Here is a 70,877-nt window from a genome sequence, read left to right as displayed (position 1 = left end):
AGGGCTGGAGAGTGAGGAGGCAGAGGGTTGAGGGCACATGAAGACTAGGGGCTTCCTGGTGTTAGCTGGGTGAACTGAGAACTTACACTTGAGCTGTCTTCCCACTTAGAGGCAAGACAGAGTGGGGAGAGAGGCACATTTACACCTTGGGCACTCAGGGGAAGGTGGGGCAGCTACAACTCTATCTGTAAAGACTGATGTGACTCAAGCCTCTCTCCTCAAATGCCCTATTTTCCTATACGAGAGAATTATGTGGTCCTGTGGAAGCCTCCTGAGGCCAACGGCCATGTCCGCACCCTCAGACCAGAGGCTCCTTGAGGTGCTCCTTTGCCTTTCTCCAGGTGGACGGGGCATAGCTCTGTCCACAGGGGCTCTCAGTCTAGAAAAGGCAGGGCACAGACTATATTTCTAGCAGACAGAGCCCCAAGGCCTCCCTCCCAGTCTCTCCCTTCTCCACTGCCATGGGTACTTTGAACCATAAACAACCAAGCTCATGCTGTGCCTATTAGCTCCAGGGCCTAATAAAGGCCACTTTCCTTTCCAGGTGAGCTCCCCAGTCTGGGAGCAGCTCCAGCATGAAATTAAGTGCGTGTGTGGGATGATAGGAGACTGCACCAGGAGGGCCACTCACCTCTGCTTCCTAGAAACCTCACCCGCCCACCACCCATTTTTCACCATATAGAAACATTTCTCTCTGGGCAAGCTCTCCGAATCCCATCTCCCAGCTATCAATGGGCAGAGATTAAACATCAATTCAGATTTGGCCCCCAAAGGAGATGTGAGGGCTGCTTGCCATCCTGCGTCCCGTTGAGCAACACAGTTAATGGGATCAGAAGGGTTTGCCTCAAAACCTGGGCACCCCTAACTGGAGGCACAGGGTTTCCAAGAAGGGCAAGGATCATTCCCTGGGATCCCTAAGTCTGATGCCAAACCAGAGTCAAGGAAGATTCGGTGATGGGTCCCGGCAACCTGAACCGCTGCCTGGTGCTCTGGGGATTTGTTTTCGGGGTGGGCTGCTCTGAAGGCCAGTTGTGTTTTAAGTCTCCACCCAACCTCCTCTTGGGGGGGACCCCTCTGCAGCCCCCCTCCCTGTTTCCCTTTGATCTTTGGCTCTCACGCTGTGCAGTGGACAGACTAGGGGGAATGTGGCCTGAGCCCTGAGGGGAGGGAGGGATGTGGGGGGGACCAGGGAAGGAGATCAGAGAAGATGCCAAACTCCCAGGGAAGCCCCCAGGTCACCCCCTACCCCCCTACCCCCACCGTGGGGCATATTGGGAGGCCTGGGAATGGACAAGGTGGCCTTGGGAAGTTTGAGTGTCAGAAAGCCTGCTGGACTTGACCAAAATAGTTCAATAGATGCGACTCACACCTCAGCCAGCCCATCCAGGCCACGATGAGAAGCGCCCTGGGGTGCAGAGTCCAGTGCCGCACAGGGCCCTGGGGGGCAGGGGGAGGGAGGGGCAGGCTCAGGAGGGGGCAGAGCCTCATTCCACTGTAGAGAATTTCCAGGATGTGAGGGGTCAGAGAGGACACAGGGGAAGGGGAGGCAGCAGGAAGCCCCCAAGTGGCCGGAAGCCCAGATACAAAGACTGATGGCCCAGACAGGTAGAGAGAGCAGTTTGGGCAGTGTCTGAGGAGCCATGGAAGTGGAGGGTCCATGTGAGAAGGGGGTGAGGGCAGCGCTGTTGCAAGAGAAGCCAGGTCCCTCTTCCCAGACCCTCGTCACTTCTGAATCGAGGCCCCAGGTTGAGAACTGGAACAGCAGAAGAGCCTTTGGGGCTTGTTGGCTCTTCCAGCTCACGGTGGTGACTCACCACCCTCCGGGGCCCACAGCGCCCACAGGGCCACCACAGACATTCCAGGCCCAGCTCCGCAGCCAGGCCAGGGTGACTCAGAGGGCTGGCTGCAGTCTCCCTGCCATGGACTCTGCTTCAGAAGTTCGCTTGGTCTTCAAGCTCACCCGCTGACTCAAAAGCAGACATCTCTTTCTGATGTCTCTTACACCAGGTGGCTGATTTACAGTCGTCCCCCCTTACCCGCGGTTTCGCTTTCCGCGGTTTCGCTTTCCACGGTTTCAGTTACCTGCGGTCTCAGTTACCCACGGTCAACTGCAGTCTGAAAATATTCAATGGAAAATTCCAGAAATAAACAATCCATAAGTTTTAAATTGCACACTGTTCTGAGTAGTATGATGAAATCTCAAGTCGTCCTGCTCAGTCCTGCCCGGGACGTGAATCATCCCTTTGTCCAGCGTATGCACGCTGTATACGCCACTCGCCTGCTAGTCACTTAGTAGTCCTCTCCGTTATCAGATTGACTTTGGAGGTATCACAGTACTTGTGTTTAAGTAACCCTTAGTTCACTTAATAATGGTCCCAAAGTGCCATTAATCTCTTACGGTGCCTAATTTATAAATTAAACTCTATCATAGGTATGTACGTATAGGAAAAACATAATATGTACAGGGTTCGGTACTATCCGTTGTTTCAGGCATCCACTGGGGGTCTTGGAATGCATCCCTCGTGGATAAGAGAGGATTACTGTATTCTTCTTCTCCTGCAGAGGAGACAAGAGATGACATGAATCCTGATAAGCTTACTGAGTCATCTGGTCTATTCTGAGTCCTAGAAGGACTGCATCCAGGTTTCCTACCCGGTCACATCACATACACAGTCATCGTCCCAAATATTTTTGCCCACACTAGCCCCTAGTACCACTCGGGTCAAGGTAGATACTTTCCAGAGGATCTTCAAGAAAGAATATACTACCTACAGCCTCTCTTGGCCATCTGCAGCAAGGGATCAGTTTGGAAGTCCCCTCTCAGTTCTAACCCCAATCCCTCTCACTCTTTTCAAAGGCTATTTTGTCCACTTTTGTTTGTCAAGAAAAGAGCTCAGCCCTTAGTAGTAGTTGCAGCCTAATCCGTGGGAGGAGAACTGCAGTGAAGATTTAGAACTGGGAGGGGGTGGCCACAAGGTTCTCACTTCGGGGAGTTAAAGAATTGGTGGTGCATTTAGGATAAAAGGCCAAAGGGCTGGGCCTCCCAGAGAAGAGAACAGCAATCCTGAGCTCTTCTTTCTCTCAAGTGGGAGCACATCCCAGGGAAAGTAAGAGAGAGGTGAGAAGGGAGGGCTTTCCCCTCCTTTCCTTGCATGTGCACATGAAGGATGTTTCCAGGGTCCCCAGTGAGCCCCACCCCCATTCCTGCAGTGGGTATGGGGAGGGCCTTCTGCAACTTCAGAAAGGTACCCCTCATTAATTAGATTAGAGAGTAACTTGATGGGGTGGAGGGAGAAGAGTAGAAGGAATCAAGCCCCAGCTCCACCCGCCCAACACTCCCCAGGTTATGTTTGGCTTTGGGCAAAGCCCTCGTCCACTCTGAGCCTTAACTTGCCCATCTCTAAATTGGGGATAAGAAAACAAAATCCACCCTGCCTACCTCATAGGTAAGTGTGAAGTTAGTGTCTTGTTAACATGAAGGCATCCTGGGAGTGTTGGCTGGTGGTATTCTCTGGAATGATCTCCTCCACTTCACTCTACGGTGAGAAAGAAATAAGATGAAATAATAAAGGCAGGCTGACTCAGCCCAGCCACTGGCACAGGAAGGCTGTGAAATTCCCTATTGGGGGTGAGGGCTTTGGAGACAGACCCAGCGATGCTTACTAGTACGGTGATTTAAAGCAACGTGTTCATTTTGCGCTTCAGTTTGCCTTTCTGTAAAATGGGGAATGTGGTAGTTCCTATCTCAAAGAATTGATTTGGGAAACATGGATGCTCAGAAGATACATTATGTTACATTGTATCTTGATACATTAGTTATCTTTTGCTGTGTAACAAATTACTCCAAATTTTTGCTGCTTAAAACAACAAATGTTTATTATCTCGCACAGTTTCTGAGGATCAGGAATCTGGGAGTGGCTTAGCTGGGTGATTTGGCTCAGGGTCTCTGATGAAGTTGCAGTCAGCTGTCAGCTGAGCTGCAGTCTCAGTAGAAGACTCGTCTGGGGCTGTAGGTCACCTTCCAAGCTCACTCCCATGGCTGTACTCTGAAGGCTTCAGTTCCTTACCATGTGGACCTCTCCATAGGGCTGCTCACCATGTGGCTTCTTCCCCTAGAGCAAAGATATGCACCCAAAATGAAAACCTAATTAAAACCTAAATCCAGAAGTGATATACCGTCACTTTAGCTATATGCCATTGGTCACACAGACTAACCCTGGTACAATGTGGGAGGGACTACACAGGCTGTGAATACCAGGAGACTGGGATCATTGGGGGCCACCTTAGAAGTTGGCTACCATCTACATAATCAGCCCTAGAAAATGCTGACCATCGTTGTCATTATTATAGAAGATGCTAAATTCATTAAACATTTCTTTTCATTGTCATAAACTCTGCCATTTAATATCTGTTTATATTTATCTCAGTCCCCTTCTCTGTAAGAGTGGGAACTGATGTGATTTTAGATACTGAAGACAGTAATTTCTCTGATATTCCACAAAGACCAGCAGAGTACAGATATCAGAATGAGTTGCATTCCAAAAGGGTACTTGCTGGTTAGGCAGCAAATACATCATGGGACATACTTATACTCAAAAATGTTTTTATTTATTTATTTATTTTTTAGAGAGAGACAGGGTCCATACCTGTCTTTTTTTTTTTTTAAGATTTTATTTATTTTATTTTTTTTCCCCCCAAAGCCCCAGCGGGTAGTTGTATGTCGTAGCTGCACATCCTTCTAGTTGCTGTATGTGGGACTCGGCCTCAGGATGAATGGAGAAGTGGTGCCTCGATGCGCACCCGGGATCCGAACCCGGGCCACCAGCATCGCAGCGCACACACTTAACCACCAAGCCACAGGGCCGGCCTCAAAAATGTTTTTAAATTGTTGTTTATCTGACATTCAAATTTAACTGAGCATCCTGTATTGTTAATTGCCAAATCCGGCAACCCTACCTGGAAAGTTTCTTAAAATCCCAATGCCTCAGTGCCACTCTCAGAGACTCTGATGTCGTTAGTCTGGAGATTTTCAAAATCTTTTATTTTGAAATCATTTAAAAGTTACAGGGGCCAGCCCAGTGGTGCAAGTGGTTAAGTGCGTGTGCTGTGCTGCGGTGGGCTGGGGTTCGCCGGTTCCGATCCTGGGTGCGCACCGACGCACCGCTTGACAAGCCATGCCGTGGCGGCGTCCCATATAAGGTGGAGGAAGATAGGCACGGATGTCAGCCCATGGCCAGTCTTCCTCAGCAGAAAAAAAAAAAAAAAGAGGAGGATTGGCAGATGTTAGCACAGGGCTGATCTCCTCACACACATACAAAAAAAGGGCTGGCCCCGTGGCACAGCGGTTAAGTGCGTGCGCTCTGCTGCTGGTGGCCCGGGTTCGGATCCTGGGCGCGCACCAATGCACTGCTTGTGAGGCCAGGCTGCGGCGGCATCCCACATAAAGTGGAGGAAGATGGGCATGGATGTTAGCCCAGGGCCAGTCTTCCTCAGCAAAAAGAGGCGGATTGGCATGGATGTTAGCTCAGGGCTGATCTTCCTCACACACACACACAAAAAAAAAGTTACACGGAAGTTGCAAAAATAATACAGGGAACTCCAATACCACTGATTCACCAACTGTTAACATTTTGCCACTTCTGTTGTATCATTCTATTATCTATCTTCTGAACATTTGAGAATAGATTATATATGTCATGCTCCTTTACCATTTAATATTTTCATGTGTATTTCCTAAGCACAAGGATATTCATTCATATAACCACAGTAAGTACAATTGTGAAATTCAAGAAATTTAGCATTGATATAAAGCATATAGTCTATATCACGATTTTTTACAATTGCCTCAATAACATCATTTTGGGTATTTCCCCACCATTATTAGATCTAGCCCAGGATCATGTACTGCCTTTAATTGTTATGTCTCCTTATTCTTCTTTAATCAGTTTCTCAGCCTTTCTTTGTCTTTCATGATACTGACATTTTTAAGAGTATAGACCAGTTATGTTATAGACTGTTTTTCAATTTACATTTGTCTCATGTTTCTTCCAGATTAGATTCAGGTTATGCATCCTGGCCAGAATACTAGAAAAATGAGAGTGTGTCCTTTTTTTTTTTTTTTTTTTCTGAGGAAGATCAGCCCTGAGCTAACATCTGCCAATCCTCCTCCTTTTTTTTCCCGCTGAGGAAGACTGGCCCTGGGCTAACATCCGTGCCCATCTTCCTCCCCTTTATGTGGGACGCCGCCACAGCATGGCTTGACAAGTGGTGTGTCAGTGCGCGCCCAGGATCCGAACTGGTGAGTGCGCGCACTTAACAGCTTGCGCCACGGGGTCGGCCCCAGAGTGTGTCCTTTTCAAAGTATTGTGTCTGGAGGAACAAGATGTCTACCTGCCAGTGATTGATGATAATTTTGATCACTCAGTCAAAGTTTTGTTGGATTTCCCACTGTATAGTTACTATTTTTATCCTTATAACTAATAAGTAATCTACAGGGAGACACTTTAAGACAATGCAAATATCCCCTTCCTTATCAGACTTCTCCCACCTCAGATTTATTTAACAACCATTGAGGATTCTTACTCGAACCTATCTTAAGTACGACAATGGAAAATGGTCATTTTCCAATTCACCATTCCCTCTACAGTATCGGGATTTTTAAAAACAGAATTATTGAGAGATGACACATAATTAACTGCACATATTTAATTCAAAGTGTATAATTTGATGTTTTGACATATTTTCTTGCACGAAACTGTCACTACAATTAAGGTAGTGAACATATCTACCATCCCCCCAAATTTCCTTGAGCCCTTCTTTCCTACTATTCACTCCCCTCCCAACCACTGATCTGCTTCCTGTCACTGTAGATTATTTGCATTTTCTAGAATTTTATATAAATGGAATTGTACAGTATGTATTGTTTTTCGTCTGGCATTTTTCATTCAGCATACTCATTTTGAGTTTCAATTATATTATAGCATGATCAATAGCCCATTCTTTTTTATTGCTGAGTAGTATTCTTCCATCGTATGGATATATTACAATTTGTTTATCCATTCACCTGTTGATGGACATTTAGGTTGTTTCTAGTTTTTGGCTATTACAAATAAAGTTGCTATGAACAGTTGTGGACAAGTCTTTCGATGGACATATGCTTTTATTTTTCTTGGGTAAAAACCTAGGATTGGGGTGTGTTCAACTTTTTAAGAGATTGTTTTCTGAAATGGTTGTAACATTTTGCATTCCCACCGGCTGATATGAAAGTTCTAGTTCCTTCACAGTCTTGCCAAGACTGGATATGGTCAGTCTTTTTAATTTTAGCCATTCAAATAGGTATGTAGTGGTACCTCACTGTGATTTTAATTTGCATTCCTCTAATGACTAATGATATTGAACATCTTTTCATGGGCTTATTTGCCACCTGTGTATCTTCTTTGGTGAAATGTCTGTTCAAACCTTTTGCCCATTTTTGGGGGGAGAGGGTTGTTTGTTTTCTTGTTATTGAGTTTTGAGAGTTCTTTATATATTGTGGATACAAGTCCTTTATCAGATATTTGATTTACAAATATTTTCTCCCAGCCTGTGGTTTCTCGTTTCACTTTTTTTTTTTTTAAGATTTTTATCTATTTATTTTTTTCCCTCCAAAGCCCCACCAGATTGTTGCATGTCACAGCTGCACATCCTTCCAGTTGCTGTACGTGGGACGCGGCCTCAGCATGGCCGGAGAAGCGGTGCGTCCGTGCATGCCCGGGATCCGAACCCGGGCCGCCAGCAGTGGAGCGCACGCACTTAACCGCCAAGCCACGGGGCCGGCCCTCATTTCACTTTCTTAATAGTAACTTGTGAAGAGCAGAAGTTTTTAAGATTTTGATGAAATCTAATTTACCAATTTGGCTATGTATGAATTTTTCTTTTGGTGTCACTGCTTTTGCTTTTGGGGCAATTGTGACTTTGCCTAACCCAAAGTCACAAAGATTTCCCCCTAGAAGTCATAGTTTTTGGTTTTACAGTTAGTTATATGACTTAAACGATTACATTTAGGTATATGATTGAGTTAATTTTTGTATATAGGCTGGAGTATGGAAGGAGATTTATTTTTTTGCATATGTATATCCCATTGTTCCATTTGTTGATAAGATTACCTTTTCTCCATTGAGCTGTCTTTACGCCTTTGTATAAAACAAATTGTGATACATATGTGGGTTGCATTGGGATTTTTAAACGCTCCACTGGTATAAAGACAAGAGCCAGGGGTCAAGGCACACTTGGGTTAGAATCCTGGTCTTGCTCCCTATCTGTGGCATAGTTGACCTATAAAGTAGAAACTGATACTATTGCACCTCAGGGTGTTTACCACGTTTTACAAGGTTCTCTCTCTGTCTCTTCCGCTCTCCTCCCAGGCAAAGTGCTGGAACTAAGAAAGTTGATTCTGGGTAATATTTCTCAAACCCTAGGGTTCCCAGATCCAGGGCTCTAAGAAGGAAGGAAGGTATAATGCGTGCAGTGGTATCTATGAGCTATTTTCAGCTAGTTAGGACATCTAACACAAATCAGACATTTGCTCCAGGCAAGGTTGTGTGGGCAAATTCCAATTCCAATTCCCTTTGCTTTTGGTGGAAATAGGATAACCTCTTGCCACTTGTGTAGAACAGAAGTTCTGCTTAGCCACTCAGTATGAGAACAATTTGTTATGACTCGATCAATGGAATTTTTTGATAGGCAACATTTTTCAAAATATTGAGCTCATGGAGAAATAGTGAAGAAGATCTTAGGTGGTGAAAATAATGGAAACTACCTAGAGAAAGGAAGAAACATGGATCCTGCCCTGTGGTTTCCAATGTGTTGAAAGGCATGCTCTTACAGCAAGAAACTCCCAGACTGATGAGGAAGAAATGGGCTTCACCCTTAGAGGTATCCAGTGAATGCAGATGAAAACAAAAATGACTCAAGCATGGGAGTTGAAAGGAGCAATGTGTCTGCAAGATCCAGGACAGACTGTGCAGGTGTGAATCTGAGTGCTGGCTTCCTGTTGTTTACCATGCTGATCCTAAGTTTTAGCACATACCATCTCAGTTTATTATGAAAACATGTATAATTAATCAGACCTTTAGCTAAAATGAAGCCACATCCGTGATTGATCAGGGTGAGTTGCAGTTAACTCTCAACCCTGGTTGCTAATGGAAGGAGAATTTCTGGCTACATCAAATCTTGGAAGAGCAGATGATCCAAAACTATTACCTGTTTAGCTTGTAAAGGTATTCTGGGATGATTCATTTCAATATCCATTTGACTTTTTTTGTTTGTTTGTTATAAAAATATAATAGTCTAGAAATCTTGAAAAATATAGCAGAGTCGAGAGAGAGAAATAGATAGAGAGAGGAAGAGAGACAGAGAAAGAAACAGAGAGAAATACCCTAATATTCTCAAATCCAAGGAGTTATTGTTAACAGTTTTTTCCAGACTTTTTATTATTTCAGTTAATTTTTATTATGGAATATTTACACTTGCCAAAGATAATATAAAATGTACACGTACAGTTTCAAGAATAATAAAACAAACACTTGTGTAGCCACCACTCAGATTAAGAACTAGGACATCCATCCCCAATATCTTTGATGTGCCCTGTGAGCCCCTCTACAACCCTACTTCCCAGAATTAACCACATTCTGGAATTTTGTTTATCATTCTCTTTCCTTTCTTCAAAACTGAAAATTTTCTGGATGCATCCCTAAACAATATATTGTTTAGTTTTGCCTATTTTTGAACTTATATAAATGGAGCCATAATGTGTATATTCTTCAGTTTCTATTCTTTTTTTTTTAAATCAGCATTGTGAGTAAAATTTACCCATGGTGGTACACTTTGCTGAAGTTGATTCATTGTTTCTGCTCACTAGTATTCCATTGCGTGACTATACCTGGCTTTACTTACCCATTCTCCTGTCGATGGACATTTGTAGGTTTTCTAGGTTCTGTTATTATAAACAATGTTGCTGTGAATGTTCTTGTACATGTCTATGGGTATCCATGTGCAAGAGTTTCTGTAAGGTAATTTCTAGTCTTTTATGCACACGTAGTTTTTTTTTTTTTAAGATGGTTCCCATCATATAGATTACATGAGCACAAATACTCAATTTTGTGATGTGCATTTTTTGTAAACTTTCTCCAAGTTTTTCTAAACTCTTTTTGAACATAAGTTTTAATGGCTACATAATATTTTACCAAGTGCTTATGTTAAAAGTTATTTGAAGATTTCCCTATTTTTAAGCATTTATATTGCTAAGTTTTCTTTTCTTGACAGTGATAACACATCTTTGTTCATTAAGGGTTTTTTTTTTTGAGATTTTGAAAAAGCTAAATTTTTTTGTCTTTTTTAATCATGGTGAAATATACATAACAAAATTTATAATTTTAACCATTTTTAAGTGTAAAACTCAGTGGCATTGAGTACATTTTCACTGTTGTGCAACCATCACACTATCCATTTCCAGAACTTTCTCATCCTCCCAAGTTGAAACCCTATACCTGTTAAAACACTAACTCCTCACCCCACTCCCTCCTCCCAACCCCTGGTAACCACTATTCTACTTCCTGTCTCTATGAATTTAACTATTCTGGGTACCTCATATAAGTGGAATCATATATTTGTCCTTTAGTGTCTGACTTACTTTACTTAGCGTCATGTTTTTAAGGTTCATCTATGTTGTTGCAGGTGTCAGAATTTCATTCCTTTTCAGGGCTGAATAAAATGTTTTCTATACTGGCTTTTCGGTAGAAAAGTTACTCAAAAGTGCAATTCCTAAGTCAAACAGTATGAATTGTTAAAGGTTTTTGTTGCCTTAAAATTGTTCTCCCACACAGCCACATAGGATGTTTTATTTCACTATATTCTTGCTAGCAATGAGTATTAGAAATTAAAATTTGCTGTTTTCATGACCTGCTTAATTTTTGCTCTAATTTAGCCTGCCATACAAATTGGTTTGCCTTCTCCTTGAGTGTAGATAGCTAGGATATTCAATAAGCATCTGCTATGGGCGGGTGGCTGTACCAGACGTCCTGGTAATCACTGAGATGGAAAGCTGTTGTGGGGTGCCATTTTTGCTTTGGATGACACAAAATAACAAACCTTTACATGGTTAGTGGGGTGCTAGTTACATTCCCAGAAGGAAGAGCCTTAGAGAGCTCTTGGCAGGTTATCTGGACTGTCCCTAGAGATTCTCATCCTGGCTATGTGGCATCATGGAGATCAGGATGGAAAAGGGATGTGCCAACTAACTTTGATGGTTGCCACTGACTGCCTGAAGCTCCAAATTGAGCAGAATTCGGAGGCTATTTGACCAGGAACAAAGGAAAGAGGATGCTCATCAGTGGATGTTGGGCGCAAGACTAGGGAACAACAAGCCCAGAGATACCTCTTGGTTGCTATTGTTGTTGTAGACCTATCAGCCTTTTGAATGACTTCATTTACTTGTATTTCATCTGATGATTGTGAAGTACTGTATTTACAAAAAAAGAAAGAAGGAAAGAAGGAAAGAAAGGAGGAAGGAAGGAAGGAAGAAAGGAAGGAAAAGAAAGAAAGAAATAAAAGGGAGAGAGGGAGGGAGGGAAGAGGAAGGAAGGAAGGAAAGAAAGAAAAAAAACATTTACAGGCTGAACACAGCATTTTTAACCATGTCTTCTCCCCAGACAGTATCAAAAGATACTTATTAAATATATATTTTTGGACACCTGTCAGCACTGTCTTGGACTCCCTGGGTGATACATAAGTTTTTGCCCTGACGGATTTGATACATAAAATGCTAACAAAATTAGTTATAAGCAACATAAGACACAGAAAAATGATACAAAGAAGTAATAGTGTCCAGTGACGATTCAGACAAGAAATGCTGGGAGTATAGGAGTGGAGGAGCTCTGGGGTCTGAATCACCCTGGGGTTCTCCTCAAAAATGTAACAAGTTTCTCATTTTGGTGTATAAAATAATTCAAGCATCTCTGTATCCTTCCACTTCACCAGAAATAACCGTTTGAATGATTACAAGTTAGTGATGGGGGAGAGGAAGAAGGAAAAGGGAAGGAGTGAAGAAAAGGATAGAAAGTTTGGGTAGGCATATTGATTAAAAAGAGGGAAGAAATGGGTTGAGGGGCAGAGGAGCTGGAGAATAATAACAGGGGGAAGAGAAGTAACAAAGAAAAAAGAGAAACAGAAGAGCGTTAAGGTAAAGGGGGAGGAGGAAAGGAATTGACAGTGTCGGGAGTAGGAAGAAAAATGGAGGAACAAAAGGAGGGGGGAGAGAAAGGGGAGGGGTGGGGGGAGGGGCAGGGAGGAAGAGGAAGATAGGGAAAGAGACCATAAACCTCATTTCAAAGCAATTTAGAAATAACTCTAATATTTGTTTCCTACACATTTTATAAACACATTTTAGAAATGCAAAGAAAATCACGAAAATTTATTCAATAATTTATCATATAACTGCTGACCAAATACTTTTAGGTTATGTTTAAGAACGGAAGTTAAGTTGTGTTAATAATAAGGCTTAAAAATTTGAGAGCGTTTATGGGAGAGGTAGGTGGACCAAAACTCTTCGTAGATTATTAACCCATAAAAATCAGAAAGCACTTTTAGAATTGTATCTCAGTTTAGTCAAACAACCAGTTTTTTAAAAAAATACTATTAGGCTGGGTCCCTTTTCTTTGTAAAACTGGTTTGTTTTACAAAGACAGATTGAAGTGTTTTTAATGAGTAGTCTGGTGATGAAATATTAGTGAAATAGTATATGTATTAATTTTTTAAACTTAAACATAAAAAACCATAGTAGCATCTCCTCTTAACTCTGAAATATTTGAGACAGCTACTCAAAAAAAAAAAAAAAAATCCTGACTAGAAACAGGAGTAAAATCAATTAATCTTATCATCAGGAGTAAAATTTTAAACAAGCAACCAAAAATAATTTGCATTCCAGATAGAAAAGTTCTTTTAGTCTTAAAAAGCGTAGATGTTATGTAGCTAAAATCAAATTAACTCCACACAGTTTGATGTTGTAACTGATTCATTTTGAATTAAAATCATTTAAATACTTAGAAGATACATATATTTCAAGCACAAAATTGTCTTATCACTATGTCCACCTTAAATAATATTTAGTTATGGATTCCCTCTCTTTTGTTGCTTTTTATAATTTGTTTTATTTTGAAAAATAACATTTATTTCTTTATCTTTTCTTGAATTGTACAATTTCCCCCCAAATGAACCAGTGATCTATTTTGCATTTTGTGAAAATAGGCACTAGACAAAGTTGTTCATTATCTTTTAACCAAATGATTTTGGAGTGGAAAAGAAAGCAAAAGGCAGTTCTAGTGTAGTGTGAAGAATGTTATTGACCATTTCTTTTACATGTGTCAATAGAGGCTAGTGTGGTGTAGTTTAATTTACTAACACATCGAAGTTGGAAACATCCATTTTTTAAAAGTTAATAAAATAAACGATTCCCTTCCTTATCTAAAAGTTTCTGCATTGTAAACCTGAGCCAAAACAAAAAGTTGAGTAGTTTCATCACACACACACTGTTTGACCCCTAGAAAAACAAATGATTGTTCTTAAAGTTGCTTTTTTCTCCTTGAGTCTCTTCTATCTCTGAAATAAACACATTTCTTTTTAATGTTTTAAACACTGAAGACTTTTAAAGAAGAATCTGGAGGAGGAAAATTTTTCTTTTCTGCTTACCATTCTTTTACATTTTATGAGTTATCTCAAACACATAATTAATTATCCTTATTTATTTGACAGGAGAAAATGCTGCATGTGCTTTTAAATTGGGACTCATTTACACTTTTTCAAAGTTTATGGGCATTTAGAAGAACCACACTAAGACTTCAAGTTGCAGGAAGAAACAAAATATCCCCAGGCAATAACAATGAAATAACAAGCAAACAACAGCAACAAAACAAATCAAAACAAAGCAAACAAAAAACAAATTCCTCCAAAAACTTTGAAATCAAAGCAGCCATTTGTCATGAAATGTGAATTTTTCTTCTTCTCTATTTTATAGAAACCATAATTTTATTTCAAAATTGATTATGGGTCATTAGAAAATAAAAAAAGGGACAAATTCTATTTTAATGCCTTTCTCTCCTGCTTTCCATTTTTTTGTGACTTCTCTTTTGTAAAACATGCTAAACTTTTAAAATAGAAAGTCATTGATAAATGTTAAATTTAAAATGCAATATATATTCTGGGGATATATTCAAATGAGCTAATCTAAAAGAGGAAAAAGTTACATGCCCCAGAAACATCTATTCAGCACCACTTACAAAAGTAAAAGAATTTGATGTAACTTACATATCTAAAAATAATGATTAATGATTAAGATTAACTTACATCTACTGGACTAAATGGTACGTGTTGACTAAAAATGATAATTATGAAAACTTTGAGGCAGCATGGGAAAATGCTTATGGTACAACACAAGTGAAAAATTAAGATATAAAAATAAGGTGACAAAATATAAAACTATTCCAAATGAACAAATACTGGAAGAAATATTTAAAAATAAAATTAATTTTATATGACAATGGTGGAATTGTTGATTTTTTCACTTTATATCTCCAACTTTTTAAAGTGTTGTTTTATTCTCTTAATTTTTTTTTCCTCTCTGCATGTATTTGCAGGTTCACATTGAAGGAAAATGGATCTGAATCCCATCTTTAAAATGGAGTCAAGTTTCAGTGTTTCTGAATTCAGAGAACTGAATTCTAGAACTAGACCAAATACTTCTTCAGGAAAAATGAAGAAGGAGGAAGAGAAGACCAAGAAGTATAACAACATCAACAATAATAAAATTATTATTATTAAATAAATTATTAAAGAAAATAATTTATCCTGCAGCTATATTTTTAACTCTCACAACTAAATATAATTCTGCATTGAAGATTAATCTTTCCCCGAAAAGCTGTGTGGAAAAAAACCTGAAAACAAATACCATGTTTATTAGTAGTCTTTAATATAAAAAAAAAAAAGAAAAGAATGATGATAAATTATGGCATCCCAACTTGGCCCATGCTTGTCCCTCACCTAGGAATGTGAGTCTTGACAAGAAAGAACCCTTCTCTCAGGTTAATTTTAGTGCTGAGCTCACTCAGAGGGGAGAGATGAAGCACCAGTCAACAGGATTCAGTCCCCCCAACCCCAGCCTAAAATAGCCAGGTCACTGAGGCAAAACTGATTTGGGGGCTAAAAGAGTCTGCATCTCACCCCAGCTGTCTCCAAGCTCTTGTGTTCTTGCAGCCTCTGACTACACACAGAAGCCCTTGGTGGGGTGTGTGTGTGTGTGTGTGTGGGGATTAGAATTCAGTGAAACAGCTGATTTTTAAAAAGAACAAATCAGTTACGATTTAGCAATAGTTGGTAAATTTTTAATTTAATACATTTATATTTTCTCCTCTACTGTCATTTAAAAACATTTAAACTGACTCATTTCAGCTAATATCTAGACTTCTATTATATTTTTTAAGTGGAAAAAAATCAACCTAAAAGTGAACTGAATTCAATTATTATTTTTAAATTTTTTGTTTCCCTTTGAATCTAGGATAAGAAAAGGTGGGCTGCACTTTACAGGCATTTAGAGGTCTGTGTTGAGGTTTTTGTGGGGTGTAACTTGCTTTTGTTTTAGGAATAAAGAGATAGAGTAGTGGATATGTTCCCCAGGCAGAAAAGCTGAGAGGTGCTTCTATTAATTCCTAAAGATTTAAACTAAATAAGGAAACAGCTCTTAAAGTTTCTGGGAACTGAAAAGTCCTGCCTAGTACCCACTTCTTTGTCCCCCAATCGAACAGACGAGATTTAAGGAGATTGGGGCTCCTCTTTACGAAAAGGCCAAAGAACACAACAGCCTTTCTGAGACCATCTTTTAGCCCTTTCAAAAGTCCACACACATCACCAAGAAAAGTCCCCGGGAAACAGACCTACACATTCTGGCCAAGATAATTTTTTTTTCTTCTGAACTCTTAATTTTCCTGTGCATTTTCTTTGCTCTGCAGTTTGTATTAGCTTGTTTTTCATTTAAAAAAATGTTTATTGAATGCCTACTATGTGGTGGGCACCGTTTCCAGCTCGTTGGTTTGTTTTAAAATTGTTTATGGTCAAGAGTTGACTAAATATTAACAGTCAGAAACAGTGGGAGGGTGGGAGGAGGTGTGGGGGCTGGGGTACAGATGTCGCCCACCCCAACATTCTTTTTCTACTCAGCAACTAATAGCTTATAGTATTTTAATTTCTGTCGCCCTATGGAAAGAAAAAAATCACAAAAACAAAAATCCGACAAACACGTGGCTGGCTAGAACAAAACGCGGATTTGGAGGGTGGGTTTTGAAGGTGGTGGAGATGGAGAAACCGAGTTGGAAGCCTTCCCCCGCCCCCACGCTCAAGCCCCGTTTCTTTTCAGCGCGCGGGGACAACCGGGAGGGGGACAAAGGTGCGGCGTGCTGTCTTTTAACTCCCGACTTTTTGAACGGAATGAAATCGTCTGGCAGAAGAGTGGTGCGCCCAAGTCGGAGTCAGCTCACTGACTCTGCACACAAAATAATAACAAGAAAAAAACCCAAGGCATTCATATCGGTGCAGCCAACACGTGTTGCGGAGTCGGCCCGGGCCGCAGGCGACTGAGACAATGGGGTCGGGGACCGGGAAAGGGAGAGTGACCCCCTTCCTCACCTGCCCTCGCAGCACGCGTGTCCCCGAACGAATGATTTCTCCCTCCTGCAGAACCCGGAGCAAACCCCGAGCTTCCGCCCAGTTCAGGGAGACTCTGGCATTACTGGAGGTCCACCTCCCTCTTTCCCCGGTTCCCTGGCCAAGGGGGCTCCAGGGGCCCCGGGCCGCGCTCTCTGCCACCCCTTGGTGCCGTCCCAGCCCCCGCCGCTAGAAACTCGTTGGCCTCGCTCGCCACTCGGGCCGGGGTCCCGGTTGCGCGTGGACCGCGCGTCCCGCTCTCCGCCGTGTATCCGGGACTCCGAAACGCGCCGCCAACTGCCCCCTCCCCCACCGCAGAGACGGGGGTGCGACCGCCCACGTGTCGCCCCTTGCCCAGTCGGGTCCGTCCCTCGGGCTCCGGGGGCCGGAGGATCCGGAACGAGTTGGTCAAAGGCGAGGGAAGGGACCAGGGCGGATCCGCTTCCCCCTCCCCAGCAACGGGGAGGGGGGAGGGGCCGCCGCCCCCTCCTCCAAGCTCCCGCCCCTCGCTTCCCCGAGCGCCGAGCGGAAATTACCCCCTCCCTCCGCGGGTCTGACCTGGGGACGTGGGCGGGGCCTCGCGCTCAGCCCCCTGCCCGCTGCCCCTCTCCCGCCTTCCCGCCGGGATCCAAATCCTGCACCCCAAACAAAGTTCCCGGACCCGAACCCAGTGCTGGGAAAGCGGCTGTCGCTGTCCGGATTGGAGCGGGCGGAGGGGACTCCACCTGTCTGCCCCCGCGTCCGGGAGGGAGAAGGGACCGTGCGGATCTCCACCCGGTCACTCCCTCCCCGAGACCTCCCCCTTCGGTTCGCCCGGGTCTGCTCGCGCTACCCCTCCTCTCCTTCTCTCCACCCCGCCCTCTCTCCCGGGGTCATCTTGGGCCGGAGCCGTGCGTTCCCCCAGGACCCCGAGACGTTGTCGTTCAACAGCCGAACCCCGGCTGTGAGCCACCCTTTCTCCGGTGGGAATCCCGAAACATGATTTCCTGTGGATTCCTCGTTCCCAATCGCGACCCCCCGTGTCCCCAGCTTCCCGGTCCCGCGCTCGCAGGGCCCCTCGGTCCTGGATTCCCGGAGGCGAGGGAGTCTCCTAGGGCTGGGGCCGGGCAGGCCCAGAGCCCCCACTTAAAAATCTAGGGAAAAACCGCCTTTCTTTTTAAATCACCGGCTCGCGGGACCCCCTCCTGAAGACCCCAGAGTCCTCGGCTTCTCTTTGTCTCTCTCGGCCGTCCCCCGCCTGTCAGTCGCTAGCACTTAATCGGGGTAGGGTGGGCAAACTCCCCCACCCCCGGAGCACACGAATAAAAAAATCACCGTACATTTTACCCATAAAGAGGTGGGAGATTCTGGGCCCGACAACCCTCCCCCAGCTAGGGCCGGGGTAGGGGGATGGGTGGGGGGGGTGGGGCGCCTCCCTAGGGACCATATTCTTGCAAAAGGGGAGGGGACAAGTAAAGCTTCGGGAACGCAGCCCCCCCTCCCCACCCCGCCCAGTTTATCCGGGGGCGAGTGTCCCCCCTAGGCGGGAGATTGGTGGGCTGGGCCTGGCTGGAGGGTCGATGGGCCCTGAGGCGTCGGGGGTCTTCCCCTGCAGGGTGGGTGGGGGCTTTCACCACGTGGCTTCGCCTTTTTTTTTTTTTTCCGCTCCATTTTTTTTCAAGTCGATTTTATTTAGAGGCGGCGCCAGGGCGGCCACGGAGAAACGTGACACACCAGCCCGCTCGGAGGAGTTTCGGACAGAAGAGAAGGAGCAGCGCCGCGTCGTCCGCCTCCCAGCGCGCCGCGGGCACTTCTCCCGGGCCTCGCCGAACTCTCCCGCGACCTCTGCGCGCCCTCGGGCCGCCCTCCCCGCCGGGCTCCGGACAACTTCAGGGGTGGGGTGCAAAGAAAGTTTGCGGCTGCTGCCGCCGGCCTCCCGCCTCTCGGCCTAGGAGGCTCGCCGCCCGCACCCGCTCGCTCGGCCTTGCCAGGGACCGCGTCCTGCCCAGAGCCCGCCACCATGAACAAGCTTTACATCGGCAACCTCAACGAGAGCGTGACCCCCGCGGACTTGGAGAAAGTGTTTGCGGAGCATAAGATCTCCTACAGCGGCCAGTTCTTGGTCAAATCCGGCTATGCCTTCGTGGACTGCCCCGACGAGCACTGGGCGATGAAGGCCATCGAAACTTTCTCGGGTAAGGGCACACCCACCTCCCGGAGAAAACCACAACGAAATCCCTGAACAACGGAGACCTGCGCCGCCTCTTTCCGTGCCCGCCACCTCCTCTCTCCCCGCGGCCTGCGGGGCTCGGCCTCGGTACCCACCCTCCACCCAGCTCCTTCGACGCCCCCTCCACCCCCCACTCCCCTCTCGCGCGGAAATATTCGAGATTTCCTCACCCCTTCCTCCCAACCCGAGACGAGCAGCTGGAGCCTTTAGTAAGGTGGCCCCCTTACCCCCCACCGACGGGGCGGGAGCCCCCACTGGCAGTGGGGGGTCGCCAGCAAGGCGACCCCGTCAGGGCGTTATTTCCACGTCAGCCCCTCCCTATCCGCGGCTGGAGGCCCCTCCCGCCCCCAGCGTGAACACCCCCAGCTCCCCTTCCTCCGCCTTAGGCCTTTCCAGGCGGGGCAGGGGTCCCCGCTCAGTTTCCGATCTCCCGGCTTTGCGTGGGGACTGCAGCCTTCAAGCAGGACCCGCGGGGAAAGGGGTCCCGCCTCCCGCCCAGGGCCTGGGGCTTGAGCCATTTTGATTTGAAAGTGGGGCGTGAGCGGGGTGGCGCGGCCGCGGCGGCGCCGGGTCGCCATGCTGCTTCCCGAGACGCCGAGGCTGGGCCGAGAGGCGCGCGCCGCCGCCACCGCCGGGGACCCTCCCTGCGGGGCCCCGCTTCGCTCCCCCAGGGCCTCTGCTCCCGACCAGTCCCGACAGGTGACCGTCCCGCCGCCCAAAGCCCTTCTCCCTGGCTGGACCGAAAAATAAAGTTTCATTCTGCACCCCCCTCCCCCCTGCAACACACTTTGGGAGAAACGAGAGCCCTTTCTCTCTCGGCCCCGTCTTCCCACATCTGGGAGCCGGATAGGCAGCCCGCGCACACAGACGCCCGCGCACCTCTCCCAGATCGGGCTCCCAGAACGACCTACTACTCAGCCAGCCTCGATGAGATAATAGAACAAAACAAAAATTAAGAAAACACAATGAATTTATAGATTCCACCATTACCAGAGCGACCTTTTCCCACCCGGCTGCGAAACTCACTGCCTGATTCCTACAAATCCAAGTAACTCCTGAATTACCCTAATGCCTTTCTCTTTCCTTTTTCCGCCCCCCAGCCCTGTTCAAGCTCTCATATTGTCTCTCCTTTTTTTAATCCTTAGGCAAAGTGGAACTCCAAGGAAAACGCCTAGAGATTGAACACTCGGTCCCCAAAAAACAAAGGTAGGAAAGAGCTCTTTTCTGGGGAGGGGGGCAGCCTGGGGGAGCCGAGAAGCTGTGTTCAGGGGTCCATAGTGTCTCCAGTGGAAGAAACCCATTACTGGCCTTCCCACCCCCAACTCCGGATGTTGGGGGCAGGGAGGGAAGATTGGCTAAGATCTTGTAATGAGTGGTTTACAGCTTGTAAAAAACGTAAGCTGGGGCTAGGGTGGGCTAAGAGATGTTATTTGGAGAAATAAAAGGGAAAAAATAGGGGAGAAACCTTGAGGAGTTTGGTCAAGGGGTGTGGGGCCATTTTTGTGGGGAAGCTAAAAAGATTTGAAGAGCTCAGACTCATGGACATTTCTGCAACTTCCTAGCAGGCCTCATTTTCTCTATTTTTTCCCACCCTTCACTCACCATAATTCTTAAGTGGATTGGTGGGGGTCTCCTTTCACTCCCCAGGGGAAGTGGAATGAGTTCTGCCCCTAAAAGAATTTTCTTAGACTTGTGCTTTATTTATATTTCTGCAACAGGCATGGACATTACTTTTTTACAGACCCCTACCCCTAGTCCCTCACATGCACATCCTCCCCTCCCAACTGGATTTTGCAAATATGCTTTGGCTGTACTATCCTTTCCGAGGCCCCCCCCCCCCCACTCCTTCAGTCCATTGTTACAGGGGGACCATCTGGGGTGAGAGCTTTGTGTTCAGGCTGTGAGCTGGGGCTCTTTGGAGGGTCTAGAACTCCCTGCATGAATGGGTGTGTGTGTGAGAGAGACAGACAGAGACAGAGACAGAGAAAGAGTGTGTTCCAATACCTTTCTATCCTCACTTCAGCAAACTGGGGTACCTCTATCATGTTATCCCCAAATCCAATTCATGGTGGATTTCAAATCTTTCATTGAACTCTGGCTGGGAAGTATAAGGGCCGAGTCTTTCTGCTTTCTCAAATCTGACTTTAAACATGTTGACAGTGCAGAGTTTTCTCTCATGTTGCAAACCCCAGTAAATCTTTGATCCTTTCACTCCCCCCTCCTCTCATTTCAACTGGAAACTTGCTGAATTTCAGAATAGGACCTGGCCTTTTCAGGGTGGGAAGGTGGAGGTGGGTGGCTATGCATTTTTGGAGGTGGCTAAGGGTCTAGAAAGTTTACTGTGAGGTAAAAATCTGTTCAGTGGTTTAGCTTGAGATATTGAAGTAACTTGGAACTATTGTATCTATAGATGATCAATATGGCTTGTAACTATGTTTATAGAGCTTGTGATTTAACCTCAAGTGCTTGAAGTACTCTGTTATTGGAAAGGCAAGTAGAGTTAGGAGGAAAGAGGCAATAAAATCGGAAGGAAGAAAAAAAGTCTTATTTATTATTCTGAAACATTTCCTGGAGATGGGAATGAGAGAAAAACATACACTGACACCAGTAGAGTTATTGAAAAGATTGTGCATATTTGAACTGAAAGCTGAATTTTTGAAACATGTTGATGAGAAATATCCAGAATAACTGGAATTCTGGAATTCCAGTTCCAGATGTGTGGAAGTTTTCCTTTTGCTCTTCAGAATGGTTTAAATTTTAAAGGGAATGAAGTGAAAAGCAGGAGAAATAGCAAACTTAGGAAATGGAACCCAAAACATTTATATTTTAATTTTCATGGTGCTCTGTATTTATGGATCTTTTCCCCTAAGCTAGCTGCTTGATTTCAAGCCATTTTTAGGCTCCTTGTTCCCTCCAAAATGCATTACTGAGGGCTCTTTGGAGTTGGGAAAGGGTGGGGTTTGTGAGAAGAGTGAGTACAAAATCTTCCTTTCCACACCCATATTATATTAAATTCGATCTTTTGTGTGTCCTCCCCCTTCCTGAAATAATTTGAGCACAAACACTGAGTCAGTTGTGTTTTACTTTTTGGGGGTGGTGGTGAGAAGGCACTTCATTTTTCTAGAATGAATCCATTTTTGAAGTTTTGGGATTTAAAAAAAGAAAGTTTGTTTTCGTGAAGTCAGTTTGCTCTATCATTTTGTGTTCTTTGAGGAAGTGTGTTGTGGTATGTGTTTTTAGTCTGTCTGAAAAGTCTTCATTTGGTTTGTATACTGGCTTTTTCAATCTCATGTATAGAACAGGAACTATTTAATTGACTATGACTAATATATTAAGCAAAACGGACAACTGTGCATATATATTTTATGTATATATACTCTCGTGTTTTCACTGTTTAAAATAGAGAACTCTTCTTGATGCACTCAGTTCCAAATGAATTATGACTGTAAACATTTCTAAGAGATTCTTAAAAACTTGAATGTTCCTGTTTTTTTTTTTCTTGCTTTTTAGAGGGGAGAATCAAACAAGATAATATTACTGCAGTTAACCTCTGAGCACCTCTGATTTTGAAGTATTAATATATTTTGTTCTAACTTTGTATCTATTTGATAAATATAATTTGTACCTTTTTAAGAATCCAAGAGACTGAACACTATACATTTAAACTGAAAACATGTCAATTTGAATTTTTTAAATGGGTGACATTAAATTTCTCTGAGATCTTCCTAAACCCCCTGTTAGTCAGTGTTGGAATTTTGGTCAACAATTCAGCTTTTTGTTAAGAATTTGTATATATTAACTGTCAAATACTAGGACAAAGGAGAAAAACCAAAAGCATTTTTAAGATAGTTGTGGAAAGGGTTTGTATGTGTATTTTATTTTGAGAGACTTAAGACTAGTTAAGATAAAGGGATACCATCTTAGTGAGACTTGTTTATTTTGGGAAATGACTTGCTTTTAAGGGAATTAAACTTTTGTTTCATTTGCCACTGTGTATGCCTTTTTCTAGAGGAATGTGACCTAATGATAGCATACCTGCTGTCAACTGGTGTCATCAAAATAAAAAGTGTTGCTGTTAAGAAAAAAATGAAAGAGATGTGTACTTCATTTCTCTTGGTGAAATGTATTCATGTTAAAGACTGATTTCCTTGGGCAGGTTAATGGTGGTTCTTTTCCCTAAGTTGACTTAAAATGAGGTGGGCCAGCCCTTTGCCTTATAGTTCCAGCTATTAAAAAAACAATTGGTCTGATAGCCATATGTGTGAGAACTCTCAGAAGAGAAAGTGTGCAAACTTCATTCTGATTGTGTGAGAACTCTCAGAAGAGAAAGTGTGCAAACTTTATTCTGATTTTACAGTTTAATTTTCTAAAGTTAGCAGCTTTAAAAATCTCTGAAGGGATGTCTTGTAAATGGCAAAAATAATATTTTTAATTTTAAGTGATTTGCGGAGGCTCTGAAGAAATAATTGGATCACTGAATGTCTTCAAAACAAGCAAGAAAATTTTGCCTTCAAAAATGGGTTTGCCTTTAATGAAAATTATTCTTAGGGGCTGAAAATGAATTATAAGGGGGAGTTAAGAAACAAAGGAATGTCTTAAAAAAAAAAAACAAAGGAGTAAATAGTACTAGAGGGGGAGGATTTTCAGGCACTTTTGTTTTACTGGTTGTAGGTAAAAGATATATCTGACCTGTATTCAAAAAGGTTTTCTTATTCCTATTAGGTTAGTTTTTTGGGCTTTAAATAAGTTTAAAAAATGGTCGATTCTTACATTTTTCTACTGTTTAGAGGAAAGGTGGAAATGAATTCACTCTCCCCACTTTAATTTCTACCTAGAAAGTAAACTTTACAAATTCATAAATTTTCTTCACTGCTAGAGAAATCCTTAACTTGTTATCATTTAGTGCTCAGTATTTCAAAATGACTTTCCTAAGGACACTGGTATTTGACTATCCTTTGGAAGAGTTGAAGGTGTCCAGAAACCTTTATTTTCTGACCCAAAGTAGAAAGATGAATTTTTACTCCATGGGTTTCCCAGATGGAGAACTTTTGAGTAAAGAAGGGGAAGAATTGTAATTCCCATCACTAATTTATTCAAAGTGTAGTTAACTGTTCCAAATGTAAAGTTTTAATGGTGCAGCTTTTGGTGGAAAAAGAGCAAAACATTCTTTCTTATAATTATGTTTTAGAGATGAAATACATGACATTAGCCATTGGAAGAATCTTGATTCAAAGGTTCTGTGCTTCTAATCTTTTAAAATTACCTTAATATATGTCATTTGAATCTGTTTTATGTGTTTGGGTAGTTTAAGGCTTAAATTTTTGAGTTTATTTACTCTATACTTTAATGTGTAACAGCCACTTGACAGAGGTACCATTGAGATAGGCTAGTGGGTATATGATTTTAAAACATTAAAAACACACCAAAAAAACCCACAAAAAAACAAAAAACAGAAAAACAAACAACAAAAAATATATAAAACATTAAAAAAAATTCAGATCTGGTTTAGTTGAGTGGAAAGAGGGAGACCAGCAAGTGCTGTTTGTTGAAGTTTAGGGATTTTTGTGTTGAAGAGCTATGTACTGGTTGTACCTGTGTTGATTTTTGTGTGTAGGGGGTGGTCATGGTGGTGATATTGTCATTAGGATAAATGTATCAACCGAAGACATTTGAAGAACACAGACATTTTGCCAGCTGTTATAATTTAAATTCAGTCTTGTTCGCTCCCCATTCTCTTAAAAGATTTTTAAAATATGGCTAATGCCTTCCAGAAAGTGCAGCTTAGATTTTGGGATGGGAGTGTTAGGGAGAGAAAAGGGGAGGAAAAAAACAGCAGGGGAGACTGGAGAAATCAGACGAGTTCGTCCTGGGTTGGAAATTCCAGACGGGGGAAAAAAAGAGAGAGAGAGAGATGGGGGTTGGGGTGGATTTCCCGCCTCGCTTTTAAAGAGGAGCAGCGGCTGGAGGCGCACAGCGACCCATGGGATAGGGGGTCGCAGACAGCAGGTTTGGTAGATTCGGCGACGGGCGAGGCTATTTTTGCTTTCGGAGTTGCTTGCCTTCCCTTCCTCTTTTCAAAAAGCAGAGAAAGTCGCGGCCGCGCTGGAGGCGCTTCCTGGAGAGCCCGCGCCGGCCCCGCTGCCCTAACCCTTCCCCGCCCGCCGCAGCCCCAGCCCTGCCTCGCAATCTCTGCCCGCTCTGCGCTGGGGCCCCCGCCTTCCTCCTTTGAACAAGCCCCTGCCAGGGAACATCTGCAGGCCTGGGTCTCCGAAGAGCTTCCTTCCCCAGGGTCCCCGAGACCTCAGGCTCCGGCGCGCCAGCGAACAGCCTCCGCCTTAGTCTTTGGAGCCCCCAGATCCCAAACCTCGCCCACGTGGAGAGTTTCCCCCCGCTGTGGGGCGCAGACTTTTACAGCGCCCGGGCTGTCTTAGGACCTTTTCGTCTTAAGGCAAAAGCAAAAGGCCCGTGGATAAATGTGAAGTGAGGAGGCAGGGGGAGAGGAAGAGAGTGGGTGAGGGGAAAATAAGAGGATGAGAGAGGTGGAGAGAAAATGGAGGTGCATATAGCTGTGGCCCTCTCCCTCTCCCAGTGCCTGAGGCCCTTTGGCCATGGGGCATAGAACCTCGAAGAGTTAACAGTGTCAAATAATCTGTAAGCTTTAGAAAACGGACTGTCTGTTGCCATGTCTGTCTCAAAGGCTGACTGAAACAATAACAAAGGGAGTAATAGTAACCAGAGGCTCTATGATGGATTTTATTTATGTTGTAAACGATAGACAACAGGTCCTCTAGTTGGCCACTGGCTAGGCTGTGAAGATCTTTCTTAGGGTCTCAACCACTGACTGACTCCACGTTAGTATAAAATTTACTCACCATTTGCACCTGTGAGGAACATATTGCCTCTCCTCCCCCACACCTTTTTAAATGCCTGTCAAAACAAAATAAGAAAAGGTCTCTCCTCAAAAAACATGCACTCAAGAAAGTGCATGCTCATTTGGTTATTGATAAAAGTTTGATAACATGCGCATCACAAGGAAGCACTGCCAGCAAGGAGATGTTCAGTCTCCAGTTCACTAACTCTGTTCTAGTAGAAGAACTTGGATATCCCCTCAGATTTTCTTCAAAGGGGCCTTTGTACTTTTTGTTGGGTCGAAGGGGTCATGCTGGTATTGAAAAAGCAGAGCCAGCTTTCTAAGACCTGCTTCTTACCTTTGCAGCACAGTAGGTTTGCAATAAATAGTTGAGGGATGAAGGAACAATAGGCTTGAACAAGCTTTCACCCTAAACACGAACTGCTGAAGTAAAATGTGTGTTGGATGGGTAAATCACAGGAGAAAAGTAGGTCTGGACCTCATCATTTTAGTATAGTTGGAGAAAATCTGATTGCCAAACACTGAAATATAACTGTATACAGAACAAACACCACCAGACATGCAGTCCTATTGCAGAAGTCCAGGCTTCCAGGGTTTGATGTTTTCTGGTCATGTGGGCATGGCTAACCATCAGTAAACTGGTTTTGAATGAAATAACAGAGCAACCAGCTGGATGAGCAAAAGAATCTTTGACTGGATTGTCCAGATATTTTCAAGACCTCTCAGGACAAGTCTGATTATTAGACAAGGGGCATTTTGGTGGCTAAAGGCATATAAGGGACCTGTCAGGATGGGTGGGAATTTTGCTCATAGTTTAGGGGAGGGTTGTGGAGAAAAAAATCTCTCTTGGAGAGGAGGCAGAAGTGGAGGATCTCTCTTCATTTTTTCTTTCCCTGTCCACCATATCTGTTTCGTGTATTCTAATCAATCCTTTCAACATTTCCTTAGGAAAACAGGGTTAAGGAAAACTTCAATTTTTATTCGTTTTGAGTTAGTTTCAGTTAAAAAATTAGTCCTTCATCCAGATGCTTTGGCCACTTGAAATGGAAAATTGTTAAGTCTGAGTGAAATTTGATTGGATGGTTTAGTTTAGTTGATTGGATATAGTTAGAATCTTTAAGAGGAGAAATCAGAGAATTCAGAAATTAAATAAATAGTCTTGTGTAAAAGTTGTTTGTGGGGCCTGAGTTCTTTGGCAACAGGAGCAGGGAGGACAGGAATCATTCAGAATTCTTGAGGTTCAAGGAGAGAGGAAGCTCTGTTAGGTCAGTTTCCTGACCTACCCGAGGTCCCTCACTCAGTCCTCTACAGGAGTGTGGAGAAAAGGTCTCCCCAGGAGAGTCCAGTGTCTAAAAGCAAGAGCTTTGCGGTGGGCATTGACTGGGAAACGGGAAAAGTTACGTTAACCTCCGTAAGCCTCAATTTCTCTAACTGTAAACTGGTGCTATTACACATTAGCTATTATCATTATTTTTGTGTGTGTGTGTGAGGAGATCACCCCTGTGCTAACATCTGCCAATCCTCCTCTTTTTTTGCCGAGGAAGACTGGCCCTGGGCTAACATCCGTGCCCGTCTTCTCCACTTTATATGGGATGCCAATGGCTTGCCAAGTGGTGCTTCGGTGCGCGCCCGGGATCCGAACTGGCGACCCCGGGCCGCCACAGCAGAGCGCGCGCACTTAACCGCTTGCGCCACCAGGCCGGCCCCTAGCTATTATTATTATTATGTTTTAGATATGGAACTCTCTGCCTTCTGTCTTTGGTCTGTGTGTGTGGCAACTTGGGGCATATATCTAAGGCAGTGGGTTAGGGTCTTTAAATACACATATATGAATTTGGCATGTATTTGATACAGAACAGTGATGGATAGGTGCATTAAAAGGGATTTATGTGTAGAGTGCTTTGATAACCTGTATGCTGAAAGGAAAAGCCACCTTTTGTGAGAGGGAGATGAAGCTCACTAGGGCAACCCCCGAGACCCCTAGATTATGGACCTCACCACTATGTCTCTTACCCATCCTCAGAAAAAAGGCTTGGAGAGAGGGGGCAAGCATGGTGGAGAATGCTACTGATGGTTCCTTATGGGAATGGGCCATATATTCTATCATTGTTGATACTCTGAACCCGGGCCAGGTCCCTAGCTGAAATTTCACACGTTGGGGTTATTGTAAAAGGTGCATGTAGGGTAGGGATATTGGTGAGGGGAACCATCTTGGTTCTGCAGATGAGGTAGCTACTGTAAGAATTCAGGATCAAGGGGACTGTCTGAGTCCTTCCGAGGGTCTGAGGAAGGAAGAAATGAGAGCAGCTTCCCCTACCTGGTGGGCAATGGGCATGTTTGTCTTAATGTTCTGCCCTTGGTAAGCTAACAAAGTAGGCTTCAGGACTTGGGGATCCCCAGATGCCCAGGAAGTGACTGCATACATTGTTCTTCCTGTGCCCTTGTAGGGGACAAAGCTACAGTAGCTTCACATTGTCTCCCTGGTCCCCTGGTCTGGAAACAGTCCCCAAAGATGTGTTCAGAACCCACCTTCATGTCGACTTCCTCTCTTGAGCCCATCCAGCACGAGTAGGTGCACACACATAACACACAGATCCACACCCCCTTTCGACATCTCAGTCCAGGGAATGAGGACTGAACCTTCTCTTATTGGATCGAGGAGGGGAAGGGCTTACAATCCGGATGTGGTTTTTGGCCATTTAACAGGCTTGTGACTTTAATCAGTTACTATAAAGGGTTTTATAATTAGTCTGTGCCGAATGATGTGTATTGCGTCTTTTCTGGAGTGGCATTTGGGATTGCTTGGGGCTTGTCAACTTTCCATGAGGTGCTCTGAGGAGGAGAGAATCTGGAGACAGGAACTAAAGTGGGGGCTGTTGGCTGGAGTAAACTTGTTGAGGATGTCCATTCAGAGTTAGAAATATTTATTCTACTTCCTCCTCCAGGTCTCTAAGTTGCTTGGGTGGAGAAGTCCAACTGTAATAGAGAGCAGTTGCTTTGGCAGGGTTTGGAGACAGAACCCTAAATTAAAGGGCAAAAATGATCCTTCACAGACGTGGCTGTTGGTGGCTGCAGCCAGTCTGTTCTGAGCAAGGACTCAATGTAATAGGATGTTGGCTGGGGAGGCAGCAGGGTTCAGAAGAATATTTTCTTTACTCCTTGTAGTTGTAGAGTGTCCACTCCAGCAACTTTTTATTTAATGTAAAAGAAGGGGAAATTTAGCTGACTGAAGTTATTTTATCGAGAGGGTTTTCCTCCCTATGTTTATACCATTTGATTCAAAGCTGCTGCTGCTGGCTTTGTAGAATAGGGTAGAATGATACCTGTCCAGGATAAGCTGGGGGTAGGCAGGGAGTGGAATAAAAGGATTTTTGCAAACCTCATATATCTCTGTGAGATAATCTTGCTTTTGCTTTCCTACTCTTGCCCCTCGCTGACCACCCTGAATGACTAGTTTCCTTTAAACTTGTAACTAGAAGAGGAATGATGCCTGTCGAGGCCCAAGCTCCTTTGGTCTTCTCGTCAAAACATCCCATGGTCAGCAACTTTAGCCTGGGTATGTGTGTGGGGTTTTTGCCACTCAGCCATTAGCCATTTTTTTGGTAGGGGGGTGATTTTTAAAATACGTATTTATATCTAAATTCCATGTAAGAAAATATTTAACAAGATGGTATGGATTTCTGTGATAGCTTGTGTATTGCAGCAGAGATTGGTACCTCTGATCGTGTATGCGTTCATGCCATGCATGCATGCGTTCATCCACTTATTTTTATCTTTTCAGAGTCTACTATTGCATGACATGCCCTCTGCCAGGTACTAGAAATACAGTGAGGAACAAGTGAAAGACCTTGGTCTTAGAGTGGAGATGGAAGGAAATATACTTTGTCAGATCATTTTTCTCCAGGAGCTTTTAGATTGTTCACTTTATCTTTGGTATTTAAATAAAGATTATTTTTAACATAGTAAAAATATATATAAAATTTACCATCGTAGCCTTTTTTTTTTGTGTGTGAGGAAGATTAGCCCTGAGCTAACATCTGATGCCAATCCTCCTCTTTTTGCTGAGGAAGACTGGCCCTGGGCTAACATCCATGCCCATCTTCCTCCACTTTATATGCGACGCTGCCACAGCATGGCTTGACAAGCAGTACGTCCGTGCGCGCCTGGGATCTGAACCCTGGGCCGCTGCAGCGCAGCGTGTGCACTTAACCGCTGCGCCACCTGCCACTGGGCCGGCCCCCCATCGTAGCCATTTTTAAATGTACAGTTTAGTGGTATTAAGAACATTCACATTGTTGTGCAGTCATCACCTCCATTCATCTCTAGAACTCTTTTTGTCTTGCAAGACCGAAACTCTGTTCCCATTAAACAAACAATAACTCCACATTTCTCCCTCTCCCCTGGCCACATTTAAACCATTGCCAGTTTTGCTTTTTTCCTACCTGGTGGTCACCTCTTCATCCTATATAAAATGGGAGTCTTTGCCTGATCCTTCTCCTGTGCTAAATACTAATTATTTATTGGGTTTTTATTTAGCACAGTTGGGGTTTTTCAGGATGGGGAAGGGAGACGTAGGGGTTAAGAGAAAGCTGCACAAAAGAGGTACAAGATAAAATTCGTGCCCTCCAGTGTTTTCACGTTAGATCCAGGAAAAGCTGTGGGACAGCAGAGGCCAAGACACTATGTACTAACACGAGAGGCACGCAACCTCAGGAACTAAAATAGAGGAGGGAGGCTTTGAGCTAAATTGTGTTTTGGAGGATAGGCAGAAAAAATAGAGGCTTGGATTAAGGCGAGCCTTGTGAACTGACAAGGAGCTATGTGTGGGAATACAGTTCATCTAGAAGAGGGGGGCATTCCAGTGGGGAAAGGCCCTCAGGTAGGTAGGGCAGGTGTCCCTGTTTGATTCCCCTATTGAGCATCTTCTTTGCTCCCGAGCACTGTGTGAGGTGATGAGGGTCAAAATATGAGTTCCTTCTACAATTATAGGCAGCATTTATTGAGTATCTACTCAAAGCTAGGCACTTACTTACTGAATCCTCATAAGAACTTGGCAGGTTTATCTTCCTTTTGCAGAAGAAGAAACTGAAGCACTGAGTGGTTAAAGTAACTTAGCCAAGGTCATAGCTTCAATAAGTAGTAGTGTTGGGATTCAAACCCTGGCCTTTCTACCTCCAAGGCTGAGCTCTCTTACAAGGTGGGAAAAGGTGATCCTCTAATACTCAGAGAAGTGGAGTCTTATCTTCTCACCCCTCTGAGTGTTTTTAGTGGGGGAGAGCATAAGGTCAGCAAATAGAAACACCGCTCAACATTAATTTCTCCCTGCTCTGAACCCCCTTCCTCCCCAGGTGTTTCACACCTGCTTTGCATAATATTTTCCTCCCACTCTTGGGATTTTCACGCAATCTTGAGTGGTTGAAGAAAACAGAAAATTCTTCCCTTCTCTGGGCAGCTGAGATGGGAAATGGGAATTCTGGTCTTGGAACGAAATAACCCACTGAGAGGGAGCTGAACGAAGTGGAGAAGGACTTGCATGGGGTTAGAATTCAGATATCGATCTCAGCCTGTCCTTTCCCCAGATGTGTAAACTGTGGGATCTAGGGTCAGTATCTTTTCCTGGGCCCTGTATCCTCATCTGAATTCTCCCCACCTCCAGAAACACCATGAAATAAGCTGGCTAAGTATTTTGGGGTCTAAGAATCCCCGTCCTCTGGCACTTGTAGTAGGCCTTTGGTTGGTTTTTTTTTTTTCCTCTTCCTTTTGTTTGGGTTCAACCCTGGGGAAAACGGGAGGAAGGGGGAAGGGCAAGATTGAGAGCTTCCCCTCCCTTTCCCCTCCTCCTAGCAGGAAGGGACAAAGAGTTGACCTTTGTTACATGCTTCCAGAATCATAATTCATAGTTTATACATGTTTTTGAGGAGCAAGAACCCTGTTACCTTTCTTTCCTGATGAGCAGGAGCAGGCTTCCTGGTGTAGCGACAGTTGCTGGCTAGTGTCACCTTGGGCTAGTCACTTCACCCCTCCTGAGCCAGTTTTTTGAACTGCAGAATGGACATAAAAATATTGGCCATCTCTTGTGGTTGTTTAGAGACTCAAATCAACGTCTCGTCGTTGTTCTAGGTTCATAGGAGGGTGTGGGTGTGAAGAAGTACTTTGTAAACTCCGAAGTGCTGTGCAAATGTAAGTCATTGATAAGATTATCATTAATCCATGACACCCAAAAAGGGCAGACAAAGAAAGTGACTCTCACCCACAGACAAATGCCCTACTCTGCTTGGGGGTGACTATGACTCTTCGATTATAACTTTTTCGTAGAGATTCCCAGAACGCCCTGGAAGGAGGGTCTTTTCTCTCCAGGCCCGGAAGGCCCCTCAGTTCTGTGCCCCCAGCCCAGCCCACTCCCAGGCCTCAGTTCCTGCCTTCTCAGTGGGAGGCCTCCCCGCCCGGTCCTGCCTCCTCCCGCAGCCCAACCGAGGTCTCTAAGGAATGCCACCTCCCGGGCCATTTTCTCCCCTCCAGCTTCTGCGGCCCCACTTCCAGCCCCCTCCCGGCCCCCTCCCCCCAACCCGTACCCACTTAAATGCTTGCAGGCCTGTTTGCAGGCGGGAAGCCCCCTCCCCCACAGGACCACCTCAGTCACAGCCCTGACCACAGGGAGGTCGGGTCTGGATTTACTAAAGGACCCCGGAGGGGGAGCCTGCCCCTCGCTGGCTGCCTGGCTCGCTGCTGGGGTCGGGTTTCGGCCGGTGGCTCTAGAGAGAGAGAGACAAAGGGCAAAGTCCTGGTCCCCACCCCCACTCGGCAGCCCCCGGCGCGTGTCCCCTCCCCCTCCGGGCCCTGCGCGGGTAGCCGAGGGCCCCTGGGCCGGGCGGGACTGGCTCGGAGCAAGTCGGGGTACCGAGGGGGTTCTGGCGGCAGAATATTCTAGACTGCCGAGCCCCGCAGCAGACGGGCCCCGGGGCCATCCTCTGCCCCTCGTTGTGCTCTGCCTGCCCGGCCCACCCAGCGGCCGGGGTAGGGGGGTGGGCGCTCAGCTTTCCCGGGTTAGGTGAGAGGGGCTGGGGGAAGGGGCCGGCCCATGTGGGCCACAGGCCGGGCCGACGCCAGCCCGGCCGCTCAGCTGCTCAGCCCTTCTCAATTGCCCGTTCATGAGGACTCCCCTCCTCCCCCCCAGCTGCTGCCAGCCCTCCCCCACCCTCAGCTGCTGCCGCCCTTCCCAGGCACCTCTTTCTCCTGAGTTGCCCTGCCTGCCCCCGGCTTCCACTGTCCCCTACAGTGAAAGGGTGTTCGCCGCCCCAGATCCCCCTGGCTGTTAGGGACCTTGCCCTCTGCTCCTGGCATAGGAGGCTGAGAACCATCTTGGAAGGCACCATTAGTCCTCCCAAACAGAATCCCTGGACTGGGAAGAGAAAGACCCCTACAGAGAGGGCATTTTGCTCCTGCCCCAAGCCAGGGCAGAACTCAGGGTTCTAACCCTGTTAGAAGACGGTTGTTCTGATTAAGAACTACCCCACTAGGAAGACACAAACACCAGCTTCCTGAAGTTGCCGACCACCAACAGGTCTTTGTTGGCAACTGCGGGTCGGGGGGGGGGGGGGGGGGGATGAATCTCTTGAGGTTACTAACCTCATGTTGGAGGGACACAACCAGAGCTCCACTAATCTACTAATAGGATAAATTATTATTTTTTAAATGTATACTGGGATATAGTCTCATCCTTTCCCAGGCAACACTAACGATTCCAAGAATTACTCTTAACTGCCATAGGGTCTTTTTCTCAGTGCAGAATTGCAGAAGACTGATTTCTCTTGAGGCTGGTCTAGTTTCCTTTTCCTTGCTTCTGAGAGCTCCACCTCAAAATGCTTGTTTTGAGCTGGGCTCTCCACGCTTGCTGTTCTCTCCTGAGGAGAGACTCATCTACCCTTCTCTGTTTCTGGGGCATGCCCCACAGTGCTTTCCACTGAGCGCCAGCCTCCTCCTCAGCCAGCTCTCTGGGCCCCAGAGTGCCAGACCTTTTGGTTCTTAACCTTCTTGGAGAGATGCTGACATCTCCAGGGAGGGGGAGGTGAGAGCTAAACCAACATCTCAGGTGAGGCTGGGGCAGGAAATGGGCTCCCTAGTACCCCACGCCTTTCTCTCCTTCAGAGCATATTAACTTCCACCCCCAGGGAACATGCCTGAAATGTGTCCCACTGCCAGCCTGGGAAGGATGATGAGCAGTGTCCCCAATGGTTAATTTCTTACCCACACCATCACTGCCTCCACCAGGAAGGCTCCACTGCTCACCTTTGGTCACCTCTTTTCCATTTGTCACCACAGGTTAGGTTTGTTCTGATGGTTTCTTCTCCACACCTCACTCTCCATACTGTCTTTCTCCCACTTCATGCTGTAGAGCTCACATGGCCAGCTCCCGCTCTAGGAACCACTCAGGTGAAAGAGCAAGATTCTAGACAGAGAGCTCAGTGGAGGGAGGAGGTGGCAGTTGGCCTAGGCGGACTTAGAATTCGTCTGGAGAGAGCTCCACTGACTCAGAGCTTCTGTTTTGGCTTCCTCTGGCGCTGCCCAGATGGGCAAGAAAAAAACATGGGCTCTCTTGTCAAATCGTTTATTTCCGAGATGAGTGAATTGAGCAAAGTATTCATCCTTGAGGTTTCCTTGCTCTCTAACACTGGTTAGCGCCATCCATTCTGTGTCCCATGTTTGCTTCCTTGCCTATCCCAATCCTAGATGAAATTCTGCAAGATAGAAGTTTTGGTGACTACCCTTTTACCCTGCTAACAAATCTCTCCGACAGTCATCCAGCCGTATTATAGAGTAGTTAGTTCTTCTGCAAGTTAAATCCTGTGCCCAAATTAGAGCCGCATGCAGTAAAAGCCAGTTGGCATGCACTTAGCCATACAGAATATGGGCATTTTTCCTGATGCTGACATTGGGGTATACAAGCTTTTGCAGTGTTAACATTAACACTTCTTGTCAGAGAAAGCCGAGAAGTTGGGTGAGATCGACGTAAACCAGCCTAGGGGGAGAGCTGACTTCTAGTCCTATCTCAAAGTTGCCAAGTCTCTTTCTTTTTCCTGAGCCTGTTTCTCCATCCATAAAATGAGGATGATGGTTTAAGACCCCTCTCCTGCCTCAGTGTATGGATCTGGTTTCCTCAATGTATGATTCCTGGTTTCCTTCAGCTGAAACTCCCTAGGCCTGGGTTAGTGTGTGTGTCCCTGGTTGTGTAAGAAGCCTGATGATCCGCCTCTTTCCTGACTCAGGTAGGGCAGGAGCGTATTCAACACAGTACAAGAGCCTTCCAAAGGAGAGCGAATAGGGTTCAGCCCAGAGTTTCTCCTGGAGACTTGCTTTTCCTTCCTGCTTGTCCCCAACATGAGCACAGGAGTCAGAGCCCACATGGGACAGTGCGTGTGTGCCACATACATTTAAAAGACCATGTTCACGGGACCGCAGATACAATCCAGTGGTGTCCCTGCCTTCTAGTCCCTCTTACATTCTGGCATTCTCCTTGGGGGTGTCATCTGCTCTGCCTGCATCTTCCAGTAGGTCAATATTTTCCTTTCCAGCCCCTACCCAGCCCATCAGCCCACCCGAAGGCCCGACGGCCCGATGGCCTGCCTGCCTGCCCTGTCTCTGGATCAGCCTGGCACGGAGCCCTGGGCATTGGGCCAGCTCCTCCTTCCCTCCCCAGCCCCGCCCCCTTTCTCAGCTACTGCCATGCCTGGAGCGTGCCAGGTCCGCCCCCTTCAGAAGCTTTCCTGAACAATTATTTTTTTTCTCCACCTCTCCACCCTATAGGGATAAGGAGGCAGGGCGGGGAGGAAGGACTAAGTCAGTGGTGATCTTATGGGAAAGGCAGAGGTTGGCACGTTAGGACATCTTTTATGTGTGATTTCCAGCTGGGGAAAGCTAGGAGGGCGCCAGCTTTGGGAGGGCGCTTCTACTTCGGTGTCAGCCGAATGAGATTCTCTTGTTGAGGAGTCAATAGGATCACCCATTTCTGAAGGGATCCAGTGGACAGCCCACCTCCACACCTCAGTCAGCCTCGTCCATTCCCTTCTCCCATCCCAAACCGCACTGGGGCCCCTGCTGGACTGGAAGGAAACTCCATGAGAGCAGGAGGCATGCCTGTCTTCATCACTCTGTGCTCTGCACTGTAGCACAATGTGCAGAATGCCCAGCACCGTCTAATCGAAATGCAGTGGGAGCCACATATGTAAGTGGACATTTTCTAATAGCCACATCAAAAAAAAGAGTGAAATTAATGTAAATGATTAATTCAAAAATTAATTAGAAAGACTATTAGTTAACATGCAATCAATACAAACAATGAGATATTTTACTTTTTTGGGGGGGTACTAAGTCTTAGAATCCAGTGTGTGTGTGTTTTTTTTTTTTTTTTGTGAGGAAGATCAGCCCTGAGCAAACATCTGCCGATCCTCCTCTTTTCGCTGAGGAAGACTGGCCCTGGGCTAACATCCGTGCCCATCTTCCCCCACTTTATGTGGGACACTGCCATAGTATGGCTTGACAAGCGGTGCGTCGGTGCACACCTGGGATCCAAACCCACAAACCCCGGGCCACCGCAGTGAAGCGCGAGCACTTAACCGCTTGTGCCACCAGGCCGGCCCCTCTAGTGTGTTTTTTATTTTACACTTAGAGCCCGTCCCAATTCATAAGCTAAGTTTTCATTGGAAACATTTGATCTGTATTTAGAGTTTATAAAACTTACAGATGAAAAAGTTAAATTATATAAACACTTTAAAATTCAGTTCCTCAGTTGCAGTAGCCACATTTCAAGTGCTCAATAGCCACATGTGACTAGTGGCTACTGTAGTGTGGACAGCACAGGCCCACTGCATAGTAAGTGCTAAGAAAAATCTGTAGAATGAATGACTCCAGCAGCTGGACTCCAGAAAACTTGAGGAGAGTCATGGTGGTGAGCTTCTTGACCGCTGATTGGAATTCAACGAGTGTGGTGTGTTCCTGCAGGTTTGAAGCATCTTAGTTGCTCACTCTTTCCCAATACCCAGGTAATAACCCCAACCCCATCCCCAGTCAAGCTTATTAGTTTTCTAAGTGCCTTGGACTGTTTTCTTCTCAACTTGGCTGCAGGCTTGAGTAAAGACCTGGATGGACGTCATTGGGGATGAAGTTATATGTGTAGATATGTGGGACGATGTTTGCAAACTTTAGGTTTATGGATGGATTCCAAAGTCTTCATTAACCCCTAAAGTCTTGAAATTGTGTGCAAAATGTTTGCATTTTTGTGGTTGAGAATGTTCTTGCCTTTCATCACATTTCCTCATGGGAACCAAGTCTACAAAAAAGAAAAAAAGAAAAAAAAAAAAAAAGGGGGGGTCAAGAACCACTTACTTCTGGGGGCCGGCCCAGTGGCATAGTGGTTAAGTTCACATGCTTGGCTTCGGCAACCTGGAGTTTGCAGGTTTGGATCCCGGGCACGGACCTACACACCACTTATCAAGCCATGCTGTGGCAGGCATCCCACATATAAAGTAGAGGAAGATGGGCATGGATGTTAGCCCAGGGCCAATCTTCCTCAGCAAACAAAAGGAAAGTATTTCCCGATAGGTGGACAGGGTTGATCCCTGTCTGGGGACACAAGACCCTGTAAAATGGCTTAATCTTTAGCCTTATTTTCCAGATAGGAGAAACTGAGGTCCAGAGAGTTGCAGGCTTGACTTGCCCAAGACCACACAGCCGGCTACTCAGAGAATCACAGCCTGGGGGACAGGGGGAGGTGAGGGGTCTAATCTGGAGATCCCCGTTTCATCCTAGTTCTCTGCAGAGATGAAAGTCCAGGTTAGACTCGTGATAGGGGCCTCTGGGGAGTGGGGCCCCAAGCTTGACGAGATTTCCAAAACCTACTGTTGCCTTCTTCCCACCTTCCACCAGCTCGCCCCACCCTGGTTTAAAGGAACTACTCCCTTTAGGGAGTGGTGAGGCAATCTGGGATTGAAGAGGGCACCCTCCCCTCTGGGAATGGGGGTGGAAAGAGGGAGCAGGTTTGCAAAGGATTAGAGAAAGAACACTCCCTGGGGCGGTTTTCAACCCTCCTCCCAGAGACCTGGAGTCACTGTTCTCCGAGCGTGCATTCTGCCTTCTGGAGAGGCCTCATTCCGAGAAGGGTCCCATCTGTGCATCTGCTCCTCCCTCCACTAGACCCCAGCCCCGTACTCCCTTCCTACCCCCAGCAAGCTTCTAACCAGGGCCTGGATTCTTGCTAATAAAACACCCATAGGAAAACCTTGTTAGCTTAGACCCATTAATTTGGAACCTGTGATGACTTCAAAACTAGGTGAGCCAGAATAATCTTTTTTTTAAAAGACCTTTTTATTATGGAAAAGAATAAGCATAAAAAAGTAGAGAGGATAATGTAATTAATGCCATGTACCCATCACCTCGCTTTAAAAATTATCACTCATATCTAATCCGTTTTCATTTATCCCCTGCCCCTGATTATTTTGAAGCAAATCCTAGACATGTCGTTTTTTCTTTCTTTCTTCTTCTTTTTTTTTTGTGAGAAAGATCAGCCCTGGGCTAATATACATGCCCATCCTCCTCTTTTTGCCGAAGAAGACCTGCCCTGAGCTAACATCTGTGCCGATCTTCCTCCACCTTATGTGGGACCCCGCCACAGCATGATCTGACAAGTGGTGCATCGGTGCGCGCCTGGGATCCGAACCCGGGCTGCCAGCAGCGGAGCCCACGCACTTAACCACTAAGCCACGGGGCCGGCCCCTAGACATGTCGTTTTATCTGTAACTATTTCAGTATGTATTTCTAAAATATGAGAACTTAAAAATCACTATGATTTTAAAAAATGAACGATGTTAACCATCTAGTCAGTATTCAACATGCCATAGAATCACTTTTCAACTAACTATGGAAATATGCAGCTGGAAAAAGAAGTTACTAGCTTACGGAATTATAGGCGGGATTTTTTTTTTTTTTTTTTTTTTTTTGGTGAGGAAGATCAGCCCTGAGCTAACATCCATGCCAATCCTCTTCTTTTTGCTAAGGAAGACCGGCTCTGAGCTAACATCTATTGCCAATCCTTTTCCTTTTTCTCCCCAAAGCCCCAGTAGATAGTTGTATGTCATAGTTGCACATCCTTATAGTTGCTGCATGTGGGACGCAGCCTCAGCATGGCCGGAGAAGCGGTGCGTCGGTGCGCTCCCGGGATCCGAACCCGAGCCACCGGTAGCGGAGCACGCACACTTAACTGCTAAGCCACGGGGCCGACCCTGGGATGTTTTGACTTATTGGAGAGCAGCATCCACTCAGTCGGCCCACTGTTCACTGTTATATGAACTCTGAATATTTTTAATTTGTCCTCAAGCCTAACATGACTGTATTTTGGCCAAGGCCTTTTGTTTCCTTTATGCCATCAGAAAGGCAGCACCAGGGGACAGTGCAAAGAGCCTGGAACCAGACAGGGTTTGGGTTCAAATCCTGGCTCTGGCTCTTAGTAGCTGTGTGACTTGGCAAAGATACTCAGCCTTCCAGTCTCAGGGCCCTGGTCGGTAAAATGGAGCCAGCACAGGCAATAGGAGGCTTATAAGACGTGCTGAATCTCAGAGCCTGGCATCTGGTAAGCCTCCTCAAATGTTAGGCTCTTCCGTAATTGACCTGTTTTCCTTTCCATTCTGTCTAAGTCAGTGACACTTCCCTGAAAAGGTGAAAAGGACGAGAGCTTCCTGCCCAGGGAGAACTCCCAACCATACTCCTGGGTGTGCATCTCCTGTGCTTCCTGAATCTCCTGTTTTCCTACTTAACTCCCTATGCTCTTGCACGGATGCTCTCTCCCTCTGGTCTCTCCTGGAGTCTCTCCTGGGCTTGAGAATAGTCACTTGGTCTCTGGGGCCCTCATGCCCCCTACTTGTCCCCGGCAGCATTAGAGAGGTGCATCTCCTGTGGTTGCTGTGTATCTGGGAAGCTGCCCCAGGGCCTGGTAACTGCCCTACAGTTCGGACCCACAGGGTGTGGGCACCCAGGGAAAAAAGTAGGCTGGTGCAACCGTTGTCTTCATTGCCAGGGGCTGGCGGCTCCATTCTGGCGGCTCCATTCTTTCACTCAACAGGTTTATCAGCTCTGGGGTGGGCGGGTGGTGGTTCATGAACCTGTAGGAGTTCTCTTGGCTTTTCTGAGCGGATATTGAGGTTTAGGCACTCCAGCGATTGCTCCGAGTATAGTGCCTTATTACATGTAGGGTAAAGGCACCACTCAACCCTAGTGCAAGCCGACCCGCTGGAGTGGTTCTCTTTAGTTGTCAGAGGGAAGTGGGGGTGTGGGGGTGGGACTCGAGGCTGTGGTATTTCCCGCTATTTTCCCGCCAGTGCGGAAGCCTAACGATTTTACTGTCACGCTGAGTGGCTCCTTCTCAGCCCTGCCTGCCTTTTCCCATGCTTCTCTGGACACCTGCAGGCTCCTGCAGACTGGCACAGGGATTGAGCACCATGGCATGGCCGGCACCCTGCTTTAAGTCCTCACAAAAGCCCCATCAGTTTTCCACAGGAGGAAACTAAGGTACTGGGCAACGAAGTAACCAGTCAGGGTGCTCTTAGCTTCCATCTGGATCCCCCAAACCCTCAGCACGCTGCCCTCGCCCAGCCTGCAGTGAGCCTTCCATAAATGTTTGTAGGGTGAATGAGTTACCCAGGGGTCCTGGGGAGGGAGTACTTGGTGCAATTCCCGACATCGCCCTGTGTGCTTTGGGCCTGAAAGAAATTAGGCGGCACCATACTTAATAGAAACCAGGCAAAGGGCTTACAAGACAAAGGTTCTTCATGGCCTCTGCTGTGTTTTTGTCAGGGTTGGGGGCTTTGCTGAAAGGAGGTTTGGAGGCCTGAAGGGACCTGGCCTGGGTTCCCAGGATTGGGTTCATGTGCCCTAAGGGGGTGGGTGAGTCTCTGTCTCTTGGGGGTGGGGGAGGGCTGCCAGGATGTCTTTTCTTTCATTGGTTGGGAAGCCCTGCCCTCCTCCCCCTCCTTCTCCTGGAACATTCCAGACATTCCAAACTGCCATTGCTTTCAGGATATGGATTAACATCCCAAACTGAGATTTGATTTCACCACCCCATCCCCTCCCCAACTCTTCCCTACCCTGAAAAGAAAGCCCCCAAAACTGAGAGTTTGAAGTAGGAGGAGGGTATTTTTGACCTTTGACCTGAGATTATACTGTGGGACCATCTTCAAAGAGCACTCCTCAAACTGAGTCCCTGCACAGGGGTTGCTTTACGTCCTTACTGGTTTTAACTCCCAAGTGGGCAGCCCCCACCTCCCTGCCCTCCATCCGGAAGAGTTAGCATGAGAGAGGTCCTCTCAGCTTGTGTGACCCCTGTCATTGGTATTAAACTAGATCAGTATTCTCAGGAAGCATGATACCTCCAACTTTGTTCTTGTTTCTCAAGATTGCTTTGGCTATTCGAGGTTTTTTGTGGTTTCATAAAAATTTTAGGATTATTTGCTCTAGGTCTGTGAAAAATGCCACTGGTATTTTAATAGAGATTGCCTTGAATCTGTAGATCGCTTTGGGTAGTATGGACATTTTAACGATATTAATTCTTTCAATCCATGAGCTTGGTACATCTTTCCATTTATTTGTGTCCTCTCCATTTCTTTCATGAATGTCTTAATAGTTTTCAGTATACAGGTCTTTCACCTCCTTGGTTAAATTTATTCCTAGGTATTTTATTCTTTTTGATGTAATTGTAAACGGCATTGTTTTCTTAATTTCTCTTTCTGATGGTTTGTTGTTAGTGTAGAGAAACGTAACTGATTTCTGTATATTTATTTTGTATCTTGCAACTTTACTGAATTCATTTATTAGTTCTAATAGTTTTTTGGCGGAGTCTTTACGGTTTTCTATCTCTAGTATCATGTCATCTGCAAATAGTGACAGTTTTACTTCTTCCTTTCCAATTTGGATGCCCTTTCTTTCTTTTTCTTGTCTGATTGCTGAAGCTAGGACTTCCAACACTGTTGAATAAGAGTGTCGAGAGTGGGCATCTTTGTGCTAGGTCAGTGTTCTCAGTCTTTCAATGGTGTAATCATCCCTTCCTGCTTCTCCAACAGTTTGACTTTCATTGTGAGAGTATCAGCATTTTCTTTGCCCATTTGGTCTCAAAATGAGTTATATGGGAAATTCCTCACAAGGCCAGATGCCATAGGGCTCCCTTTTGGCCAATGAATTGAGTCACAAGAAAGTGGCCTGGTGTGGGATCCAAGGACCTGGAACTGGACTTGTTTCTGATCCTTACTCTTTTGTCCTGCTATAGTTTGACCTCCTTGGATCAGGTTCATGAGCCAACCAAAGTAGATTGCCATAGACGTAGATTCTCTCCAACATTTATCCTCTTTTTCCCCTAAGTTATTTTATCCCAGGAAGAGATTTCATTGATAAAGACTTTCCGCATTCAGAGCTGCAGAGCTAGAAGGGATCTTTAAGACCTGTCTGTTCCATTTACAGCTGAAGACACCTGAGGTCACAGGGCTGAAACAAGGGAGCTGGCCCAGGACAGAGCCAGATGGAAACACTTGCAGTTAGAGTTTAGCATCCCATCCTATGTGTTTTCAACACCCCTTTCCTCCAGCTTGGCAAGAGCTAACACGGGCCCCTTTGCATATAACATAGGAATACTGAGGCCTGAAGCTTAGGTGGCTTAGACAGATGAACACCGGATCAGAGACAGTTTAAGGGCTAGAGATGGACTTTCTTGCTTCCTAGTCCAGTTTTCCCTCATGCCACTATAATTTGGTTAGATGATGTCCCTGAACTAAGAGATTGTGATCAAGGATATGCAAAGACATAAATGACAACTGACCAACACAGCTCAAGTCAATTGAAATGTTTTAAGCCCAGGGATTAGGGCATCGATCTCGGTCTTGAGCAATTAATTGCCGTGGGAGTCAAGCTTGAATCTGAAAGCCTTCCTCAGGGAAAACTACATTTTTAAGAGGCATATGAAAACTGGGAAGGAGAAGTAGTAGTAAAGTGTAGTAAAGTGGGAGGAAGGAAGGTGGTTGTAATGATGTTTGAGTTGTGTGTGTGTGTCACTCCCACCTTCATATGCACAGGTGCATCTATTACACTTATGTCCTTGCTCCCAAGCTCTTTCTAAGCTCTTTATAACACAATCTAACATTCACCTTAGACCACCCTGTGAATAGGTATTATCCCTGTTTTACAAAGAAGGAAACTGAGCCTCAAAAAAGTTAAATAACCTTTTAAGGATCAGTGCTGTTAAGTGGAGCACAGGTTTAAATCTGTATCTGGAGAAAGCGCATAGTTGCTGCACTAGAATCCTGCTGTAATTTGTTTGCACATATGTGTCCCCTGATAAATGGTGAGCACCTTGAGGCCAGGCACTTGCTCTGTTTTGATTATCCCCCTGTCCCCAGCGTTTAGAACAAAGTCTAGCATGAAGTAGGCACCAATTAAAGGTATTAGATTAATGAATAATGTCTTATGTGGCTTTGTATTCCTAATGCCGGAAACATAGTGGGTGGTATTAGATGATTACTGAATAAAAGAACTAGTGAGAAACCTAAGTAGAGAGACGAACAAAGTGGCTGTGATTTTTAGAGGATTATGTTACCCTCGTGCTTAGGGCATCTGATTTCGGTTTTCCTATCTGTGGTAGCACTGATGATAATTCTGCTCTCTAAAGTGAGGCACTCCTACACCAAATCTCCATTCCCAAAAGTTATCATTCTTAGACTCTAAGACTTTGGTGTTGAGAAGAAGGTAGGGAGATAAAGACTGGGACAAGGATTAAAAACTGCAGTCACAGGCCCCTAAAACATCCAGAGCTGTCGTTAATCCTGTTCCCTCTAATTTCAGGAGTCGGAAAATTCAGATCCGAAATATTCCACCCCAGCTCCGATGGGAAGTAAGTGATTGGGGAAACTCTCAATGGCAGGGGGTAGTGGGGACTGGAAAGTAAGTGTGGGTCAGCCTGAGTTGGCAGAGACGACTGGGGAGGTCCCCTGGTGGTTTGGGGCTACGCCAGGGATATTAGTGCTGAGGGGAGGTTGGTTGGGTCTCATCCTTAACCCAAGACCACCAGTGTTAGCCCTTTATGCTCTTCCTATGGTGAAAGGCATCAGGGAGGTGGGAACGGTGTTCTTTGAGCCCCAAATTTAGTGATGGCAGAAGTTGATTTAGGGACCCAGGTCTGCTTCTAAAAAGCCCATTAAATGCCTTTTTGAGCTCAATTACATTTCTGTAAAGACACCACGGTAGGTCGCCAGCATTAGTACCCCAGAAGGAGCAAACTGAACAGGGGATAATTCTCAATCCCCACCTGAGGCTCTGCCTGTGCCCCAGTGCTCTGGGGTCAGGAGTGGCTGGCTTTGTGGTAATTCCTGGGATGCTCAGAGTAGCCTTCCACCCTTCTCCATGCTCCTAGGTTCTGGACAGCCTCCTGGCTCAGTATGGTACAGTAGAGAACTGCGAGCAAGGTAAGAGGGGGCAGAGGTGATGGGGTGGTGGTGGAGGGGTGGGTGTTGGAGGAGTTTGGGGGGTCTGCTCTGCTTCGTTTTTCATTACCAAGTTTACCTCCTATACCAAAAGAGGACAGACAGACAGAATGTAGTATGGAGGGAGATACACTGGACGGGGGACCTGGACATGTGGTCCCAGCTTTGGCTCTGCTGCATATCTCTGGGACAGGCTTCTCCTCTGTTCAATGAGAGACTTGAACAAAGTCGCTCATTCCCAACATGAGGTCCCCAGGCTCCTAGGGGTCAACTGAGGTAGAAATAGAGGTCCCAGATTTTAGAAATAGCTTAGGAATGGAAACTATGCATTCAGCCTAAGTCTGCACCCCTTTTACTTTAAAAGCTTCATGAGTCATCATTTTTGGCTGGAATACTCAACTGGCTGTCTCTTTTTTGTAAGAAGCTCTGATTGTCTGCTACATGTCTTTGATAAATTAAAAAAAAAAAAGGAGAGGAGCTACTTAGTACATATTGATGGACAGGCAAAATCTCTCATGAGTGGGCCCCCAGAAGGAGAAATAATAAAAAGAATTCTAGATCATAAAAACTTTGCTGTGATTTTTGAGGTTTCTCTATTGCTTAAGATTATAAATTATTTTCAGAGGAAATGAGCTAAAATAAAATATGGCATGATTTTGATTGTCCATAAGGTAGAGCTTGGTCATCAGGTAGACAAGATACAGATAGAGTTTGTAGATCTTCAAGAAACCTAGCTAATCACCTAGTCAGAATTAAATATTCATCTCCAAATTCTTTGTGGAAAGGAGCAAGCTAAAAATCATAAATGGCTAAAATGTTTGCCTGCACAAAAGAAAGTGCTGAATCAAACAGAGTCTCTCCTGCTCTTAACCCTGTGGCTTCCCTTTTATCATAAATGCCAGGACACAACTGGACGCACTGATAACCATTTCCCAGTACTGCTCACAGCTTAGACTAACGACTAAGTTACTCCTGGACAAACAGAGCAAGAGTGAGCAGTGGCTTGCGAACACATGCCAAACCTCACTGCGGGGTCCAGCAGGAGTCAATACTAGTTTAAATCCAGGTCTCACTAGGGAGCTATTACACCCAACGTCTGGAGGGGAATACGTGGTACCTGGAGGGAACAGAATGGGAAACGTTTGATTTTGTTGGACAATAGAGAAGGTCTTCAAGTCCGCTCATATGTCACTTTCTAAGTGAGGTCCTTTCTGTCCACTCTATTTAAAACTGCACGCCTTACCACCACCTCCCCCTCCCTGATTTGTGTTTCTCCATAGCGCGCATCACCTTCTGATATTCTATAGAATTTGCTTATTTTACTTGTCGTCCTCCCCTTCTAGAATGCAAGCTCCATGGAGGCAGAGGTTTTGTTGGTTTCATTCACTACTGTATTTCCATTTAACTGGAAGATTATTCTTGCAGACTCTTCCTCACCACTGAGGTGAGAGCTGTACTGAAAGCCAGAAGAGTTAAGAGTGTCTGTGTTGAGGTTTTGTGGTCAAGTACCTTATCCTCAGTGTTGTGGGGGCAGAGGCTTGATTTTTTTCTCCACTCCAGGGTTGAGCAGGCCCAGAGGACCCAAAATCAAAAAACAATGATGTGCCCAGATTGCCTGGAATTCTAATGTTCAACCCAATCTCCTCCCTGTAGGAAAGAGTCTATGGTAATCAAATGAAAATCCGAAAGCTGCTCAGGGTTATAACCTTGATGGGATTAATGGCTGGTGTCATGAATTTACGATGGCCTGAATGTGTGCATTTCCACTGCCAAGACGTTTGGAATACTCAGTCAGGAAATCCTTCCCCTGGAAAACACGCAGACATATTCTTTGTTTCCCTCCCTAGACTCCACAGCAGCCACTCCTGTGAACCCATTTAGCTCGGTCATAATACACGTGCGTTTGGTTAATGTATCCTTCAGGATACTTAGGCCTCTAAAATGGATCTGGGTGTTCCCCAAGTCTCTTCAGCCATATCCTTACAGACCATTTCTTGGGATGTTTACTTCTATAGATTGCTAATCTCACTCAGTGTGTGTTGATTTTTAACTAGTTTAACTTTCCAAGGGTAAATTTTATCTCTCGGGCTGTTGTGTGTGTGGGCGCATGCGTGCTCGCTGGGTGTTCGCCCTGCTGCCTAACTGCTGGTATGTTGACTACATCCTTTTGTATACCCAGCTCTCTTGGGGGCTGGGTAGGGAAATCAAAGGAAGACATAGAAAGGAAAATGCAGGAAGGTTAATTAGAATTTTCTAGGAGTTCTGGTGAAAGGGTCCTGAAGGGGGGGTAGTGCTCTGCCTTGTCATTCAAGTATATCATAAGCTACAAGGAGTCAGTCAGCTAGATGCCTCCTTGACCTCACAACATGCAAGGATGAGCTTTAACACTCAGATTCATTGGTGGCGTCTCCAGATTTCACTGCTCTAACCGCGGCCTCTGTTTTGCTCCCCCAGTGAACACCGAGAGTGAGACGGCAGTGGTGAATGTCACCTATTCCAACCGGGAACAGACCAGGCAGTGAGTGGGCTGGAAAGTGGGGCTGGGAGGGTCTTTGTGGCATGTTGGGAGCTGGGCCCCCCTGATTCCTGACAGGTTTGGGTTCCAGGCAGACAAGAGTCCCCGCCTGGGTTCTGATATTGTTGTAGCCAACCCCAGACTGTTGTCCTTTGGTTCAGGGATCTCAAAGGTTCATAAACTCACCAGGATTGATTGCAAGTACATTGAAGTGAGGGACCCAGAGACCTCCCAGGGAAGGTGGGTAATCCTCTGAGGAGGAAAGGTCACCTCCTCATAGGTTTCTAGTTGCATGAGAGCTGTGGGGTCCGTTGCTGTGTTGATGGCGCCATCTAGTGATAGTGAGGAGGAACTGCAAGATTTAAAAAAAGGATTCGCTGATGTTATGATGTGGCCGGGCAGACATTTTATTGCAGCGATCGCCATGAGCCCAGTGTACACTTGATGGGTCCTTTCAGTCCCATCACACCCAGTTTCTAGCTCCTTCGCCCCTTGGTTGAGCAATTACACTTTTCACCCACCAGTACTGACAAACCATACACTTTGTGCATTTACTCAGTTACATCTGTATCTGACCCTGTTAAAGGCCTTTTGCCACGTTTTGCTTTTGATGGTCTTCTTGCTTCTTCAGTGTGCTGCCTCTAGCCCTCTGTTTCCTCTAGCTTAGTGGTACGTTGTAAAATCCCATCACTTCCTCAAATACCATTTTCTTTTAGATGGCTCCTGGGCTCAGAATTTTCTGGAGGCTCCTACTGCCCCATGTGGCCAATCCATGGTCTTGAGCCTGGCTTTAAAGATTGTGTCAACACTTGCTCACTCCCCACTACCTGTTGTTGCCTTGTTAACATTTCTAACCAGCGTCAGCTTTGGGAATGTGTGGGGCTTGCCCCCTTCCTTCAGTGTTATTCAGCCTCGTTTTGCAGACATCCCAGATATACTTAAACTCCTGCTTCCAAGTGGCAAGCAAGCCGTTCTGCCTCCAACTCTTCCTTCTTTTCCACGGAGTTTCCTTAAACATGAAAGGTCCCAGACTGAACAAGTAAAGACAAATCTCTTGATTTATCATGTTTTTATTTATTACATTTATTCATTGATCATGAGTCACATGTGATTCTCATGTGATTCTCATATGACTCCTATATGATAGGTAGTTTTGCCTAAAATTTTTTTTTTTTTTGTGAGGAGGATCAGCCCTGAACTAACAACCATGCCAATCCTCCTCTTTTTGCTGAGGAAGACCGGCTCTGAGCTAACGTCTCTGAGCTAACATCTATTGCCAATCTTCCTGCTCGCGCCCCCCCCCCGCCCCCACAAAGCCCCAGTAGATAGTTGTATGTCATAGTTGCACATCCTTCTAGTTGCTGGATGTGGGACGCGGCCTCAGCATGGCCAGAGAAGCGGTGCTTCAGTGCGCGCCTGGGATCTGAACCCGGGCCGCCAGCAGCGGAGTGCGCGCATTTAGCCGCTAAGCCACGGGGCTGGCCCAAGTGTTGCCTAAAATTAATAAGCTGATCCCAAAACTCAATAGAAATAACTTAGTTATGTTTCCCTTTGGTGTCTTTATGCCATTTAAACTGGGAGGTTCTCTAAGGTGGAGGTGGGAGTCGGGGGCAGGTGGTCATCTCCCTTTCTTTAGTTGTTCCATGCTGTGACCCAGTAGAGTGCTTTACACCTGGAGGGCATTTGTTGTGATTGACATGGATTGGAGTAACCAGTAGATTCTCCCTCTGTCCCCAGAGCCATCATGAAGCTGAACGGCCACCAGCTAGAGAACCACGCCTTGAAGGTCTCCTACATTCCTGATGAGCAGATAGCACAGGGTCCTGAGAATGGGCGCCGAGGAGGCTTTGGCTCTCGAGGTCAGCCCCGCCAGGGCTCTCCTGTGGCAGCGGGAGCCCCAGCCAAGCAGCAGCAAGTGGACATACCCTTGCGGCTCCTGGTGCCCACCCAGTATGTGGGTGCCATCATTGGCAAGGAGGGCGCCACCATCCGCAATATCACAAAACAGACCCAGTCCAAGTGAGTCTTGGCTGTTGGGGAATGGAGGCGGGTGCTAGGAAACGGTGGTTGGTCTCTGGGGAGGTTGGGTGCTTCCTGGAAGCACACTGGGGGGCATCAACATTTACCTCTTAGGAAATGTTGGCTAGGATGTGTTCCTTTCTCTTTTCGTTCAGGGGTCACTGCTTCCAATCCCAGCCTCGTAGGTCGGGGCAGGCAGGTGGGAAGGTGGAATGGGCCTGGTGCCATTTGGTGGCAGTTCCTGGGCTGTTGTTAGTAAGAAGGGCTCTGTAATTTCTCATAGAAAGTCTCATCAAGCAAACCTACTCTTGGTGAGTCAGCCACTCCTCAGTTCTCTGCGATTTCAGCACTGCTTATTGGTGTCATCAGGGCTGGCCAGCCAGGCCAAGGTCAGGGCCCTCAGTAGTAGGTCACAGTTCCGCCCCATCTCCCATTCCACCACAACCGCGCCTCTTCTCTAATCCTTACAGCTGATCAGTGTACTCTGTGCAAAAGAACAGCTCACATTATGTCCTTAGTCATAATAAATCCTATATAACTTACTTTTAATTTGGGAGAACATGCCTTCCCTTTACGGTTGTTTTAAGGCGGAAACCCAGAATTCAAGGGGAAATGCAGCTTAAGAGTTCTGGGCTGTTGATCCCCACTGCTGTATTCCTGTGATAGACGCCGTCACTCCACCCGCCACCTCCTGACAGAGGCAGGATCCAGAGCACCAGGCTGGTCATGTGTCCATGGCCCTTTCTCTCTGCCCTTCCTAGTTCTGCACTTGATCATCTTGTTCCAAGAAGAGCAGGCCCTATGCCTTTGGTTGAGGAGAGGCGGGGGAGACCGAAGAAGACCCGGGGGACAACTAACTGTCGTGTCCTTGTGGTCCTCAGGATAGACGTGCACAGGAAGGAGAATGCAGGTGCTGCGGAGAAGGCCATCAGCGTTCACTCGACTCCCGAGGGCTGCTCCTCCGCCTGTAAGATGATCTTGGAGATTATGCATAAGGAGGCAAAGGACACCAAAACGTAAGGCTTCAACTGTTCTTGCAATGTGGGGACTACCACCTCACCCACTCCAATACACACTTTATTAGTAAGAATACAGTGATGTGGGCGATACAGCTAGAAATTGTACAGAAGAATATAAACTGAGAAATGAAATCCTCCTTCCCGCAAATAACACCTCGTATATCCTCCTAGAAATTCTGTGCACTCAAAAGTGTAGGGGTGTGTGTGCACGTGTACACATGTATATATGTGCACATGTGTGTTTTAGCATAAATAGGATCATAATGAACATACTGTTCTGTGGTTTGCTTTTTTCACTTTCATGCCTCAGTACATATTGACCCACCTGTTTCTTTTTTTTTTTTTTTAAAGATTTTATTTATTCATTTTTTCCCCCCAAAGCCCCAGTAGATAGTTGCATGTCATAGGTTCACATCCTTCTAGTTGCTGTATGTGGGACTCGGCCTCGGGTTGGACGGAGAAGTGGTGCCTCGGGGCGCGCCCGGGATCCGAACCCGGGCCGCCAGCATCAGAGCACGCGCACTTAACCGCCAAGCCACGGAGCCGGCCCCCACCTCTTTCTTTTTATATCTGCATAGAATTCTGTAGTATGGCTATTTTAAAGAATACAGTTAGGTGAGTTTTAACATGCACATACCTGTGGAACCGTCACCACACTGAAGATAACGAACATATCCATCACCCTCATTGCACTTGTGCCCCTTGGCAACCTGTCCCTACTTCCCCATTTCTCTATCCTTAGGCAACGATCGGTCTGCTGATTTTTGTAACCTTTTCAAATGCAATTTTGTCCTGTGGTTTGTCCTGGAAGCCCCACATCTGGGGTGGCGTGACAGCTGAGTCTCAGCGTGGCCCGCTACTTAAGGACATCTTGTCCCTCACTTCCTCCCCTGTCTTCCGAAGGGCTGACGAGGTTCCCCTGAAGATCCTGGCCCATAATAACTTCGTGGGGCGGCTCATTGGCAAGGAAGGGCGCAACCTGAAGAAGGTGGAGCAGGACACGGAGACGAAAATCACCATCTCCTCGTAAGGCTCTTTTCCGTTTCTCTCTTTATGAATGAGATGCCTGGGAGCCCAGGGTTGGCAGTATTTCATTATGGAGCCTTAATACTTGCGCCGTAAGTTGGATGCAGTTTCTGCCTATTGGAGAAGACTAAAGAAGTGGTAAAGGGCATTTGTTTCTATAAGGGTTGGAGCTCTCATCACCACTGCCATGTGGGCTGGAGGGCTGTGGTTAGGGTGCTGCCTCCTCAGTCCTCTGCCCTGCACATCATACCTCAGGTGCTCTGCATCTCGAGGAGGGAGCCTGCAGCTAGGGGCCAGGGCTTCAGGGGTGGGCGGACCTAGGTCCTTTTGGCATATGCTCTGTCTGTGTGGAGGCCTGCCTCTTTAGGAGGAAGTGAAGTTAAAGAGGGTGGATTAGCTCCTCTGGGAGCACCATGCTTCTTCATTTCATCAGAGACTTGCTGGTGGGCTCTGTTCCAGAAAGGCACAGGAAATGGATTGCCTTGAAACACTGGGGAAACTTCCAGGCATGAGCATCTTTCTTGCTTTACCAGTGATGAAAACCTGTCTGTGATTGGATTCCTCGCAAATCGAGGGGTTTCAGTTGGGTGTTCTCATCTCCCTGCACCTCACTCTCTACCCTGGTTACAAAGCAAAGCCCAGATGCACAGAGTTTTGGCCATAAGTTAAACAGCCTGCAGAAATGGTGGAGCTGTGACTCATCTCCGGCCTGGCCTGGCTCTGTTTTATCTGTGGGAGAGTGACGCTGCTCTGCTCTCCTGCCAGGCTGCAGGACCTCACCCTCTATAACCCCGAGAGGACCATCACTGTGAAGGGGGCCATCGAGAACTGCTGCAGGGCCGAGCAGGAGATCATGAAGAAAGTTCGGGAGGCCTATGAGAATGACGTGGCTGCCATGAGTGTGAGTGCTGGGCACCTCTCCCCACCCTCTTCTGAGCTGAGCCGCGGCAGGAGTGGGTCTTCCCGCTGAGGTGGGCATGCCTTGCCGTGTGGCCTTGGAGCATTTACTTTGGTTTTTGGACCTCGATTCATGAGAAAAAGGCTTTTAAATTTAGTTGATAGGGCTCATCTGATTCCTGGGCTAGGAGTGGGGTTCTAACCTTGGGCTTCAAGGTCTGCGATCCTCCTATAATTATGTGTAAAACTGGTGTTGATGGCTTTAGTGGGGAGAAGGTCCATAATTTTCACCTGGTTTTCAAAGGGGAGTGAAGATGTAGGGTACATGACCACAAAGGAGAGTCCTAAAAGTCAAACGGAGCTCTGTCCCTGCCACTCTTCACATAGGCACATTACAGTGTGTGGCTGAGTCCGTCGTCTGTCTCTTCAGAGAGGAGGGACTTCTGAGGGTACAAGACTGGAGGGCTCTTCTGGTTGGAGTTGCTGGTTCTTAGTCCAGTAAGAGCAGCACATCGCTCACAACTCCACACCCTGAGTGTGTATGTGAGTGTGTGTGAAAACCAAAAGCTCAGGCAGGTGTTTGTGTAAAAGCATGTCATTCTCCTGTTTTTGGCCCACTCTCTGGGGGTCTTTGCCCTCTTGGTTTAGCCAGCGCCACACACAAGGGACTGGCAGGCCCCCTCAGAATGAGCTGACCTCCTCCTCCTCCTCTCCTTCCTTCTCCAGCTGCAGTCTCATCTCATCCCCGGCCTGAACTTGGCTGCGGTAGGTCTCTTCCCAGCCTCATCTAGTGCAGTCCCGCCACCTCCCAGCAGCGTCACCGGAGCTGCTCCCTACAGCTCCTTCATGGTAGGTGCAAGCTCTTGTTACATCTATGGCCTTCCTTAGAGGGTCCTGCTCCTGGTGGGAGCCCGATGCTTGGGAATTTGCAGGGAGAGGGAAGGGAGGTCTGGGGATGCTGCTCTGCATTGCTCCCAGCCGCTGGTAACACTTCACAAGGTTAACCCCATGGAGGGCAGCCTCGCATGCTGCCGGGAATACTGGCAGCACTCTTCCTCTTCCCTCCTCTTCTTCATCTTGTCCGGCTTCTTCCCTTTATCCCTGCTGGGCATAGGGACAGCCAAAGAGTGTGTAGCCCAGGTTGGCTCCTGGGTGTCTGCACCGCTTCCTTCTTGAGGATGCATGGCAGGGGCGTGGAGGGGCTTCCGGGCTGGGCCCCTTGGCCCATGCTAATAACGCGCCCTGTCTTGACAGCAGGCTCCGGAGCAGGAGATGGTGCAGGTCTTTATTCCTGCCCAGGCGGTGGGCGCCATCATTGGCAAGAAGGGGCAGCACATCAAACAGCTCTCCCGTTTCGCCAGCGCCTCCATCAAGGTGATCTGCACTGTCTCCTTCCAGGTCCCGGGGTGGAGGAGTGCTCTGCTCCCATCACCTGCTACCTTTGTTCCCAGACGCTCCATCTGGGTGGTGTTGGGGCCTTTTCCCTGTGGAATCGCAGTCCCCTTAGTTTTGACCTTACTTGGTCCTCCCCGGAATGCCTTCCATGCTTCTGGATTTTCAGGCCAGGGAGGAGGCGGGATTGTAGCCTAGAAGGAGCTTAGGTTCTGGCACGGACTGACTTTGTTTCACATCCCAGCCCCTAAACTGTGTGACCTGAGCCCCAGTCTCCTCATCAGGACGGTGGTCATCATAACACAAGTTTAAATCAACATTTGTTTCAGTGGCTGCGGTTGCTGCCCTCCCGGCATTCCCGCATTGTCATCTGTCTTGTCTGTGCCCCTCTCTACACTGAAACCTCCCCCAAGACTGGGACTGGGGAGAGGTGGGATGGGGAGCCCTTCTTAGAAAATGTCACTGAAACACATCCACCCATGCCCTCAAAACAGTTTTGGTGCAGGGGCGGTGACATTGGGGTTCGGGATCTTTGTTCTTCCCCTCCCCTAGTCCTTAGAAGTGGGTAGTAGAAGTGGGGTGGTGGGAGGGAACTGGAGGAGGTAGAGATAGCGGGCACCTCTTTGACCAGCTATTTGCTTTGTAGATTGCTCCTCCCGAAACTCCCGACTCCAAAGTTCGTATGGTCATCATCACTGGACCCCCAGAAGCCCAATTCAAGGTTCTCATCTTTATTGTTTTTCCAAGCTGGACACGGGGAATCGAGTTCGGGTGGGAGTACAAATCCCTGCCACGTTTGTAAGCTTCCCTGCAGGTTATAGCGCTGCATGGCTGCTTTTAGACTCGCATCGAGCTTCATTTCTGTTGACTTCTCCTTCCTTCCTTACTTCCTGAAGTCAACAGGAATATGGGAAAGAAGGAGGTCTGGGGTTTCTGCCCTGCACTCTGCCTTAGTTACTAAGGAAGGCCTTCGATGCCAAATTCTCTTCTTTCTTTTATGTCCCTACTACATCCCTGTGTTCTTGAACTTCTGGTCAGACAGCCAAAGAGCTAATGGTTAACTTCGCGTGACAGGCGTGGAGAACAGGGACAGCTCTAGGCTCTGGAGAGTGTCCGACAGCCTGCCCTCTGAGTGACTGATCAGTCACCACTCGGGCAAGGCCTTGAGTTGCTAGCCATTGCCTTGTCCAAATACATGCAGTCATCCCAGACCCCACAGGTCTGGTCTGTAGCTTGTGAATTCTGTTCCTGTGGAAAGTGTCTATTCACTTACTCTACTCAGGTTCTGCAACATTACGAATAAGAGAAGGGACATGGATGGGTCAGTGCTGTTGGCCTTTCCCTGTCACCTGGCCTAGATGGTTGACCCACCCCTAGGTGGTGGGCATGTGGGCCAGAAGAGGCTTGGGTAGAGCCTGGGGGCTACTCTTCGTGTTTACCACACTTCCCTTTTGTCACATATATGTGTGGCCCCCCTAATTAACATTGACTTCCTCTTCTCAGGCTCAGGGAAGAATTTACGGAAAACTCAAGGAGGAGAACTTCTTTGGTCCCAAGGAGGAGGTAAAGCTGGAGACCCACATCCGTGTGCCAGCATCAGCAGCCGGCCGGGTCATTGGCAAAGGTGGCAAAACGGTGAGCCGTGAGGGCCAGGTTGAAAGTTCTGGACCTTAGTCCCCAAACCCAACAGCTCTACCCTGGCCTTCTGCTCCCCTGCCCTGCTCAACCTTAGGACTCGTGATTTGCCCATTTATTGATTCTGCTCCCCAAGCTCAGCTCCTGACTCCTCCACTTTCTACCTGCTAGTTGCCTGCCTCTTGCCTCTCCCTGCAATCCCACTCATGCTTTCTGGATGGCACCCTGAGCTCCTCTCTGCGCATCCTGCCCCCAGGTGAATGAGTTGCAGAATTTGACAGCAGCTGAGGTGGTGGTGCCAAGAGACCAGACCCCTGATGAGAACGACCAGGTCATCGTCAAGATCATTGGGCATTTCTATGCCAGCCAGGTACACATGGCACTCCCCCGTCACAGGAGGGTGGCAGGAGCCCAGGGATCAGAGAAGCAGGACTCCAGAGATTGACCTTCCTGCCTTGATGAGGCCTGTGGAAGCCTCTGGGCTGGGTTATTCTTCTCTTCCAGGTGTTAGGAGTATGATGTGTAGATGCTTTATTTTCTCTTAAGACTCTCTTGACTTAACAACTTTCATGTGTAGTATATGTCATATAAAATTTTATATATTATATGTTATACATTGTATATTAATGGTCTTTCCTCTTGTCTAACCTTAAGTCCTTCCCTAAGCCCTTATTGCACGGGATAAGAAAAGAAATTTGTATTATCCGTGACCCAGTCTTCTTCAGGGAATAATAATAACAACAGTAATAATATTACCCTAGATTACCTTTTTCCAGTGCAGTCCCTTCGCCTTTCCCAGAATGACTGCTGCATCCCTGGTTCTGGTTCTTCCACCCTCCCATTCCCATTCCAGAACTCACCATCCCTGCACTGCCTCCAATGAGCCAGTCAGCACTGCCCGTCATTGGGACTGACTCCAGAGCCTGGAAAGGAGTGTGAATATCAGGTTTACATTTTCTCAAGCTCAACAAGTCAGAGAAAGGATGACTGAAAGCTCATGGGGTTATTCTAAAATCCCCTTGTTGGAACTGGAAGGGACGTGGAGACTGTTGGACACAACCGCTTCCATTCACAGAGGATAAGCATGTCACAGCAGGCTTGTGGCCTGTCTGGCTGCTGAAGCAATCAAGGGCAAAACAGGAACCCAGCACCCCGGCTCTGGGCTGCCAGTGTAGTGTGGCCGCGCAGCATCAAGAACACGGATTTTGGAGCGAGAGGCTTTGGGCTCAAACCCCACGTGGTCTTTCTGCTGTGTGACCTTGGATAAGCAACTTTGACAATCCTTTGAGAAGCATTAATAAGAGCCACAATAATATCTTAGATTTATGGGTGTTTCTGATAAACACCAAGCACTATTCTATGTGGTTTATATATTTTAACCCATTTAATCCCCACAACAACCTCAGTTTACAAATGAGGTTTAAGAGGGTAAATGATATAATCAAGGATGCACAGACCCAGGATGTATTAAATACCGAAGTGGGGAAAATATTTGTTGGTTAGAATGAGAATTAAGTGAAAAACTGTGTAAAACATCAAGCACAGGGCTGACGGGAACTAATAGAAATATTGATTCCACATTCTTTCCCCAACCTAGACCAACTTTCTTTTTTTAACCAAGCACTCAGTTTATGGAAAGGGAGACATTCTGGTAAATATCAATCAAGTGAATCACATTTTGCTGTTTATTTCTCTTATAAACCTTTGTTCTTAGGGAAGAAACTTTTTAATAAGGAAAGAGTAAAGATACCGATCCTTTGGTATTTTGTTGACTTTCACAGTGGAGATTTATTTCACTGCTGTTTTTTTAGTTAATCCATCTCGGGGCATTTCACCCCCTTTTCTGGGGATATTTGCATGCGTAGTAGAGTTGTGATTTGTGATGAAGTCTCCTAATTTATGACCCTCTGACAACAAATACTCCTGGAAACTAGAGTTCCATTTTGGGTCCAGTAACATGTGTGTCAACTTTGTTGATTTTTAAACTTTGTCAAGTTTTCAGTTCTGAATGAGTTCATACTACTATTTCTCCTGCTTTCCCCCCTCCCCCACTTGCTGTATTATCCAGTAATCCTCAGGGGTCACTCAGACACAGAGAACCTTAAGGTCACTCTAACCCTCAGCCTTCGTCTAAGTCCCATGTGTCCTGTTCTGTTTGTTGCTGGTGTCTGGATCCTGATGGCCCCTCTCCCCGTGTCAGGCTATCTCCATGCCTTTGGAGGTCCTCACTCCCTCTCTCTTGCCTGTTCTCTCTGCAGATGGCTCAGCGGAAAATCCGAGACATCCTGGCCCAAGTTAAACAGCTGCACCAAAAGGGACAAAGTAACCAGGCCCAGGCGCGGAGGAAGTGACCAGCCCCTTTCCATCACGTCGACTCAAGGACCACGGGCTGAAGTCGAGAGCGCGTTCTCCCCAGCAGGCCTGAGAATGAGTGGGAATCAGGGACCCTCGGGCTGGGATGGAGATCAGGTTTGCCCACTTGCTTGAGAAAGATGTTCCAGTGAGGAACCCTGATCTCTTGGCCCCAAACACCAAACCAATTGGCCCAAGACTGCCCACCCCTCAGGGTGTCACCATGGAAGTTCTAGCACAGGGTGCTTTTAAACGTGGATTGTTTAAGTTCTCCAGGTCCCACCGAGAGGGTGGGTCAGACCCCAGTGGGAAGAGAAATAAAATTTCCTTCAGGTTTTTAAAACGTGCAGAGGGGTGTTTTAGTCAGCCTCAAAGGATGGTTTGCTTCTTGACCCTAAAATCCTTCCAGCCTTCTATGACTTGGTTTATTGATTAAAATACCTCTATTCTTGTGTCCTGACATAGCCTCTTCCTATATTCACACTAATTATTTTATCTTTACTGCTACCAGAAAAGGTGGGAACCAATGCATTGCTTTGCTTACATTATTGACTCAAAGGGAGAAGACACATCTGCATCTGTAGTTTAATTCCATTTCCTCCCTAACCAAACAATAGGAACAGCAAGGAGGGAAGAATGGGAGAGAATGGGGAGAAAGATGATTAAATATATAGTAATCCACGTTTAAAAGGAGTGCCCTTGTGGCTGATCTATTCCAGATCACCATGATGAAAAATTGGAACAATTAAAATTTCCCCCACCCTACTGGGGCCTCCCCACCCCACTCATGTCCCTCTAACCGTATAGGTCCCATATCATGTCCAGGTGCACGTGGGTGGTACTGAATGCTCAGCGGGATAGGGGCCAACCACTGTTCTGTCCCTGATTCCCACCATTCTCAGGCAGATTTTATATTTTTTTAAAGTCTATTTTAATGATTGGATATGAGCACTGGGAAGGGGACACTAACTCCCCTTGATAAAGTCTCAGTTCCATGGAGGACTTGAGTGGCCCCAAAGGCTGCCACTGTGCCCTCACCCCAGCCCATGTGCTCTCATAAGGGCTGGTTCCCAGAGGTAGGGGTTGCGGGGCACTCCCCCCCACGGCACTGTTCCCTTGGTGGTGGTGGGATGTGGAACCCAACCCTGAGCTCCCGATAAAGCTAAAATCCATCATCTGGCATATATTATGAATAGTCAGTAAATTGGAGAGTATTTGCTTCTGTTTTTATCCTAGAGGCATATGTAACTGATGGCTCCTGCCTCCGTGAATCATTGGCATGATGAAAGATGTGCCTAAAAAATAAAATTCAAAATACCAGCAGCCTTATGCACAAAGGGGTAAATAAGCTTAATTTATTAATTTACCAGGCTCAATAAGATCCCGTTTGCAGTCCAGCCCTTGTGGAAGACAGCAGCCATCAGTTAAATGAGGTTAGGCCTCCCCTCCTAATATACTGATTGTCAATGCATATTAGCCAGGTGGTGCAGTTTAGCTGCCTTGGACAATGCTATCAAGTGTGCTGGGAAGGGAGGAAGGCTTCTCTGCATGTGGAAAAGCCCATGCGTGGAGTCCTCTCCTTCCGACATTGCAACAACAGTGACAACAAGACAACCGTGATATGTGGGCGGAGTCAGTCAGGTAATGCTGTGCGCGAAGTAAACTACCTCAAGGTATGGAGTTACCTCAGCAATTACTTTCCTTTTTGTTCCCCCCACCTCTTTTTTTTTTTTTAATCTTTTTTTCTTTGCGGCTTGCTGATATTTTATATAAAAAAGAAAAGCAAAGCAAAAGAGAAGCTGATAGTCTTGAATATTTTATTTTTTTAATGAAAAGAAAAAAATGAGAAAGTTATGTTTCATAATTTCTTACAACATGAGCCAGTGTAACCCTTTAGGAACTCTCTATGGAGAACAGGCCCTGTGGGAAAAGCGGCGGGGGCTGGCTCCTTGGGAGGACACTGGGGCTGGGAGGGAGGCCCAAGTTGGAGAGAGCCCAGGGGTAGTGAGGCTCTGCTCTCTGACTTCCAGATTCCTAAGCCGCTGGCCTCTCCTGGATAGTCCTGCCTGATGGGATTCAGAGGCCACGCAGAGCTGTGGGCCCCCGATGACAAAACACCAGTCTCCAACAACCGGCCGTGGTCCCCTCTCTCCCCCTTTGGTTGAAGGGCACCCCAGCCGGATTTTCCCACCAGTGGTGCTGTTGAGATATTTAAAAATATTGCCTCCGTTTTATCGAGGAGAGAAATAATAACTAAAAAAAAATACCCTTTTAAAAAAAGTCTATACTTCTCTGTCTAAAAATATGGGAGCCAAGATTCTGTTGGTGGAAGAGACACAGCCACCCTCTCACCCTCAGAGAGGTCCACCCGGTTTGTCATTGCAATGCTTTTCATTTGTTGTTGTTGCTGTTTCATTTCAGTCCCATCTTGCTGTTCTTCTTGGTCTGTATCAATAGACCAGGGGCAAATGGGTACACAGATAACTGCCCCTTTCATCTCCCTCTGTTGTTTAGATTGATCTGATTGATTCTAAGAGTGGACCCAAACTTAGGGAATTCTTGATTTAGGGTGGTGGGTGGCAAGGAGGGGCAGGGGATACAGGAACGTGATCGGGGACAGGTTCCTGCCTCGTTCATGTCTTACCGCTTTCTCGCCGTGACGTTCCTTGATAGCCCCCAGAACTGTCTACCCAGGAGAGAGGAGGAAGCAGGAAAGCATTTGGGGGTCATATCAGGCCAGTATAATGAAGCTTCCCACCTGTTCTAACCACAAAAAAGGGTCTCCCAACTCCCATCTCTGGCTCTATATGCTTTATCCCAAAATGAAGCAGGTGACATTCAGACATCGGCCGTTTAGTGATTAAAGGCGAATTTCCAGCAGCAAGCATGCTTTGATATCTGGTTCAAACTACCATCAGAAAAGAAAAAAATATCCCACAGTACCTGAAATGTGATTGTTGCAGTGTTCAGTTTCCTCGGGATCGTGCTCCCTTCACACCTTAAGCCCACATCCTTTTCCTTTGGCGGATTCAGCTCCCAGTAGAGACCAGGAAGTGTGGCGAGGGCCAGTCAGACTTGGGTTAGGCATAGCTCCTCTCATTGCTGATACTTGCCCAGCAGGAAAATTGTGAAAGTTACACTATCAGAAAGCAAGAGGAATATGGTGTGGTGGGTAAAGTTTAGCAGGATAAAGGGCCTGTCTTGGTAGATATGCCTTTGGCCCCTAGGCTGGGTCTTGGGGCAGTGCCCTGCCCTCCTGCCCATCACCTCCATTTCCCCATCCTTGGCGAGATAACAAGCTAACTGAAAAGCACTTGGGAGATTTGGATGATCTGAGAAAAGCGACTTTTAAAAAATCACTTCTGTGCTCTAAGATATATATGTGTGTGTGTGCTACATATATATTTTTAAGAAAGGACCATCTCTTTAGGATATATTTTTGAATTCTGTGGAACACATGAAAAACCAAAATGGTTTGACTCACTGACTTTGAAGCTGCATCTGACAGTTACACCCCAATGGCTTTATCCCCTCTGGGTCTGGTTGCCTTTTGTAGTTTGGGCTGTGGACTCGGCTCCTAGGAGGGGTCTGGGTAGGAGAGAGCCAGGTTTAGGGACAGGGAGTTGTGTCACCTTCTGCCCCTTCCTCTCTTCCTCCCAGTCCTTCTCGGTCTTTTCCTTTCCCTTGAGCTCTCCACTTCTGGGGCAGTTGGGAGCTATTCGCTTAGTTATGCCTCACTATTGGCAGAAAAGACCCTACGTAAAACCCAGAGAACACTGGAGGGAACACTCCAGTTGGTTCTATGTGTCCGTTTTCCTCTGTGCCAAAGACAGACAGAGGCTGAGAAGAGGCCATTTCTGAATCAAGCAATAGCCATCTTTCGACATATACCTGGGCTATCTGAGAGGGGAAGGGCTCCTGGAAACATTGTGAGCTAAAGACATGTCCCTTCCCTTCTGAGGCTCCTGGGGGTCATGGGGGTGGTATGTGCCAAGGGGTAGGGAGCTGAGAAGGGGGTCCGGTGGCTTCTGGTTGCACTTTGGGGAAGGAGGGGAGGTTTGGGGCTCCTCCACGTGGGACTGCTCTCTGTCCCCTGCCCCCACTGCAGAGACAGCACGGAGGGTTCCTTTCAGGCCTGGCAGACTGGCTTTGAGGAGGGGCCTCAGTTAGCTCTCAAGGGTGCCTTCCCCTCCTCCCACCCCAGACACACCCTCTGCCAAACTGGGAACCAGCAGTGCTATGTAACTACCTCACAGAGCCGCAGAGGGACCGCCTGGGCTTCCCGAGTCACAAAGAAGCTGGCGCCTCTAGTCCGCCCTTTCCTCCCATCTCTCATCCAGGGCTGGGAGGTCTCCTCCTTTCTTTACCCTGAAGTGGTTATGGGGAGGTCCTAGTGGCTTTGACATTCAAACCATGCAACTGTTTCGCCTGTTTGTTGAAAATTGGTAGAAGGGAAACAGCACAATCTGACACAGTAATTGTAGGAAGATGGAAGAAAAATCCTCAGTGCCAGGGGACATAAAGCCATTTCCCTTCCAAACGCTCGATGATTTAGATGCAGAACATTTCTCTTGTATTCAGACTTAGAGCACCACCAGCTGAAAACTTCAGTTTCTTTCCTTTGGATACATAAGGCTTCTCTTTCGTGGTGCAGGACAGGGAGGAGGCCTCATGACCGAAGGTGGATTTTGAGGGTGAGGGCCAGAGCCCCAACCCTGACCCTCGGCCCTGTGCACCTCCTGGGGGGCACAATCTGATGGCACCACTACTGGTGTCTTAGTGTGGTTGAATCTGGACTGACAAGACAAAAGAAAAAGAATTTTTTTTTTTCTTAAATGAAACAGCAGGAAGCTCTTTGGGAGCATGTGTTTTGAGTAACCACAGGTGATGGATGCTACGAGTATAAATGGATTAACTACCTCAATCCTTACAATAAGATTGGAACCAAGGGCAGGGACTCGTGCTTAAGGATGTGAATCCCAGCCAGGAGGAGTGAGTTGAGGCTTGTGCCACGAAAGGTTTATCCTTGAACAGGCAGGCCTGCCTGGATCCCCCACTCAGATGGATTGGGTGGGGAGGGCTGGCCATTAGGTCCCCCCATTCTGCCTTCCTTGCCCTGGGGTCCCTCCAGCTTTCCCTTCTCACCTGCGATACCTTTGTTAGACCAGAGGGGGAGGAGAGGAATTGCCTCCTCTCTTCTGCCAGAGGGGGCTGGCTGGAGGTGGAATCGGGGGCTTGGCCTAGAACCCACCACTCAGCCCCAAAGACAGGAAGCCTGGGGAAGCAGACCTAAGACCTCTTCAACAGGGTTTCTTTGAGATGCTCCACCTCCACTGTACCCGCTTCTCAGTCTTCACAGGGACAGTGGGCTCTAGAAGGAGAAAAGGTGGAGCCGGATCCTGTGTCCTGAGAGTCCAAGGCCCGGCCCTCTGGTCCTCTGGTCGCTCAGGCGTCTTTGTAGTCGGGGAGCTCCACTGGGCCGTCCCAGCCCCTCCCCACCCTCTAATGGACCTCCTCATAGAAGCCCCATTTCACTTTTGTTTTATCTACCTCTTAGCAAGACAATAGAGATAAATTAGGTAGTGGCAACTCCACTTGCTTAGGTTAGGGGGGGAAAAAGATTTCTTTTTCCAAAGGAAAAAAAATATTACCTTAAAAATACTTTCCAAAAAACTTAAAAAACCAAAAAAAAAAAAAAATTAAAAAAAAAAAGAGGGAGACATTTTCCAGTGACCACTGGATTATTTTAATTCCCCAAACTTTTCTCTTTTTTTCCCCCGTAAATAAGTTTGACTCTGGCGATTTTCTCTACTTGTTTAAGATGATGTGCTATTCTAACAGGTACACCTTTCACAGTCTGCCCCCTGGCTTGCCCCACCCCACGCCCCATTCCTGCCAACGAGTCCTGCCCGAGCTTGTCACCCCACAAAGAACAAAGGCTTTGTGTGTGTTGGAGTGCTTAAGTCTTGACTAACCATTTCCCCCCCGTGGGGTTGGGGGGGGCCACTTGAACACTTCTGTGCAAATTTTATGTAACCCACTGCAATGTAAAGGTGTTTGAGATGAATTTCAGCAGATAATGAGTTAGCATAATGAATAAACATCCTCTACACCGTTTGGACTCTCCCCTTTCTCTAGCATCTTGATCCTGGTTCCGGAAACCAAAATAAGTCAAAAGAGTCCCCTCCCTGAGGCAAAGTGAATTGGTATCCAGTCCTGAGACATCACTTACTCAGGATAGTGAAAATGTATTTTTATGAATGCGAATCATGGTGGGGGCTGGAGGGGGGATCCGTGCTGGTGGTGGTGCTACCCTCTTCTATAATTGCTGCCACTTTGAACATTGTACTTTGCTGGAAATCTGCCAGCCACCACCACTTGAATTTTGATTGTACCCTTTCTCCCACCGTTTAATCTGTTCTTTGCTTTGTTGGGGGAGGTGGGGCAGCTGGCTCAGACTTTTGGAGTTTGTTCTTTTGCTGGATGAGCACTCCAGTTTTCTTTCCCGTGAAGGTTGTTTCAGCCACAAACCGCTTCATTCCGCTGTTTCAATTTCAAAATAAAAGGAAACTTACATTGAAAGCTGAGTGTGTCTGTGTCTGAGGGAGGGTTTTCGGGGTCTAGTAGCTGAGATGCTCAGACCTTCAGGGTTGACCTCAGTGTGAGAGCACTGGTTCCCAGCGACCAGAGTCACTCATGCGAAGTGGGCATTTTTCTTACATTTACAGGATGGTAACAGAGGAGTGGCTTTTAAATGGTGCCTTGCTCTTAATTTCCTTTGCATGTTGGAGTAGGTCTCCACCGTTAAAGAAGATGTTGCACAGTCGTTATGTAGAGCAGTCGCAGTTGCTGTGGAAGCGAGGAGGACGTGCTGCTACTCCTGACACCTCCCCTGAGGAAAACGATGCAAATGGCTTATTTTTCTTTCTGGGTTTCCTGGAAAGGGAACTCAGTCACCCTCGACGGTGACCCTGCCCTCTCCTATTTTTTTTCCTTTTTGAAGGCCAGATTGGTGGAGAGAGCCTCGTGTGACACAGCCTGGGGTCCAGCTTGGGTCTCCTGATTCTTGGTCCAGCTATATCATCTGTCTGTCAAAGATGACATGAGAGTCCTGGGCAATTCCTTGCTTAAAGGAATATTCTGGGTTATCTGTCGAGTGAATAGGTGTGCCTAGCACCAATGATGGTGTTCTGAAGTCTGGGGTAGAAGGAACACACTAAGAACTGTCTCTCCCTCCCATTTAGGTTGTAGGGCTGCCCTGGATACTGAACGAATCAGTGAAACCTTTACTTACACAGAGGACAGTGGGGAATATTTGCTAAGTATGGTTACACCAGTCTCTTTCTTTCCTCCTTCCTACCCTCTCCCTCTGCATCTTTTTTTTCCTACTTAATCTTGTTTGAAAAACTTTTAAAATGAATCTGGATGAGTTAAGGTCATTAGGCTAGGTTTAGTGTTGCTGTTAATTGTGCCTTCCCAAATAATTGGATAAATGTTGGGACATGATTTTCAAGTCTTGGTGGAAGCTTTATATAAGAGATAAATATTTAGTTGTTCCCTGCTTTGTTTTAGAAATAATTAAGGTGGCTTAAACATGGGAATGAAACCCTGTGGATATTTTCCTAGTAATGGCCAATATTTGTTGATATAAAGATTGTACTTCTTACACACATTTAAGGATTTAAAGGCCTTACATGATGGATTATTTATTTAACCCTCACAGCAATCCTAAAATGAATGTTATTTCCATTTTATAGACGAAGGAAGAGACGATCAGAGAGGTTATATTGTTAAAGTCACTCAGACATTTGATTCTAGAACCTGGACCTTTAACAACATAGCTAACCAACATCTCTGCAAGAGAAATCTTCGTTGGTGCATGTGAGACGAGATGAAAACTCGCGGTTCAGCTGTTGGTTTACTAGAACACCTTATTCTTTTCATCATCTATGTAAGTAATAAACTATAAATCTACAAGTGGCTCTTTGTATCTTTACTGGTCATATCAGTCAGACTCTGGCCTTGCCTTGTCATGTGTGCATGAGCTTGACAACTTAGGGGCCCAGCGTGGGGCCCATAAAGTTACAGTACCCTTAAAAGAAGACAGGAGAGTGTGTGCCGGGTTAGGAGATAATATACGTGCCCCAGGATCTGGTAGTGCAGCCGTCACCTGAGTGGTGGGTGAGAGGGGAGGAGGCCTAGCTCTTCAGGGGTTGCGTGGGTTGTGGGTCGGTTTACGGACAGGACTTCGTGGGATTTGATAGCTAATGCCACCTGTTGATAAATGTTTGAAGGTCAAGCAGCTAAAGGTAGGCTTGGTGCCTTCAGGTGTTACAAATGAGTTTGAGGCTGAGTTAATGGCCACTTAAAACCAAAAGTAAGCCCAAAGCTGTACTTATTGGTGCAAGTTGCTCCCTCGGCTTCCAGCAACGGCATAACTCCTGCAGTGCCTGTGTTAAAACTCCTTGGTCTGTGTTTCTGTGAAAAAGCACCTAATAGAGTTTAGGCAAAAAACTTCCAGTGAAGAGAGGAGGAAAAAAAAAAAAGATAACGTAACTTTGCAAGTGAAGGGTCCAGCCCATTCATTGTATGAACTGTTGTAAAAATGTGTAACTGGTGTTGAAATGTGTTACATGTTTGAATTGTGAATGTGCATGAAGTGTTAGAAAATTCCTCTGGTGTCCAAAATTTTCCCTCTATAATGATGTCTTGTTGTTTGGCAAGTTAAAAGTCTCATTCTTAGTGGCCTTGGCTGCCTGCCAGTGGGAGTGACCACAACCCATAAGCCTCAACAAGACTCAGGGCCTGCTTGCCAAGTAGTGTCTTGAAACAAGTGTCTTGAATTTCTTGTGACAATCAAGGAAAAACTACTGTTTTTTTACAAAGTAAGAAACTCTGTGTTCTTAATTCAAATTTGTAACTCTTGGCAAAAGTTGACTGAAGTTGGCCTTGTCTTGCTGTAAAAGAGGCTATGTTAGTTTCTTAGGGCTGCTGTAGCAAATTACCCCAAAGCTGGTGGCTTAAAACAATAGTTCTGGAGGCCAGAAGTCTGAAATCAAGGTGTCAGCAGGTCTGTTTCTTCTGGAAGTCCTTGGGGACATCCATCCCATGCCTGTCTCCTGGCTTCTGGTGGTTGATGGCAATCCTTGGCCTTCCTCCGCTTATAGGTAAATCACTCCCATATCTGCCTCCATCTTCACATGACCACCGTCTCTGTGGCTCTATCTTTGTTTTTCTGTCTCCTATAAGGCAGTCATGGGGCCGGCCCGGTGACGCAAGCGGTTAAGTGCGCACGCTCCGCTGCGGTGGCCCGAGGATCATAGGTTCGGATCCTGGGCGTGCACTGACTCACCATTTGTCAAGCCATGCTGTGGCGGCGTCCCATATAAAGTGGAGGAAGATGGCCACAGATGTTAGCTCAGGGCCAATCTTCCTCAAGGAAAAAAGGGGAGGATTGGCATCAGATGTTAGCTCAGGGCTAGTCCTCCTCACAAAAAAAAAAAAAAAAAAGACAGTCATCATTGGATTTAGGGCCCACCGTCATCCAGAATGATCTCATCTCAAGATTCTTACACACATGGGCAAAGACCCTTATTCCAATTAGGGTCAATTCTAAGGTCAGGGGCTGGCGTATCTTGTGGGGGAACACCATTCAACTCACTACAGCAGCCACACTACATGGGGCTTTGACCCACCTGCCTCTGACAGGTTGGCTACGTTGGATTTTTCTTTCCCCTTTTTCCCAGAGATTGATAAGTTCGCAAGATCACAATGTCTTTTAGAAAAAGACAGATGAGACCCTGCAGACCAACTAACTGGCTATGGATCAGGATGCTTGGATGGTAGCAACCCTGGTGGCTGAAGCATTTGATGACAAGGAAGACAAGTGGTACTTGACTGTGGTTTGGCTTGGTGGTTAGAGTTAGAGATAAAGTGGAGAGGATCCCATAAAGCTAAGAAAAACATAGCATGGTTGTTCAGTTATGCCGAGATGTACTAAGTTCTGCTCTTAACAATGATTTGGAAAGGAACATTAGAGATAGATTTGGGCAAAAGCCGAATCAATGTCTTAGTCAGCTTGGGCTGCTATAACAGAATACCATAGATCATGTGGCTTATAAATCACAGAAATTTTTTTCTCACAGTTCAGGAGGCTGGGAAGTCCAAGATCAAGTTGCGCAACATTTGGTGTCTGGTACGGACCTGCTTCCTGGTTCATAGATGGCCGTCTTCCAGCTGTGTCCTCAAATGGCAGAAGGGATGAGGGAGCTCTCTGGGGTCTCTTGTATAAGGGCTCCACCCTCACGACCTAATCATCTCCCAAAGTCCCCACCTCCCAATACCATCACATTGGGGATTAGGTTTTAACATATGAATTTTGAGAGGACACAAACATTCAATCTGTGGTATCCAATGAGACTAGAGGGCTTAGCTCCTTGGCTGCAGTTAAGGAAGCCACGCCAGTCATGCTGGATGAGAAAGAGTGGAAAACACTTGGCTGCCTAATGACTGACCCCTGCTCCAAACCAGCCTGGCCACGCCCACGTTGCTGGTGACATAAATGTGGAGGAAGAACATGTAAAGACCACTCAGGGCTTGTTGAATTTAGGGGGTCTTTACCTCCACACTGAAACAATGGCCTACCCAAGAGGAGTTTCCGTTGTCTGATAAGTACCCATGGGCGACAGTAGACGGAAGCTGTAACTTCCCTCTGGGTCACTGTAACCCCAGCCTGGATTTACAATGGAAAACATGAGTGCCCAGATGATGGAGATAGTCACTCAGGGTCACATTGACCGGTTTCTTCAATTGGCACCAATTGTCAGGGACAATTAAATCCAGAAAACTCTTCAGCTACTGGGAAACCAACTCCCCAGGATAGAAGCCTGGACACAAGTCAAGGTAAATGCCCTTCAGGCTAAAGAGGAGAAAAAGAAACAAATTGAAAGTCCAGGCTATAGGACAACATGGACCTGGCATTTACTCCAGGGAGTCCCCAAACGAGAGATTGATGGTTTGCTCATGAGAGAAATTCTCATTATCAGCCCACAAAATTTAAAGATCTGGGCTACAGCAGGTGAAGATGCCCAGTAAGCTTTGGCATTTCCTGTGGACAAACAGGAGGACCAAGAGGGCTTAGAGCCTCTGCTGAGGTCTGTGCTGTTCAGACTGGTGTTGGTCTGATACCTTCGCACCACTGTCTACCCAGACATCACTCCCTTCAAGAACAAACAGGACAAGGGCAGAAGCTGAGGTCCCTTCTTCCTCAGGAGGGCTGGAGGCCATATGCACTGGTCAAGGTATACTCTGGACTTGATGGCAACCAAGGTTGCCAAACCTTTTCAGTCCTTTTGGACACTGAGATACAAGTCACTAGGGTGCCAGGAAGCACCCATGGGCGTGGCTGGAGAATTATTGCAACTGGATTTGGAAATAACTCTCAGTTTGGACAATGGACTGCTGTAATGCTATGAGTGGGCCCCTTGGGCCAATACACACTCAAGTGGTTGTCACTGATAACTGCTGGGGATGTTCCAATGGGGGAAAGCCACAATCAGAACAGCGATAGTGGGACAACACCACAATCAGGATCCCACTAGGCTCTCCAAGTCTAGTCTTGTCATTACTGTGAACAAATACAAGATACCGGGAGGTGGGGGCAGGGGAGGGACAGGAGGTCAATTTACTGACCGAGAAGCTAATAGAGGCAGAGATGCTCAAGAAATGATTTTACCTTATAATAGCTTGTGTGGCCAGTGAGAAGGCCAATGGTACCTGGCGCCTCACTGTGGACTCCTGTAAGCTCAGTGAGGCGTAGTTCCCCTTGTGCCTACCATTTCAGGCACAACATAATCATACAGTCCATCACGCAGACTGAAGGAGCCTTGTACGCAGTGGGGAATATTAATGGCAACCTCAGCATCCCACTGCACCCAGATCAGAGCCAGTTTGCTTTCATGTGGCTTAGATTGTTTTCACCATGCTGCTGCAAGGCGATCTGATCCCTCCCACAATTTCTCACCACTGGATAGGCTGACGTCTAGAGAAGGCTGAAATCTCACCAGCAGGGTCCTGGTACCATTACATGGAGACATTATTCTGATTGGCAGGGCTAAGGGCAGCAACTGACTGCCTTGGATAAGATGGTTCAGTCTCAGTAAACAGGGCTGGAAGATTAACCCCGACACGAATAGAGACCAGTCACCCAAGTAAAGTTCTTGGGAACTGTTATGGGTTGAGTTGTGTCCCCTTAAAATTCATGTTGAAGCCCTAACCCCCTAGTACCTCAGAATGTGACTGTATTTGGAGATAGGGCGTCCCTATAAGAAGAGGAAACTTGGGCACAGACACCAGGATGTGCAACACAGAGGAAAGGCCTTGTGAGGACACAGCGAGAAGGTGGCCCTCTGCAAGCCAAGGAGAGAGGTCTCAGGAGAAACCAAACCTGCTAATACCCTAGTCTCAGACTTCTAGCCTCAGAACTGTGAGAAAGTAATTTCTGTAGTTTAAGCCCCCCAGTCTGTGGTGTTTTGCAGCCCTAGCAAATGGTTTGAAGCTGTGCACGGGCGGGAGAATTCTGTTCAGTGGGCAGATTTGCAGGCTACTTGTCCTGAAAATTCGGTACATGTCCTGAAAACACCCGCCAAAGCGAGGAAGTGGCAACATTTCCAGCAGCTATGGTTTCCAGGGCAGAGATAAATCTACCTACGTCGTTGAAATCAAAACTGAGCCTCAGGGCCAGCCCCGTGGCTTAGCGGTTAAGTGCACGCGCTCCACTGCTGGCGGCCCGGGTTCGGATCTCAGGCGCGCACTGACGCACCGCTTCTCTGGCCATGCTGAGGCCGTGTCCCACGTACAGCAACGAGAAGGATGTGCAGCTATGACATACAACTATCTACTGGGGCTTTGGGGGAAAAAAATAAATAAAATTATGAAAAAAAAAAAAACTGAGCCTTGGCAAGGGAAAACAGGGTGACACAGCAAATATCAGGGGAGTTGGGGGCTGAGGGACAAGATAGACAAGAAAACTGGTTAAGGCTGGAAAACTAACCCAGAGAAGGCAGGAAAGAGGGGACTCGGGTTTACACACTGTCGTCACTCTCCAGGAATAAGAGGCTTGCTCAGAGGGTCTGTGTTTTCTGGACGTCATCTAGGAGTGAAACCATACATTCAGATGCAACCCCCAACTCATCTGCCTTCTCTTTTCTCATCCTTGCCCACATGGCTTTTGTGGCTGGGTTGCTAATTATTTGAAGCCCAAATTCTAACCCACTCTCAAGCCATCTCTTGAAATAAGGGTCCAGAAACTGTCCCAACAGCTGTCTGCTGTGCAGCACTAGCCTGTGACAGCGTCTGCAGGCTTCTCCCTGGGGCAGGACCCAGCCATGCCTAGGGGAAGAGCCCCTGCAGCAGGAAGAGGGAACACTGGCTGCAGTGTTCTAACAGCAGAGTGAAACGTTCCTATTGCCAGGCAGAGTCGGAGCTGGTGGTATTGCCCCCAGGAACCAAGAAGCCCTGTGGTTACCCATCCCTGACACTTGGGAGTTGGGGATGGATCCCATACCGTTTACTTCGTAGAGGAATTAGCATCAGGCAGGTTCCAGAGGAAACTACTGACCTGAGGATAATTATACTCAGCTCCCAGCCCCATTTTTTCCACGTTGCATAGCCAGGAACTACCTCCTTGACCTGCCTAGAAGAAATCAGCACC

General features: G+C 46.6%; 1 protein-coding gene across 3 annotated transcripts; it reads left to right on the top strand.

Moving 5' to 3' along the window:
- Window positions 1-18,384: 18,384 nt before the first annotated feature.
- On the top strand, window positions 18,385-63,748 carry IGF2BP1 (insulin like growth factor 2 mRNA binding protein 1). 3 transcript variants are annotated; one of them, XM_058560748.1, is made up of 15 exons: window positions 18,385-18,899; window positions 20,080-20,140; window positions 43,674-43,722; window positions 44,242-44,293; window positions 46,766-46,829; window positions 48,564-48,845; window positions 49,727-49,861; window positions 50,768-50,890; window positions 51,656-51,791; window positions 52,514-52,636; window positions 53,042-53,161; window positions 53,826-53,900; window positions 54,683-54,814; window positions 55,071-55,184; window positions 57,073-63,748. In XM_058560748.1, the coding sequence occupies exons 1-15, from the start codon at window positions 18,725-18,727 to the stop codon at window positions 57,163-57,165; spliced, it is 1,734 nt and encodes a 577-aa protein (XP_058416731.1). In that variant the 5' UTR covers window positions 18,385-18,724; the 3' UTR covers window positions 57,166-63,748. The 3 variants fall into 3 exon arrangements, with proteins under 3 accessions (XP_058416731.1, XP_058416733.1, XP_058416732.1); XM_058560749.1 differs by having other exon boundaries at window positions 18,414-18,899; window positions 53,045-53,161; XM_058560750.1 differs by lacking the exons at window positions 43,674-43,722; window positions 44,242-44,293; window positions 46,766-46,829 and having other exon boundaries at window positions 18,413-18,899.
- Window positions 63,749-70,877: the final 7,129 nt, after the last annotated feature.

The sequence above is a fragment of the Diceros bicornis genome, chromosome 18, assembly GCF_020826845.1.
Source record: "Diceros bicornis minor isolate mBicDic1 chromosome 18, mDicBic1.mat.cur, whole genome shotgun sequence".
Taxonomy (NCBI): domain Eukaryota; kingdom Metazoa; phylum Chordata; class Mammalia; order Perissodactyla; family Rhinocerotidae; genus Diceros; species Diceros bicornis.
The sequence above is the reverse complement of the archived record's forward strand: the minus strand, read 5'-3'. Positions and strand labels throughout refer to the sequence as shown.

Bases quoted from the DNA above. Each gene is read 5' to 3' on its own strand.
- IGF2BP1 (XM_058560748.1), top strand. From the start codon at position 18,725: ATGAACAAGCTTTACATCGGCAACCTCAACGAGAGCGTGACCCCCGCG. The intron at 18,900-20,079 runs GTAAGGGCACAC...TTTAATCCTTAG, and splicing joins GGCCATCGAAACTTTCTCGG to GCAAAGTGGAACTCCAAGGA. The intron at 46,830-48,563 runs GTGAGTGGGCTG...CTCTGTCCCCAG, and splicing joins AACCGGGAACAGACCAGGCA to AGCCATCATGAAGCTGAACG.